This window comes from Armigeres subalbatus, chromosome 3 (assembly GCF_024139115.2).
Source record: "Armigeres subalbatus isolate Guangzhou_Male chromosome 3, GZ_Asu_2, whole genome shotgun sequence".
Lineage (NCBI taxonomy): Eukaryota > Metazoa > Arthropoda > Insecta > Diptera > Culicidae > Armigeres > Armigeres subalbatus.
Genome location: NC_085141.1, coordinates 250360859 through 250432947, shown reverse-complemented (window position 1 = coordinate 250432947; position 72089 = coordinate 250360859). Strand labels below are relative to the sequence as shown.

Here is a 72089-nt window from a genome sequence, read left to right as displayed (position 1 = left end):
AGCTCCCGAAAGTATTTCTGAAGGAATTTACAAATGATTTTTAGAAAGATTTTCCAAAGAAAAACCCGAACGGATTTTCTAAAAGTATTCCTAAATGATTTTTTGAGAAAATTTCTAAAGAAATTTTGGATGAAGTTTCTAAAACCTTTCTAAATTCCTTATGGAACTTCCGGATGAATTCCTGAAGGGATTTTTGAAAGAATTTACGATGGAAGGTCTAATGGAATGACTACCCAGGTAACCATTAGCACTTTATTTCGCCTTTTCGGCTATATAGGGCTATTATAGAGCCAGTATGAAGTTTGTTAGTTCTGTGGTAGCCTTATAGTCGCACGTATGGCTTATTTTAATGCTTATGGTTACCTGGGTAGTTTCTCAAGATATTTCTTCGAGAATTACGTCAGGATTTCCGCCAGGAAAATTTCAGTTTCTCATCTGCGTGTTCTGTATTTATAGCACTAGGTAGTTAGAATTGAATGAGGTAAAAATCATAAATAAATTAAATATCACAGATCCTCCAATTGAAATTAAAAGTGCACTTTTAAAATCCGTGGAATTCCGCAGAAATTTTCAAATTTCCGTAGTTTTTAGCTACGGATCCGTAGAAAGCACTCAATTCCGTAAATCAACGGAAATTTCCGTAGATCTGGCATCGCTGCTCGCACGCAGCAGTGAGAGCCTCAGCACCTTCGGCTCAATAGCTCGCAAAATTTGAGAGACGCGCACCCGAAGGTGGGTGCCGCACGAACATTTTTCGCACCGCTCTGAGTATTTGGACAATCCCTGCCTGTATGTATAGAAATTTAGCAACCCATGTATGGGGCGCTAAATTTGGAAACTCACGGCTAATTTTGAGTTGCGTTCTCATTTTACATTCCCGTTTAGAAGTGGGTCGCTATATAGGGTTCGGAAATAGCGATAGGGGCCCAGATGGGGACTCCCGTGGAGATGCTCTTATACTTTACAATTTCTTATTGGAAAAAATCACGTGAGCGAGCTTTTCTGTTTCTTATTGGCACAGCGCTATTTCTTAGAGCTTTTTGACACAAAAAGTTCAGGTAAATGACAGTTGCTTGTTTGTGTTAGTAAGCAGCTGCAGCTGCACACCAGCGAAATGTACCTAATGTCAAATTCATGCCTTTCTCTTTCCTCTCAATCTTATTTGTTATGTTTCTTCGATTTTCGCAAACAGGTATTGAATCTGTTCGATGTACCCAATTGATAGTTTGTTAATATAAATGGCAGAGTTTATTGGAGATTTTATTCATTTTAAATTAAACGCTTGATGCTTACTAAATTATATATTTTATCAAATATTTTCTCTGAAGTGTCGGAAGTTATATTAATAGAAAAGTGAAGAAGTCACGTAACTGCTTGAACAAACTGTTAATGTATCGATGTGTCATGTCAGCAATCTTGCTGCTGTGGTGAGAAAGATTCCAAGGAACAAGAAGCAAAGTAGCAAACGACGACGTTCCTCGGCGGAGAGCCAACCAAAACTAGAAAAATACAGTGTTCGCGATTGTAAATAAATGGCAACTGATCCTGGCTAGCCAATAGTGTATCCTTCCGAGTCCTCATCCCCCGGTTGGGATCCTCCAGGTGCGATCGGTTCGGCCGTGTTCCGGAAGTGCTCGTTCGTGTGCAGCGTGTGATAGGTGATTTTTCGTCTCGCCAAACAGCAGGCAGGGGTTTGTGTTGTTCCCGTTCGATTTCCCCCTCCTGTTGCTCCTGATCCGTGGAGCGGAGTAGGAGAAAATATTGTACAGCTGGACCCGCTACTGGCTGGAGATCCGGGTTCTCCGTTTCAAGGTCCCTGGTGGTACTGGTGGTGTCGTGCATACATGTGTATTGTGTTGTGGTTTTGTGGCAAAAATACGTCAAGAGTAACAAGTGCTAGTCTGGGGTGCGATTGCAACAGGTTCCGGAAACTGTCGCGCAATTAAAATGCTTTGAGTGCGGTTTGTCCGTGATTTGAAACAGGCCTAGTGGTTTTAAATCCTATAAGGGGAAAGAGATTGCCTTTCCCCCTGATTGGAAGGATATCTTAATCTGTGCCCTCATGAGGAAAATGGACAATCGACTGAACCTTGATTCCGAGGTTCGCGAATTGAAACTGGGGTCCACTTTTACGAACCCATCTCCGAGGACAGTTTTCCATACGATAAAGTACGATTTCAAGCCGGCCAGCGTGGACGTCAATAAGCCCGCGTCCTTGGAAGTTAGCAGCAACAAGCAGGTTACAGTGACAGTGCCACATTTAGGTAAAGATTAGATTGCATTTTTTTCTGATTGGTGCTTTTTCAAATTGCTAATTTTGTTTTTGTTCCTAACAGATGGTTCCGGAGTGCCCAACACTGTGTTCAAGGGAAATCAGAGAGACTATACTAAAAAGGAATGTGTGCTCATTATCGACCGAGTAACGGGAGAAATAACGCTCGAGAAGCTCAACAGTAATGTGCAAGTCAAAAAGACAAGGTAAGTAATTGAGATTTATTTTTATTGCTTCTCCCATTGATAGGGCAGACAAAAACTAACATAATTATTTAATTTTTAATGGATTATGCTATGTAAGGTTGTGTGGCATAGTGAAATCAAAATACTGATTGAACTTCTCCTGTTATCGGCAGAAATTGAAACGTTTTTCCTTTTTACTGGATAATCTGTAGATTAATAAGTGCTCTCCTTTTTTTTCAGGACCGAAAGCAAAGTTGTGCAGCCGCCTCCTCAGCCTCCACCTCCTCAGATAAAGGTTGAAAACTCCACAGCGCGGCAAAGTTCCAAAACCAAAATTACCACCGGTTCCCGGAAGAACACTCCCATCAGCTTCGTGCCAAAACATTCGCCATTGCAGAACTCGCCTTCCTATCCGAACAAGAGTCCGCTATCCGCGCCGGCGTAAGTATACTCATTAATACGCATTAATCATCTTATCACTGTATAACGTTTCTAATGTTATTCAATTTCTCTCCACAGCTGGAATGCCAACAATACTCAACAGACCTTGCCAAGTATCCCGATCATCGGGCTGGACGATGGCAACGATTTCATGACGGCACCTTCGTCCTCGCTGCCTCCGGTCCAGCAGCAACAGTCACAGTCAATGCACCATGGAAGCTCCGCTCACAACACCAGCGGCGGAAGCAGCAGCAGTAGTGGTTCGCTCAGTAACAGCAACAATCATCATACCAGTAATAACGTCAACAGCAGCAGTAACCATAAGAACCATTCGAGCGGCGGCAGTGCTGGCCACCACGGCCTCGGGAGCAATAGCAATAGTCACCTCAACCCGTACAACAACCACCATGGCGGGGACAACAATGTGGAAATTAATCTACCGTCGAGGGCACAAGCTTCGCCTCCCAGGGATACAGGATTTGTGAGTAGTGGGAAGTGTGAGGGGAAAATGCGTTCCTTACTAATGGTAATATTTTACTTTCAGGCCACTGGTTTATTGACTTCATCTGATTCAGATTCGAGTGGTTCTAGCGATAGTGATAGTGGCTCCGATTCGGAAAGCACAACCGAAGATAATAATGACTCTCCGGTGAAAGGTAAGACTTTTTGTTTGGCTGACTATTCTATATAAAAGTAGTTATCAGTTTGTTAGAACAAACTTGTAAGTAAAAAGCACAAAATCCTAACAAAACTCTTTCTTCATTTCTTTTTCTTCACTATTTTTCATCATGCACAAACATCAACTATGCGGATTTATCGGAAAATCTTCTGTAATAATTCAAAATTTCCGGATGTGGTTATGGATGGCTGCGGTAATTTTCCAACCCTATTACGTGTGATGGCACGCTCTCACCTCTGGACTAAACCCACCGAATCGTCAAATCATCATGACAGAATCGATCTTCGATATAGGTCCCACCCGGTCGGACTCGCTCAACAATCGTTCGCTTCCAACGCATCTACTGTCGGAAGATCTGTGCCTGTCGGAGTCCAACTCCGATTCTGATTAGAAGCCAACCGGCAACAACCCGCACCGCTATATATGCATGCCGCGCATCAAACGATAGGGGTCGAGAAACGGTGTCACCGCAATGCATCTCCAATCATCCCTAGAGAAACAAGGTAAGACATTCGGGACACACTATTTTTGTAGGGAAAATTATTTATATTGAGATGAAAATATACCAATCGCTGAGAAAGGCAGAGGAACTAGTTCTTCAATCAAGGGGAACCTCCAAGGGGTCGCGGGCGGTTCATTAACGACTGACGAAGCAGGATTTTGCGTGATATGACTCCCATTCTGGTTTTAAGCATGGCCTCACTAGCTACATGTTCACATTAAGAAAGATGACGTTCCGGCCAGATTCGGAGTGTGTGCATGGAAACGATAGTTGAAGTAAGTAGGTTTCTCTTCGCAAATATTTCTCATTCTCTTGGGAGAGGTATCCGTTCATTTGTAATTTGTATGTTATTTTATTTGTTTTCTTTATTGTCTCTTAATTCGTTCATATTTTCGCGCTATTTACGACTAGTTTTTTTTCTGTGTCCTTAGGTACTAAATATTTAAATGAAAACACGGTAGTCAAAGTAATCCTCTGTCTGCTGTGAACCAAGACAAACACAGCTATTATTTAGTAGAGAGAGAGGGCGCCTTGATTTTGGTTGTAGTCAAGTCCCAGACATTGTTGTAAAGAGTTGGGGAGAAAACTTCTATCCACTCAACCGCATACTAAACTAAGCCACAAATCACGGGTGTGCAAAAGAAGGTGTTAGCAAATGTGTACAGCAGGAATCAGTTATGTATGCTATATTGATAACTTACCATAATTATTACAGAAAACTACCTTAAACCAACAAATAAAATATGTTAATTGATTTGAAAATTGTAGACATTTTGCTGTAGATAGAAACGAAAAGAAAGTCGTTAGATTTTTAATTCCATCTAATTCGTCGTTACGAATTGTCCCATGTACATAGGAAATCCCAATAAACATGGGACAAATATGCATATAACGGCAGTATAGTATTAGACCAATCGACTCAGCTCGACGAACTGAGGTAATGTCTGTCTGTAATGGAACGTACACACGGTCAAGCAGTTTGAACAACATTGACTCCACCTCTCGTTTATTCAAACATCCATCAAGTTTTACCAACAGCGGCACGAACAATCAATTTATTCGACCAACAATATCACACACGAACGACCGAAGCGCCAACTTGAGCACCAACTAACAAAAAATATATGGGGGTTTGTGCAACTTCACTACAAATGCTCAAACATGTTCGGCGAACCTTGACTCCACTCCCGACAACTCAAACCAAAATCAAACCGTTTTAATTTTTTCCAACCGAGCCGCCAACTGTCAAATGGTTGTTCGAACAACTTCACACACGTTCAAACAAAGCAGCAACCGAAGCGTTTTCTTGGGGCGGAGTCAATGTTCGTCAAACTGCTTAACTGGTGTGTACGTTGCATAAGGTGTATGTATGAATAAACACAAAAGAATACTAGATATGAGCCAGCCTAGGGCTGAAAATCTTTTTAATAAAGATATATATAAAAAAAAGAATACTGTTTTACCATTTTTTGTTAGCCATATTAGTATGTCTATTTGTCTGTGTGTGTACCAAATGTAATTATTATCCATTGTTGACTGATCATAGCCAGATGTCATATTCCTTTTCGTTTTAATTTTTTGTTCTTATGAATATGGGAGGAGCTCAGTCACGCAAATTAGTTATTGCATCGCAGCAGGCCTGGTAGCGAGTCACTTTTTAGTAACTTGGTCACTATTTTGAGTCTAGTCACTAAAAAGTCACTATTTGCATCCAAAAGTCACTAAAGTCACTATTTTTCGGAAAATGGTCACTAAAGTCACTATTTTTGCATTGTCTGTTGTAAAAAAGTTCAGAATAAAAAAATGATACCTATTATTATCAAACAACTCAAATGGTCGGGGTTCAGCCAAATCGCACAAAGCGCCAACGAAAAATTACCGATTTTTCTGCTAAAAGTTCCGTTTAGCAGATTTAATTGAACGCAAATCGTATCGGATATCCCTCAACGCCATAACTGAGGATATCCTACTGCAAATGTACGCTTAAATTGATATGAAACTATTTCCGTTGTCCTTGTACGATCAAAATATCACAAGTCAGTCGAAAAGCCGCTCGGTGCGGTTTGGCTGAACCCCGACCAAATGTGAATCTGGTAGCAATATATTAAATTAGAGAAGTATGTACCAAAGAAGTTCCAAGTATGTTGTGAAAACCGATTCATGTCAACTATGATCTTTTTCTTCAAAAAATGGAATTTGTTAAAATGCAAAAGGCTAACATCAAGTAAAGAGTCCAGAACTGAAGAGTATTGAAACCAGAACCATGTCTGATGGTGAGCGTTAATACCCTCCGGTGACAAAGACAGTGCACAGTAGACTGGTCCAAAATGCATGAAATCCTGAATTTCAAACCTTGCACCCTTAAATGACAGTTTGGGGGTCCCAGAAGCTCCCCTGAAAATTTCAGCTCATTCGGTCCAGTGGTTGGCGTGCGCAAATGGCTCAAAGTTTGTATGGGAAAAGTGATCCAAATGTATGGGGAAACGCAACCGTTTCAGTTTTTTGCTTCTAGGTGGCGCTGTAGTCGACGGATTCCTGTTGTGGACAAAATGTAGAACCTTTTTTATATAAGGAAGCGACTGGTAAAGACCGGATGTAAATCCCTTTGGAAATGGCCAAGTTATAAGCCTCCAAAGTCGAGGGTTTCGAGCGTCACCCCCAGGGGTGTTTAAAATGAGAGCAACGTAGCACCGACCATTGCGGCGGCGATGCAGGCGTATTCGGTGCCGTGCGAAATTAAATGCATGATTATCACGCAATCTCGCGAATTTTTATCCGATTGGTAAATACTTTCCGTACTCTGTACAGTAGTGTAGCTAGAGAGGGAGGTGGTGAATAAGGGGGGGAAGGGGGTGGGGATCTTTTTTTTAAGTAGAAAAACACATCCGGGGTATTGTTCGATGTTTAATCTCGCAATTTTCTGGCGTCGTTTTATCTTCAAGCTAACACGCTAAAAAAATTTACTCAAAATTGACATAAATTGAAGAACTAAAAATTTGGTCAAGTTTGGTCAAGTTTATGCTATAGTTTAGAGTTCAATTTTCGAAGCGTGAATGTAAATACACGAAATAAATTAAGTACTTCTTCCATTTATTTTGTTAGCCTCAAATAAAAATATACAGCCATCCAGTTCCAACATTATTGATATGATCCCTAAAAATTACCTTATATTTGGTAGGATCGTTCCTTATAGAACAATATTGGACCCATTTTATTATTTCCCCTTTATGGTGACCAATTTCAATATAGGGTATTCAGAAAAATCGATCATTTCCGGAATTTTAAATTTTCATAAAATTGTAACTCCCAAATCATTAAATCAAATAAAAGCTCTTTATTTCTACAGATATACCTCGATATAACGTAACTAATTTTTCACTCTTCAAATTGTTGTATCTCCAAAACCACTGGTTCTGCAAGAAAAATGTGCTTCTTGCTTTTGTGAAGTGATATTTGATCGTGCAAGTGGAATACATAAAATGGATTCAAAATCTAAGGAAGAATTAAGTATGGAACTTGTTGTCCCAATTGAAAGTTTTAAAGGTGTAAAGTTGCCTTCAAACGGTGATGTGCTTGGTCGGATGCGTTTTATAATGAAAAATCAACACTTGAGTATAAAACCAGCTGCTAAAACTGTAGTAACTGAACTTCAAATTTTTAGGGAGAAATATAGAATTCCTCTAATGCAACACTACAATGCTGTTGTTAAGCTCCTACAATTATTTAACAAAATGCGAGCAATTATCAAAAAATCTTCTTACGCGGGAGATAAACAGAAAGAGCAAGAGTCTAGTTTCATTAATAATTTGGATCGATTGCTCGACGAAATGCATTAAATTTGATTTAAAACGATAAGGATAAACAGTTCCTTATTCTGCAAAGGGAAGTTGGAAGGCCTGGATCTGCCTTTGCGAGAGTTTAAAAAGGCAAAATCGAAGAAGAACCATCAACGGAACCAGAGCCTTCCTTGAAATCTCAATCAGCTACCAGCGTTTTTTACTATTGATGGAGGAGGTAAGAATATAATCAAATAAGATGGTAACTTTTACTATATGTCAATATTTTTATGTCTTGCTTCCAGATGAGAAACCCTCCACTAGTAGAGCCCTAGTAGAACCCTCCACGAATGTGCTGAAATTTTCAGGGAAGCTTCGGGGACCCCCAAACTGTCATTTAAGGGTGCAAGGTTTGAAATTCCAGACTTTTCACTTTTTCCATATAAGCTTGGACCACTCTATTATGTTAGCCATATTAGTATGTCTATTAGTCTGTTATTTCTGTTTTTTTTTCAATAAATGTATGTTTATTTATTTGGTTTAATTTTTCATCTAATGTACATTGTAAGTATTTAGCCACACGGCCCTTCATCTTTGTTGTTAGTTTTTTTTTATTATTTTGAAAAGGAAGTAATTTGAAAATATTTCTAGTATGACATGGAAGCCTATTGCAGGCATTAGTTCATTTTGAAAAATTTGATAGACTAACTACTATGTACACTAATATTTACAATAAAAATTTGATAACCTAGATCGGAACTTGCGCCCTAATTGGAGCCTGATCCGAATGCAAGCAACGGACCCTAAACTTTTCTTTACACTCACCAAAGCGTTCATGTAAGGTTTTTATTCCGGCCAGACGGTGGACCTCGGATGTTCTTGTCCTGGGAGGGGTGTTGAGGATCATCCTCAGGAATTTGTTTTGGACCCGTTGAAGTTTGAGGTGGTGGGTTTTAGCGCAGCTCTCTCAGACCGGCATGCCGTATTCGATCACAGGGAGGATGATTTGCTTGTAGACAGCAAGCTTTTTTTCAGGGACAATGACGACCGGCGGTTGATCAAAGGGTACATTAGTTTCAACAAAACGTTACACTTTGTCACCGTTTTGTCAACCTGTTGCCTGAAAATAAGCTTGCTGTCGAGGGTCAAGCCAAGGTAGTCGGCCTCATTGGCCCATTCCACAGTCGTGCCATTGAGGATGATTTTACAGTCCTCAGGCGGAACATGTTTAGGGGATTTGGAGTGGGGGAAAATGATGACCTGGGTCTTCGCCGCGTTGATACAGATCTTCCAGCTGGTGAGGTACTCGGTCAGGGCATCCAGGCCTCGTTGGAGTTTTGCCACTAGCGCTCTGATCACTCTACCGTTGTAGACGATGGAGGTGTTATCTGCGAACAGAGAGAGTATGCCGCCTTCTGGAGGTTCTGGCATGTCGGAGGTGAACAAATTGAAAAGCAGGGGCCCGAGGATATTGCCCTGGGGGACGCCTGCGACGATGTTGTGCGCATTGGAACTCGCTCCGCTGATTGAGCCCCGGAATGTCCTTGCCGACAGGTAATTTTCGATGAGTTTCACCAGGTAGCTGGTAGTTTGCGTTGTAGTTTGTACACCAGGCCATCATGCCATAAATTGTCGAAATTGACATCGAGTAAGGCCATGGCGGATGTTTTGAGCTTGAGCTTGAGCTTGAGCTTGATTGACTGCTTGTAGTTGCTACTCCATTATGACCAGATCAGCTGTTCTTGCACAGGGAACCAACAGACAACATCTTCAATGTACAAGTACTGGTGATTTCATTTGTTAGGTCATACTGGCGCCTGCCACGTCAGAATGCAAGGCAATGTAGGGAAGGGGGAGGAAATGATGATGCAATCACTCGCCCACTGCAAGCCGAATATACCTCTGCACTTGCCACGAGTTCATGCGGAATTTGTTGGAATTTATGGGTTAGGTTGGAGAAGCAGAGGTCCGTCTTGGTTAACGAGCTGCCAATGTGATAGATAGGAGAAGGTACCTGATGGAATTTCTAATTGGATGTAGGAAACGAGCTATATTAGTTCATTTTCGATTCTAGCAGATTACTGTTAGAATACTCAAGTTGGAAACGGTATGGAAGTCCATTTCCAGTTCTAGCGATTGTTAGAACATGAGAAATAAAGAGAAAGATACAATGTAGGAGAATGGAACGGACCTGGGATTTAACCCACGACCTCCTGCGTATGAGGCAGAAGCAGTAGCCATATGACTACCAAGCCCGCTAAGGCCATGGCGGATGTTTTTCAGACAAACTTGTTCCGTCTTAGGACGTTGCTAACTCGAGTTAGCTGGTGTACAGTTGACCGACCGCGTCGGAAACCAAACTGTTCCTCGAGCAAAATGTTGAGATTTTCGGCAGACTCAAGTAACCGATGATGTATAGCTTTTTCGAATAGCTTTTATAATCCTGAGAAAAGGCTGATGGGACGATAACTTTTGGAGGAGGAAGGATCCTTCCCAGGCTTCCGGATGGGGATGACTTTCGCTGACTTCCAGGACGATGGGAAGTAACTGAGCCGGAGACACTGATTAAAGATCAGCGAAAGGTGCTCAAAGAATGGACAACTCATGTGTTTGAGCTCAAGATTCATGATACTGTCGAAGCCTGGGGCCTTCATGTTCTTCGACGATTTGATATAGGCCGTCAATTCTCCAGCTGAGATCTCCAACTCCTCCGAGAAGTCGTTGGGAATCAAATGGATGTCGCTGACGGCTGCTTCGTTTGGACTGACGATGTTCTGCCCAAGATTGTGTGAGCTGACGAAGTGACGACCTATTTCAGTGACCTTCTCTGCAGGAGTTATCAATGCGATCCTTAGAGCTATTATTGTCTAGTGGGATCAAAGGTGGAATGGGCCGAGGCTTGGATTTTAGTATTTTGGTCATTTTCCAGAAAGGCTTAGCATAATCTGGGAGAGTGCGGATCTTATTCGAGAGATCGTTATTTTTTAGGTCCACCGTTCTGGCCTTGATAATTTTTGTGATTCGATTGCAGCGTGCCTTGAGCTCAGGCAGTCCAGTACGCTGGTTCCTATGACTACTGATACCCCGCGGCGTGGGTGAGCATCCAAGTCAGTCTCACACGGTATGATAGGAATGAGCATACAAATCAGTCTCACACGGTATGTTTGAGTTGAGCTAGTCTCATAAGGTATGAACGAGGTGAGTCAGACTCACATGGTATGTCAGAAGTGGGAACCTAAGCGAAATGTCCCACAAGGGATGCCAGAGCGAGTGTTAGGTCGAATGACTAGAGTAGTATGTGTCAGCGCGAACTGAATGAAAGAGGTGAGCAGACTCACATGGTATGATAAAGGTGGGCATACAAGTCAGACCCACATGGCATGAGAAGGGTGGGCACACAAGTCAGACCCACACGGCATGACAGAGGTGCAACAGAGCATGAGCCCAAGGGAGTTTAGTCGGTATTACCGATACGGTCGAGTCCGACACTCCAGTACACTTCCGTGTGGTAGTTTGGCAACTACAATGCACGTGTGCTGGGTTAGTGTGTAAATGCATTCTCCCTTGTAAAAAAAAGCTGCCTGCGAGCGACTTTCCGCAATCGAATCGACTTTTTGGTGAGTGTATCGATGTGTAGGAAGTTGCTTACCTGCCGAGCCGTCGGTACATGTTGCTCTCGGGCCACCGAGATCGCCTCCTCGATGGAACGCAGCTGCCGATCGATTGCTCCAGGCATTACCGGCCACGCCACGTGGTCGACGGTGTTGTTGACGCACCTTTGGAACCGGCCCCAGTCGACTCGGTGGTAGTTTTGCCGCAACTGCTGATGCCGATTGACCGAGAAGCCCACTTCCGCCACCACCGGACAGTGATCCGAACTGAGCTCCTGGTAGACAACCGGCTGCGAGACGTGGACGCTCATGTTAATTATGTTTAGGTCGAGGGTTGCGTGGACACCGGACCGACTCAGCCGAGTGGGGGAATTCGCGCTCAGTTTCGTGTAGTGGCCTTCCTCTATGCCGTTACTCCAGATGGTGTCGTTTTGATTGCCGCGACTGTTGCCCCAGGCTTGATGTTTGGCATTCAGGTCGCCGGAAATGATGTACTGGCCTTGTATCCGCGTTATGTTGACGATGTCCCTCCGAAGGGCAGCCGATGAACCATCGCCGGGTTTAGCTTGAGTTGGACAGTACGCCGCGATGAGCGTGATTGTACCGACGGAAGTTGTAACTTCGACACCGATGTTCTCGATGATGCTCAGCTGGAAGCTTGGCAGTAGGCGACATTTGATGTTATGTCGAAGTGCGATGGCCACCTCCCCTGGACGGCCGGTCGAGTTGTACGATGCGGAAGTTCGAGGTGTTTCAGTGATGCACGCCAAATCGATCTCCTTCCCCTCGAGGAAATCAGCCAGATCGATGCTTTTGCTCTTGAGCGAGCAAGCGTTCCAGTTGACCAGGCCCACCCTAGCAGCCATTTTCAATAATGAACATGCCAAGAGTGAAGACCTGGTTGAAACGGGGTTTGCAGTCGAGTGGCGAGCTGTGCAAAGATCGGCATCAGCTGCTCCGGGTGTACAGCGGAGCAGATTCTTCAGGGGGCCGTTTTCGTTTTCCGGCTGCTGACGGAACTCAGGAGAAGGGAGTGGGGGCCATTCGCTGGTGGATGGTGTTGATGGTGCTGGAGCTTGAACCGACGCAGCTGCCGCTGCCAGTCGTTTGTGCGGTTGTAACGATGGGAGGATTGGAATCGCTCGACGGGGAGCCGTGATGGCCGCATAGTTCACCTCGTTGACTACAGGAACACGGTTCTTCTTCGGAAGGTTTCTGGTGGAAGCCTTCTTCCGGATTTCCAGTAACTCGGCTCGTTTGGGGCAGCCCTTTGTAGTGGCCCGATGTTTGTCGCCACAGTCGCCACCTCCATTTTGTCGCACTCGTCAGTTAGGTGGGGTTCGCCACATTTGTTGCAGCGCGGTTTTTCGGCAGCGAATACGAACTAACTGGATAGAAAGGCATTCTACGTTTTACGCAAATAAATAAACCGTACACCCTAGATTATGAATTTATTATCCATGCATACAAATACAGACTGTGTACAATTATCAGTAAACTAAGGCATTCTACTTTCTGACCAAATCCAACTCCTCTATTCACATTTCCGTATAACTCGTCGTATACCTCGTCTGCGATGGCATTATCCGTAATGCTGGGATATTCACCCTCGCTCGGATACTCGATAGTTTCCGTCGTTTGAGATCCTGAATCTTCCAACTCAACTAAAATAAAAAAAAAAATCTGATAGCACGGATATTACTCTTCGCCGATCATATTTACCTTCCCCTCCGGTGGCAAACCTCAATATATTGCTGGCATCGCTCCACCCGTACCGATTCCTGGCCAACACAACGACTTCGTATACGCTGGCTCCTTGTAGACCCTGCAACGTGTAGCCTGTGCTATGCAACGGACCGGCAGAGCCATCGGACGGAATAATCAATTCACTCCAAGGAAGGTTAGGAAACCGCTTACTGGGAGTGATGTTTCCCGAAGGGATCTTTCGGAATTTCAACTTGTACTCAATTATAGTCGAGAAACTCTCCACCTGCCAGATCAGGTTGTGTGTCGTCGGGGACGACATTTCTGTGGAAGGTTTGAAAGAAGCTGGCATTGGTCGCCCGGTGAGTTCGAGGTGGGCTCCCTTGATGCCGACTTTGTTCTCAGCTTTGCATTCGTAGTGTCCCAGATCGGCGTCTTTGACGTTTCGGATGGACAGGACGTGCCGATAGACAGTGTAATATTGGTGTGCACCGACAATGCTGTCATGCTTGGTATACCGTCGATCCGATGGCAAGGGTAGTCCTCGGTGGAACCAATGGACGGAAGCAGTTGGGGCAGATGTTACTAAACACTCCAGTTGAGAATTCTGACCGACTTTTGTGTGAACTGGATTCGTTTTGACGGTTATCTCAGGTATAACTATAACGTTTAAATTGTTGTTAAATAAAGATGATCAAGTTGAAATTAAATAATACTCACAATCCACAAATACATCTAGAATTTCTGTGACTGGATCGCCAACGCCATTGGTTGCGGTACATTCTATCGGACCGGCATAATCTTTATCCTCAATTAGAACGTTTATTTTTCGATTATTATCAAATGTAGTACTGCTATTATCATTCTGGAATCCAATGGAGATTAAATTTTAATTATTTTGTCATATTGATATCAAGGTGATCAAACCTTAAACGTCCAGGTGATATAAGGCAGTGGAACTCCGGATGCATCGCAAACGATTTCTAAAATTTGGCCAACCTTTACATCCACCCGATCGGTTGGGTACATCAATATGTTAGGAGGATCTGTTCAATTTGAAAGTAATTACCTATATGTTATTTGAAACATCGAATCAGAAATTATCAAAATATGAACTCACACTGCACCTGGATAGCATGCTTCTGGAGTGCCCGCCCCGCCTCGGTGATAATTTCGCACGTGTAGTCTCCCGTGTCGTCCATCTGAACTTGGTCCACCTCTAGACTGCCATTGTTCCACAGTCGGACCCGTGGCGGTGGTGTCAGCTCTGGATATCTGGAATCCGCCAGTAGCATATCATCTCGCGACCATCGAACATATCGGTACGGAGCTAGACGATGGTAAATGATAGGAAAAAAGCTGTGAGAACGCATTTCTCATCTCATTTGTCATAAATCTGAATTATCATCATCCCAATAAACAGTTCGGCGTTGGTCGGCTATTGTAAATTGTTTGGATCCCACATTGGATAATAATGCTGTGTACATTGTAGTGGAAAATTGGTTCCATTCATATGCTTATACTGATAAAGATCTGAAAGTTAAGGCTGTAGGAGATGTTAATTGAGTTAAGGGGACTGCCTTGTTATACACAGTTTTCAAACTGAATGGACAGTATATACGCGTTTAGATATTTCAAAATAACGATATTTGATTCGATACTATAATCCAATCAAAATATCGATGTCGCTGATATTTTTCTCTCTTTCTAAAAAATAATTACAAACGAAATACGTATCTGCAAAGATATCGAAATAATTGGTGGAATTAAATGGAGAGTACTTAACTCGTCTTAGACGGTTGAATACTTTCAGGGTTGTTACGACTACGCGGATTTCGCGATTTTCGCGGATTTGGCGCGGATTTACATAACTATTTTAGGGTTTCGCGCGGATTTGGCGCGGATTTAGTTTTAGGTCGAAATTTCTAAAAAAATCTAAGGAAGTTTGTTTGAAAATTAGTTTTATGCCTATCTAGATGGGCTTAATTTCATTACAAAATGTTGCTGAGAATAAATTTGCGTTTCAAGCTTATTAATTATAACATTATTTTTCGGAAAAATATATATAGCTCTTTTAGTGGAATGTATTAAACCGTCTAAGACGAATTAAGTACTGTCCATTTAATTCCACCAGTTAATTTTCGTTATCTTTGCAGATACGTATTTCGACCACAACTGTGTGGTCGTCTTCAGTGTCTTGTACTTGACTCAAGTCGAGTCAAGTACAAGACACTGAAGACGACCACACAGTTGTGGTCGAAATACGTATCTGCAAAGATAACGAAAATTAACTGGTGGAATTAAATGGACAGTACTTAATTCGTCTTAGACGGTTTATTATTTTTCGTATATGTCCAAGTCCTTATTTAATTACACTCTCAAGCATTATTTAAACAAATGTTATGAGGAGTGATACTCCACTTGTTGTCATTTTAATCCATTCTAAAACACGACGCACACAAACCATGCATATTGAAGGACATGAACGCCCATTTTCATTTTGTCAATTTCTTCGTAATTCCAAGATATTTGTCAGTTTCTGATTGGTTGTTTCTTTTACGATGAACCACTCAGCATATCATTTTTCAAAAGTCGTCAGGAATTCTTTCATAATATTGGAACATTTTATATTTCCTTTATAACATTCATCTAGTACGAATAAAGGTTTATACAACAATTGAAAACATAAACATATTCTGTGATTTAATGCAGATGCCTAATTTTAATAAGTTCTTCCGCAGAAAGTAGATCAAAAATTAGAAGATAATTCTCAAAAGTTATTTCTGGCCTCTGGCGGGTTGATATTTTCGGTTAACTCCGGTGGTATTTCACAGGATTACCAACAGAAAACGAAGAAACTTCCTAAAGAAATTTCCACAAGGACCCCATGATGATTCTTGTATAAATTCCTTGCAAATAAATTTCCAAAACGTAAAGAGGATTTCTGCAGCATTAAAAACCCGGAAAATTATAAAGACATTTTTGGAGGAATTTCCTGGAGCGGTGACCGCAGGAATGACTATAGAAAATCGGAAAGAATGCCGCCTTGAATTTACAAAAGAGTTATAGCGATGATCACAGATATGTCTTTAATAAGTGCTCAAAAATAGAACCGGGAGTTTTTCCGCAGGAAGTCACCAATCAATTTTGCAAGAATTTCTTAGAAAAGCGATTTCCGTAGGATTTCATAAAGGGATTTCTGCAAGTAAGCTCTGTAGATATACCGCAGGTTATTTGTGGAGAATTTACTTGAACTCACGACAAAATTTACAAATGAATTACAAAATAATTTCCCAGGGGAATTTTTGTAAAAATACTCGGAGGAATTCCCACAGATGTTCTCGAAAGAATTTCCACCGACAATTTGGAGCAACTTCTGAACGTCAGCAGATCCAAGGGCAGTTGGATGTCTGCAAACATTTCCATGAAAATTTCCGGGAGAATTTCCGGAGGATGACCCGCAGAAATCTTTGGGATGAATCGGCGCTCGAAAGATGGATTTCTACAGGAGTTCTCAGAGTTATTAAATTAAATTCCAGTAAGAATGGTCAAAAAAACTCTGCGTGAATTTTTAGAAAAGCTTGTTACAAGAATTGAAGTAGAAATGACGGACTAATTTCTGTTGGAGTTTAAGCAAAATATTCTGCATATTTCCAAAGAAATTTCTTCTGAAATTTCTAAAAATATTCCTCTGGAATTTTTGAAGGAATTTACGCTTGATTCTGGCTTAAAAATCAACGGAGCTTGAGCAACTATGTTAGATTTTGTATTATTTGTTTCTTGATATGAATTCAAATATTTGTTTCACAGAATTTTTGTTTAAAAACGGAGCTTCATTATCTAATTCCTCAATATCTAAGCAAGCAATGAATTACTTTAAAAGAAATTGCGGTTTTGGCAGATATTTTAATATTTTTCATAAATTATGATCAAATCTGGCCTTCATTCAGTTGTAATCAACGTACTTTGTGCCGAATTTTATAAAGTACTATCAACAAAAAAACTGATAATAGAAGGGTTTTAATACTTACTGCCGGTTTATTAGTCCTATTAGCATTTTGATACAAACATATGTGGCAGTTTAAAATCATATTTGAAATCAGTAATAGGGCAAAAGATCCGATAGTCGTGGGTGTTCCTATAGTTGCGGTAGTGCTATTTTAACAAAATCTACGTATTTAACGCAGCAACCCATATTGTCTATCAATTTGTTGACATGTCATTACTCAAAATAAAAGAAAACAGATAAGAAAATCCCTCCAAATCGGTAAAGTATCATTAAAATACCTTATCTTTTTCTCGTCTTTGCACCAATAGTTGCGGTAGTGTTCCAATAGTTGCGAGTCCCATAAGAAAACAATGGGATTCGTAACTATAGGAACACAAAATAAAAAATACCGCAACTATTGGAACACTGCACCAATAATTGGAGGTATCATTTTAGGTAACAATATTGGTTTCTGCAGCGTTTGGAATATGTTTCGATTAAAATATCATTGATGAGCTGTTGAATAAATACTTAAGGTAAGCGACATGAAATATAGATGTGGTGTAAGCGAAGAAACAGTGGTGGAACGCGCTTAGTTCCTCCACAATTGGGTCTTTTACCCTAATTGTAAAAAAAGAACTTGAAGAGAAGACGCTCAATAAATTGTTATACAAAAATTGACTTTTAACGTGTATTTGCTTAGAATTTAGATCTGGATCGCGCGGATTTGGCGCGGAATGGATTTCATGTCGCGCGGAAATGGCGCGGATTTGATTTTAGTCGGCGCGGATTTGGCGCGGAAAATATTTCAGGATCTCCGTAACAACCCTGTACTTTCCACTAAAAAGAGCTTAAATTTTGTTTTCTGAATTCAGGGTGTCTACTACCTGGAAAAAACCTGGAAAACCTGGAATTATCAGGGAATTTCTCCCAACCTGGAAATACCTGGAATTATCAGGGAAATCCTGACATAATCAGAGAAATTTCAATACCCGGTGACCATACGTGAAATTCTCTCAAAAGATGAAAATATCCTCAGAAGTATTTGAATAAATATACCAATAAAATCTATTGAAAATTTAGCGAACGTTAATGGATCGTTGCTCCGCAAAAAACGTTTTGCCATCTTCTAAAGAATTCCTGGAGAATTTCCGAAGCTATTCTTGGTGAAATCTATGAATTTATTCGGGAAATCAATTAGGGATTGCTTTGTAAATTCTTTTGAGTATCCCCTCGGAAATTCTTTAGGAATATATTAAAAAATACTAAATTAGTTTTCCAAGGAATTATTCAAAGAAATCACTAAAAGAGTATCCATTTTCTAAATTATTTACAAAGAGAGCAATTTTCTAAATTGTTACTGCAGGAATTTCCAAGATAAAAACCAAAAAGAATTACCGGAGGAATTTCAATACAAATTTCCGGACGATTTTTTGTATGGTTTCTTTAATTAATTCCCGAAAGGGAACTTGGAGGGATTTTAAAAAAAAGTGCAGAGTGATTTGTGAAGGATTTTTGCTAAAGGAAGTCTTGAAAGAATAGCCGAAGGATTTCCGAATGGATTTTTCAAAGGAGTTTCTAAAGGTATTTTCTAAGTATTTCCAACCCGAGCAGGAGCGAAGACCTCGATAACAGAAATTGGTATGAACTAGCCTTGCATAAGAGGTAAAATACCAAAAAATAATAACAAAAACTTATATGCAGAATACTAGAGGCATAACATGCTTAGGTCATTCAATACCAAACGAATAATAGGGGAAACCGCCAAATGTTGAACGGCTAATTTTGTCGCCTATTGTTGAACTCCCATAAGAATTGCACGTGCGTTCAACAATAGGCGAAGAAATTAGCCGTTCAACATTTGACGAATTACCCTAATTGGTTATGCATTTGGTACTGAAATTCAATTTAATAACTGAGTATGTTATGGCTTAAGTATTGTGCATATAAGTTTTTGGTATTATTTTTTGGTATTTTACCTCTTATGCAAGGCTAGTTCATACCAATTTCTGTTATCGAGGTCTTCGCTCCTGCTCGGGTTGGAAATACTTCGAAAATACCTTTAGAAACTCCTTTTTTGGTATTATTCCTTTGGTATTCTGGGTCTGATACCTCTTATGCAGGGCTAGTTCATAACAGAGTATGGTATCAATAATAATAATTAGGTATTATTCAGCCAATCTCTCCTGCTCGGGAAAGAATTCCCTAACGCAAATTATCCGGAAAAACTTCTCCAGGTGTTTTCTAAAGTTTTCCTCAAGATACTTCTGAATAAGTTCCTAAAAAATCCCAATGAATTTCAAAAAAATATTCGAAGCATTTTCCGAAGGGTTTTACAGTAATAGAACGCTAGTGGCGCTGAAACCATTGATATTATTCTGCCAAAATATGTTTCAATAAGCTTAATGGCCTATTCAGATTACGATCAGATTATTTATCGTTATAAATATCGTGTTAAGGTCACTCCTGACGGAATCCAAGATTAAAAGTGCTCGCGTTTTCGGGGGCACACCACTCGATTCAGAGGCGGCGCACAACTGTCATTTTTGTTGATTTAGCTTTGCTGCGTCGCAGCATGCGTGAAATAATAAAAATAACAGTTGTGCGTTGCTTCCGTATCGAGTGGTGTGCCCCCGAAAACGCGAGCACTTTTAATCTTGGATTCCGTCAGGAGTGACCTTAAAGCGGAGAAAGAAAATGTAATGTATTGGGATGGCATCAGGTTGTTGTTTATCATGATATTTATTATCATAAATGGCGTAATCTCGATAGGCAGTTTGACACTTATAGTACCGGTACCTTGGCTGCTAGGTCCAAGCAAAATAGATGTTGGTCACAAACTAGAATAAACTAGATTTTGGTCACGCGAACAGGTATAAGGACATTAGCCATGAGTACGTTAGGCAAAAAGGATGTTAAGCATAAAATGCCCCAAAAACAGCCCACGACATAAAGAAGGTATTTGCCTAACGTCATGGACCCAGCAAACTCATATTTTTGCATCAACACATTTCCTGAAGTATTTTTCGTAAGAAGTTCTGAAAGATTTCCTGAAAAAATTCTCAAACATATTTCCGGAACATTTCCTTAAGAAGTTTTCTCAAGTCTCTTTATTCCTATGTGATTCCTGAAGGAATTTTGATTGAATGGCTAAAGCAATTTCTGGGTGAACTTGCGAAAGAGTTCTTGGAGGAATTTCTTAAGTAATTTACAACATTGTTTTTGTGAAGCCACCAAAATATTCTTTACAATAGTATTTTTTGCAATATTTACTTTTTTGAAATAATTACTTTGGTGCTAAAATTTATATATGACAAGTTTGTTTTTGCCTGGAAATTAATGTAAAACACCTGGAAAAAACCTGGAAAAATCAGGGAGTTTTGTTTTTACAGATGAGTAGACACCCTGGAATTACAAACGGTTTTTTTCTTCGATTAATCAAACAGTGCTTCATCAATGTTATAAAAATAAGTCTCTGATCGATTTTATGCATGTGTAAGCAAGGACTGCGTTTTTGTCCTATAATGGCGTGTGCCGTCACCGACTATTTTTGCATCGGCGCATCGCTGTGCAAAATGTGTCATGTCGGTGAAAAGATTTTCAAAAAAAGCGGGCACAGACTTTCCCATGGATTTTGGGCTCGAAATTGGAATGTAATATAAATGGTATGGACGCATTGTTCGTCTGATTTCCATCAAATTTTTAAAGAAGAAGCAAGGCCAGATCTATTTTCGGTTTATTTATTTATTTTTAGACTAATGCAGGAGTTGCCTGTGCAGTGCATAAAAGTCTTCTTCATTCAGCTCGGTGCAAGGCTGCACGTCGCTAACCACGCAGTCTGCGGAGGGTCCGCAAATAGTCCTCCACTTGATCGATCCACATTGTCTTCTTATTCCTTCTTGTTCCCGTCGGATCGTTGTCGAGAACCATTTTCACAGGATTACTGTCCGACATTCTGGCTACGTGCCCGGCCCATCCCAGTCTTCCGATTTTCGTGGTGTGAACGATGGATGGTTCTCCCAAAAGCTGATGCAACTCGTGGTTCATTTGCCTCCTCCACGTACCATCCGCCACCATAGATGGTACGCAGTACATTCCTTTCGATAACTCCAATTGCGCGTTGGTCCTCCACGAGCATCGTCCAGGTCTCGTGTCCGTAGAGGACTACCGGTTTTCCCGCCAGGATGCGTCACCAGATGCCGATAGCAACTGAAATTCGGGAACGGTCGACCACACCGTACGTAAGCGCGGAAACGAAATATCATGGCGGCGCAGCCTAAATAAAGAAATAAAAGAAGTCGACCGAAATCTAACTTGGCAACAGGTTAAGGCGATAGCTAAACATCGAACTGGCTGTTTCCGAATTTGGCAATGCTGCGCCTTTATTTGCAAGGCTACTTGGGACCTCTTCACCACTCATTAGCATGTGTAAATCAGTAATTCTCGTGCAAATTATTCTTAGTATGATTTATTTATGTAGAAGAACCATTTAAGCATCACTTCCTATTACCGTCCTTACCGTTTATGATTTGACTGGATTCCATTTCCAACCAAATGGGGTAGATGTACCAGTCGTGGTTTTAATATCAATAATTGTCGCTCTAGTGCACCGAATGACACATCAATCCACCACAAAACATGCTCAGATAAGCAGCTCATATCCAAAAGATACGATCACACATTCAATCTTCTCCAAGAGACACAAAACATAATTATAAAACACTTGTCATAAGACGAGTTAATACAATCCCATTGAATTCCACCACTTAATTGTATCTTGACAGATACGTATTTCGACCTCAACAGTAAGGCCGTCTTCAGTGACTCGTACTCGACTCGACTAAGTAAGTCGAGTCGAGTACGAGACACTGAAGACGGCCTTACTGTTGAGGTCTAAATACGTATCTGTCAAGATACAATTAAGTGGTGGAATTCAATGGGATTGTATTAACTCGTCTTATGACAAGTAAAGACATTCCACTAAAAAGCTCAAAATAATTTTCTTATAATTATAAAGATTACTTTGACTTAATTTTCCACGTCCTTTGAACCAGAAAACAATGGGATATTCCATAATAGGAAAAAAAATGAAAAATAGTGTCACAACCAGTACTGGAATAAGTCGTGATCGTCATAAGACAGAGAGCAAAGCGCCTTTTTCTATTTCAGGCAACCAAAAAAAAGAATCGTGGGTTCTTTGTTCAATTTCGTATGAAAGGCAGAGTCGTGAAAGGATGTTGTGCTTTATTTTAAAATTAAAATTTCTAAATTATTTTAATAGATATATGCAAAGAATAGTGACTAGTCGATAAATTCATCATATTCCTTTAATTCACCGGGTTGAAAGTGGTAATAAGGCCGATACAAATATTTAAAAACTATTTTCTCTCCCCCCCTCTCGGATTTTTTTTGCCAAAAAATCATATTTTGAGGGGGCAACAAAATAAAATTCGGATAATTTTGAAGATTTTCAAAACAATCTTTAACAAATCCGAGGAGTTTTTTGATTTTTTTTCATTTTAATATTTATTTTTTATTATTCCCCCCCCCCCCCCTTGACCTTTCGGAGACCAGTAGGACAAAAAGTTAATTAAGTATTTGTAACGGCCTAAACACAACAATAAAGCAGATATTGCCCACTTTCATGCCCTATCACGTGACAAATATTTTTTGAGATTTTTTAAGCATGCCATTCATCCTTCGCGTTCTATAGATATTGAAAGGCGCAGATATGTAAACATCGCGTGACATCTCTCATTGAGAAATTTCAGTACTGGCCACAATTGGTGCATAAGCCTCCACCACCCTATAAGACCGCATCCAACCACTCACCATAGTCCTCCAACCCAACATCCAGAGGGCTAGAAGCAGCTTCGTTAAGTAGTCATTAAGGGGTGGCGTAATTGGGTCGATACTATGAGACGAGGTGACTAACCTGGAAAAGGAGGTCATGACCCTGGGATGCGGTCACTATTCCAAAGAATTTCGAAGCGAACGGATGTTACAAAGTTACTAAAGTTGGAAGTTAAAGAGTAGAGAAGAAAGTGTGTGGAACAAGAGCAGGCGTTGAGGACAACCCCACTGTGTTTGGGTTGAAAACCCCAGCAAGAACCGCCGTCATTCCCTGGTTCCGTAGTCGGACTAATCCGGCATTGTTTCCGCTGATAGTCGTTCAGCCTTTTTATTGGTCGAGTTGCAACGAAGCAAGGAGCGAGGAAGATCTCCACGCGATACCACTGGTAAACCCGCAGTGAACAGAGTTGCTCGCTGCCGGGTCGTCAGCCATAGAAGGAAGGAATGAAGAAGAGGAAGAGAAGAAATGGAATGAGCCAGGAAGAGGGGCTGTAAACAGAAGTGAATAAAGTGAAGTTCTGTGGTTTTCCCTGCATTTGATTGCGAGAATTTCCTGTCCGCAAGTTGCTTGAGGCGGGCGTGCCGACCCTGAGGCCATTGGTTCAGGGAGTCTCGGCATAGCGCTGGGCATACTTACCCGATAATTACAAATTCCTGAAAGATTTTTAAATTGCGCTCCTGAAAGAAATTCCGACATTCTCAGATTTCTCCAAGAATTTCTTTGGGCATTGCTTAAACATTTCCTTCAGAAATTATTCCAGGGATTTCTTTCAAAAATCCTCCGAAAACAACTTCGGAGATAAATCTAAAAATCATTTTTAAATTTCTCCTCAATTTTTCTTCGAAAATTGAAAGAATGAATTTTAAGAATTACTTCAGAAACTACCTCAGGAGTTCCTTAGGAATTCAAAACTTCCCCCTTTCGGAAATTCTTCGAATCATTCATTTTTAAATATATTCACGAATTACTTTTAAACATTCTCCGGAAATACCTTCCGAAACTCCTTTGGAAATATCTACGGAAAATATTTTAGTAATTCTTTCGGATATTCCCTCGAAAATTCCTATGGAGATTCATTCTGGAATTCCTTTACAAATTCTTTCGGAAAATTTTTAAGGCTTTGAAAATTCGCTTTGGAATTTTTCCGATTTTTTTTTTGATTTTTTTTAGGAATTCATTTAAGAGTTCCTTCAGGAATTCTACCGGAAATCCCTATCTTTCACAAATACCTTAAGAAATTTCTTCAGAAATTCCTGTTAGCATAAAATTAAATTTATAAATTAAAAAAGACGTTAATAAAAATTAAAAAAAAATCTGGATTTTCTAAAAAATCCTCCAGAAATTCCTTTCGAATTTTTTCCAGCAAATCTTTCAGAATTTTCTGCAGGGAATTACTTAGGATATTCCTCAGTTTTTTCAGCAACTCTTTCAGAAATTTCTTTGGAAATTCCTCTGGAATTTTCTTCAGAATTTCCAGAAATTCCTTAAACATTTCCGAAGAAATTCCTTTAGAATGTTTTTCGGTAACACCAGCAGAAAATCCTTCGGAAAATTCTTTCGATTTTTTAGGAATTCCCTTGGGAAATAGTTTGGAAATACCATTTGGATTTTTTCCTTTAGGAAATCTTTGACTATTTCGTTGAAAATTCCATCAAAAATTTCTTCAAACATTCGATTGGAAATACCTTCAAGGAAGTATTAAAATTTCTGGAAAGTACATCCAAGAAAATATTGGATAGAATTCAAGTAATTTGTATGGTTTTATTGAAAACAAAAAAAAAGAATTCCTAATGGAATCTCTGAAAAAAATATCAAAGAAATTTCCAATGAAAAAAACCTATATTTCTCCAGACTTTTATTCCGGAACTTCTCTAGAATATCCATCGGAAATTTCAAATAAAATTGATCAAAATTGGCGTGATATCGGATTAGGTATATATTAAAATTTCAGTGTACATATTTAATTTGGCGAGTCACGTGCCCCATCGTGCCCTAGTTTGAATCCACTTGAGATAGCGGATACTCAATAAATGAATATTCATGCAAACGGTGCAACGAAAATCAAGCCTTGTGTTTCCTGTGCCTCTTAGCTTCTTATTTCCTGTGCTTTATATAGATATAAAATGAAGAATTCAATTTTTCGGGTCATTTTCCTTAGTAACGAACAAGTTTGTAGGAATTGTGCACAAGAAAAGCTGTTTCACACTGCTAGCTGAGCCTTATGTAAAAACATTAATATTCGCCCATATAGTACATGATAGTACAACATTTAAGTAGTGTAAAATAAGGACGATTACTCATGCTTCGATATAACGTACAACTTTGAAATCGATATGTACGTTATATCGAAGTTTACCTGTACTTGTTGTAGCATTGTGAGAGTAAAATCATTGTATGAACAACACATTGACTACCCCAAGTAACATTTTTAGATTTATGATTTACTGCAAGAGTATTTGAATCCTACAACAATAAAACCATAGTCAAGGCATTTTATTCTTCATCGCTTACACCACAACCTCTTGAAGAGTAGTATCTGCCTAGTTGGCCCACTCTTGAAATGGTTTTGAAGGGTAAATGCAAGACGGGTTTCAAGATCGGAATATGACTGAACACAAATACGAATCAGGCACCAAAAACCTTTCGTAATATATTTGTAAACCATTATAAAAAACAGTTGGCACCATTTAAAACCCTTTTTAAGCCATTTAATCTTGGTCCCTGCGGAGATCTCTAGATCTAGCTTTATGCAAACATTCACATGAAATAATAAAATACGTTCAGTCCCAACAAAATAAATTAAAGTTTATTGTACATGAATCCATGAAATGCCATAATCAAATATTGAAATGAAATATTTATAATCATCGAGAAAAATATTCGAAGCAGATTTGATGTGTGGTGCTTCAATTTTTGGTGCCAAATGAGATTTATTGCATCATATGGTGCGAAACTCCGATATAACTGATGCGCTCTCAGTAAACCCCGTTTTAAAAAATATTTTTCGAAAAATAAATGTATGTTAAATTTGCACTTATCTGTTTACAAAAACAAAAATCTGGTAATTGCATATTATTAATTTGTTTTATTATTTGCAGCTGATTTGTTTATAAAATGTCATATAAAATCATAAATGTAATGCAGTACTAATAGATATTTTATTTCAAATTCTCTCCTAATCTGTAGTGAAAAAATATGGCGATGGCATCCGAGATGATTTTTCGCCATCTATTTATTCACATTGTTTTGCTTCGATTAAATCAACCATAAAATCATAATATTTAGATAGGGCATGTATGAAGGTTTGAATGACTGTTACAAATGCTGAATGATTATTTTTCGACATATATGGTGATCATAACTAGAGTAAATTTGACAGTTCAAGTTTACCAAACAAAAAAAAATAGAAGGCATGGATAGAAGTTACGGGTAAAGAATTCAAATTGATCATTGATACACGTAAGTAAAACATGAAGTACTCCACTAGTGGTGACGGCGTTTTATCAGTCGGACACATAAATAAATGTTTCCGTGCCACCGTTAATGGAAAAAGTGTATTTTTTTATAGTGACTGGAGCGGGTCTACGCACCGTGTTTTCCTTCTATCTTTCATTCTTAAAAATTTGTCACCTCGCGATTTTAGGAATGAAAATTTATATATCAAGGTGATAATTAAAGCTGAAAATTTGTCTGCATGCATATTATGAGTAAGCAAGCTGTGGTGATGTTTCAGAGCTATTTCTTTTGAAAAAAATGAAAGATTCAGTTCTTACTACTCGTCTTCACTTTCCCACTTTTTTGGTTTTGATTTTTTTTTCAGAGCTGCAGAATTTGGATTTTATAAGACTCTTTATGAAGCAAGCACAAATGCCAATTGATCTAATGTAAAGCTGAAAGTAACTTTTATAGTTACAAAACGAGTTTAAGAAGTATTTCATAATGACAAATAAAACAAACGCCAAACAGTTTTAATGATACTTCCCAGACAGGTTTAATCAAGGCAAGGGCTGCTCTAATAAATTCATATTTAAAACTTCATAGTATTCGGAATTTATAACCTGCCACAAAATGTTTTGGCAACAGCTTGAAGATGGATCATAATTCATGCGTGGTAAATGCTTTATCAAAACTGGAGAGCAAGCCAATTGCCATAATAAAACCACAATAAATAACATCGAATGCCAAAGAGCTGTATGAATGTTACTTGGGTACGATTAGTCATCAAGTGGCACTGAAAATCCACGGAAAGACAAATTTTTGAAAATCGTCCTAGAATACAGTGGTTTGGTATGAATGTGAGAGCAAAACTCCGCTAAATGGTCCTCTGGGAACTCTGGAACATTCAGAGAAAAGGTCCAGTTTTTTTAAATTCATCCTCGTAATCCATAGAGTAGAGTGGGGCAAGAGTACGCACTTAGTTTTCAATCGATCATGTGGCCCTTATGAAGCAAGCTTCTGCATATCAAATCAGTGTCGATGATTCATATACTCTTCCTTTATGTTATGGTTTCAGTAGAACCCTTATTGCAAGACAAGTGAACAACCCAGCAAACACAAGATCGTATATCATAGCGAATAAGTGTACAAAGTGGAGGCCATATACGTGCATTTTGCACGCAGTCAAATGGAGGAATGCGCCTATATCGCCTCCACCTTGTACACTTATCCGCTAGCATATGCGATTTTGTGTTGGCTGGGAACGCACTCTTACCCCACCGGTGGGGTAAAAGTGCGCATCGGGTAGGGTAAGAGTACGCATTTATCCAATCATGAGCTTTAAGTATATATTAACACAAATAAAAGTTAATAACATTTAATTGATGTTTAATGAGCATATATTACGGAATGTTTAAAGATTACGTAACTCTTAAAGGGGGAGGGGGTCCTAAAAATGTGCACTTTCATTCGAACAACCATTGTTTTTTATATATACAAAAAACTACAGAGGTAAAAATATTTATCAGGTTCCGCGTGGCGTATACAAAGGCATTTTCCTTAAAGAGAGTCCACCAATCACGTAACGTAAAATTTGGCTATTTCATCACCAACCCCCCCCCCCCTTACTTACACTATTTGTATGAATCCTCCAAAAATTATATGGATCGTCACATATCTCGCAACCCCTCCCAGCTAAACGTTGCGTAATTTATGAATGTTTCTTTTGATTGAATGAAATTATCATTTAGATGAAATTGTGTTTTCGTACTATGTTTAGGTGTACAACAAGTCCTAATACAATTTCATTATTTCGCTTCATTGCTTTGTTCGCTAATTCCTTTCTAACACCGAATTACTTCAACTTATCCTAAAAACTTGTGATAAATTCGAATTCTGTCCCTTTTTTCATAGTTGTGAATCTTTACGCTTTGGAAGAAGTCTTATTTCGGCCGGAGATACGGGTTTGACTTCATAACTTGAAGATTCATATGCGTACTCTTGCCCCACCGGTTCCTGCGTACTTTTACCCCACAGTCCCAAAAATTATTCAAGTAATGGTTTTGACTTCTTGGAAAAGTAACCGGATTGGTGTTCTGTACCATAAAGTACTCTATACAATAGGTTATTGAAATGGTATAATGTTCACCTGATTGAACGTATATATGGTAATGAAATACTAGTTGCGGAAATCAAATTATTTTTAGCAAAATGACCAAAAAGTTATCTAACTCCATATCTCCCTTGTTGTTTATTCAAATCGTTTACAATTACACATGATAATAGTTGGCCAGAATACCTGTCAAACTGATGCAGTGCTGCTAGTTTATCTTTTTTTATTACTTCAAAAAATCGAAAACGTACTCTTACCCCACGCGCACTCTTGCCCCACTCTACTCTACTGTTTCACAAAACGATTCATGCATCAAAATGAGAGCAATATCATCGCAAGAACCAGCGATGGAAATCGGACGAACATGATCCGATTCGACGTTTATCCTAAACTGTACAGATCGCGATCTGTACAATTTACGAACAACATTGAGTTCCCATCTTTCACGATTTAGTGTTATTACCTTGGACACTCGCACAAAACAAAATATTGCAAGATTGAGACTCTGAGAAATGAGTTACTCTAGCCGTTCTACCTACGAACGAATCGTGACAACTATTTGCCCCTAGAGCGTGAGTGTCTTTCTGTTTTCTTTGCATGACTACACGCGGGACGTTGAGCGCGCTTGCTTAATTTTGTGCACTGTACGTTGAAGCCCCTCAACTAATTATTTAACATTATGTGTACTTTGTTCCCATTTTATTTCTTATTGCAGCGAAATTTCCTGTAGTTTTGAAAACTTCGATAGTTAGATACTTTTTAAAATCTTCAAACTATTGACGTGGGAAGAAGCAATGTCTTTAAAATTTGAAAGCAAAATTCTTCCTGAGTAGCTTTCAATTTAAGTGCGAACTAGGTGCTATGCTAATTGGGATCTGGGATTTTTTTTTGCTAACAGCATGAAAAAGCAAAAAGGACACAAATGATGCCGAAATTGTTCTTTTGCGAATGCCATTATTAATATACGAGCATGTTATTGGAGAAAATATCCTATAAGTCCGTAATATACTTCTGTTTCCAGCAAGTATTACCAGTAAGCCGTCGTTGTTCGGCTCTCATGAAACCCTGTCTAGTATTCACCGACGATGGACTTTTCAAGCGGTCTCAATCTGTTGAACAGAATTCTGGACATAATTTTGTACGCCGAATTAAGGAGGGTTATTCCTCGGTAATTGGCTTGTCTTAAAGAGAGGATCATTTTAAAGCAACCTTCAAAATTAGTAAAAACGTTAAGAACGTAAAATCTGTGATCTTAATTTGTAAAACAATGTGAAAAATATAGTTTAATTCTTTCACTTAAAGCAACAAGTTCGTTGATTGAAATTATTTTCAACTTTTGTCCCTCCCTTTCGATTTTTTACTCGAATTATCCGAGAATTGTTTTCTGATAGGTATGTTCTAGCAGATTTTTTTCTCGTGTTTTTCAAATATTTTTACAAATTTTTGAAGGAAAAATAATGGTAATGAGCTCGAGCGGAATGGGCACTTAATTTACAATGCTTTGAAACTCAGATGTGAAAATGTACATTATGTGGAAGATTTTGATTTGAAAAATGTATATACACTTAACCAGCGTTTCAATGTTCGGTATTTTGTATGCCGAGTTTCAACTGGAAAATTTCTTTTTTACTGAAATTCCATTTTGTTAGTAGACCAACAACGTTTGTCAGTAATAAATTCCCGAGTCTCGGTAACAAATTCTGTTGATTATTATGACTTTTATTTATTTTTGCTGAATAAATCATGAAATCCATAAAATGCTGAACGGCACAACAAGTCGGTAGAAATTTATACAGCGCCACCGGTAAAAAATTAAAATTTGCCGACCAGCCTTTTGAAAATACTAAACGCGGTTGAAGAGCTTCTCGCTCTGTTTTAGTTGCTTATGTCTTACCCGTTGAGCTAAAAAATATTTTGTAAATTGTTTCCGTCGTGCTGGCTGGACCTGCGTTTCCAAAAGTGAACTTTTTTGTGTTTTGCAAAACTCAGCCACAGATCGCATAGCTGTGTAAAACAAGTTGAAATGCATCGATGCCCTCTGCCTTTGCAAATTGGATGTACCAAAAATGGATGTTAATATCCTTGAACAAATATATTCCTCATAAGACTTGTTAAATCGATTAAACAATTGCAACAAATTCAAATTTTTTAAGGGGGAAGGCCTCGTAATAACTTTGAATGAAAACTGGGAATTGAATTATTTGAACCGGTGCCAGCGAAAGTGGTACATGTTACATTGAGTAAATTTTACAGGAGACGCATTTTTCCAAAAACCTCAAAAATAAAATTCGAATTAGCTATTTTCAGCAATTCAACTGTACCAACGAGTTATGACTGGTGTGCCTAAAGGTAGTAATGAGAAATATGCGAAGTTTCTTGACAAATTTCAAGTTTGTTTGAACAAAATGGACATGTACCACTATTAATGGGAACAAAATGCAACAGAAGCCGAAAATCGTTGCCAGTAAAAGTGGTACATGTTCATTTATGAACATATTTTAAACGGCAGTAAACCAAGTAAGCCTCGTTGGATAAACGTACAACTCGTGCTGAAAAAAATCATCTTTTTGCAACTTGTTGCACAAACTACTATTTCGTCATTCCCATACCAGATCTTTGCTTTGACAAAAATGGTTTATGTGCCACTTTCGCTGGCACCGGTTCATTTGACATTGCTGTATGCTGGTGTTGCAATTTGTGACATATAGTGTGATTCGTTTAAAGCACAATGCAAACTATTGTTCAGTAATACGTCACGAGAACAAATTTGCACCAAACTCATGAACATTCCAAATTGTTTTCAGCAACGAATTTTTGCTATTAAAAAGATCCCTTATCAGGATTCAGTTTTGCTTTTTATTACAAAAAAAATCCCGTGATTTCCCGGACCAAGCAGTATTTTTAACCTGAATTTAGGCTTATTTGGGAAGTATTTCGCTTCGCGGTCTTGGAGGGAATTGAAAACTATGTTTTTAATCTTTTCCCGGGATAAGAAAAGTATCGGGAAATAGACTCTCTATGTTTCACTATTTTAACAACTTTATAACCGTCATTTAGTTTATGCAACTAATAGAAGAATGTTTGAATTTTTTAAATGTCAGTTTAAGCTGTTAAAGACTATACGCAGGAGTCACGCGGACGCGCATCCTGAATTCCACCGGCGAGTATTTATGTCCGCGTATTTTCAACGCGCGCCTACGTGTTTTCTTATATTTGCACCGTAAAAAACATACGAACGGCATGTTCCGCATGTGAACGGGCAGCCCCTAGCGAAAGCACATGTCCGATTTGAAAGGAAGAATCACGATCATTGCAGCAATGATCGTGATTCGATTCCATTCGATCGTAAGTTGTACATGTTCCGATTAATTTGATGTCTACAACTGTACACATTGAGAGTAACGGCTTTTTGCGTGCTCTCGCAATAAACGTTGAATCGCGTGAGTTACAAGCTGTGAGCGTAGACGACACAGATTTACGTGTATCTTGCTCTCTTGAGATCATGGTAACTCACTACCCGAAACGCTCCGCACGAATAAAAGTGGAGAGCGCAAAAGCATCGCTTACTGACGATGATGCTAATAGATCTCACATAAGCTGTGTACATGTTCGTTGGTCGCTAGAAGCGATTTTCTAACATCGCTGGCAAGAACCAAACGTTGGCCCCGGGAGGTCACTAAGTGTTGCTCCAGAAGCTCCGGAATAGCCGAAAAGGTAATCTATTCTAGTAACTTGCCCTAGAAAGCTGCAACTTTTTTTGTAGCTGTCTGCGATCAAAATCAATTCAAGGATCATTCATTGAAACCGTGTGGCCGTTAGGTGAGCATCCGCAAGCTTCGGAACTTTCAAAGATGTGCCAATTTTTTAAGTCGTCCTAGAAAGTTGTGAGTTTTTAGAAATCGCTTGTTGAGAAATGTGAGAGCATAATTGATGCAGTCTAAACGGATAGCCACAATGTGGTTCTTCTGAGGTTCTAGGAAATCCAAAGGAGTGGCCAACAGTCTTCAAAAAATCACACTCTGGGAGCTGCTGAGATTCAAAAAATGGTAGAGAGACCAATCCCAATCACGTAAAGTAAACGATCCCAATCCAGGCATGCATTGTCTTTTTCCACTTTGTATGGGAGGATTGAATCCTGGGATTTTGGTATTAAACATTTGATGCTTTTTGTACAATCTATTTGACATTATTCAGTAATTCAATTTCACTGAAGTGTCAGTCAAGGTTTTATCACCCAGGTTAATTTTGTATGTGCAAAATGTGTTATTGCATTTCACAATCAGTCATTATTCATTGCAGATAAGGCCGCAAGACATATAATATAGTTTACCAGCAATCCTGCACAGTGCTGTATTGTTGAATGTTCTCCTTACCATGGGCATTTTGAGGAGCTGAAACGATCGATAATCCACAACCCAATCGACGATAATTATATCCAAAATCACTCCTCAATTGGTGATAATCTAAAAAAATTAATAATACCAATCTTTTTTTTATAGAATAAATATAAACGGGCTTGGTGGTCATATGGATACCGCTTCTGCCTCATACGCAGGAGGTCGTGGGTTCAATCCCAGGCCCGTTCCATTCCTCCTACTTTGTATCTTTTCATATATTTCTCATGTTCTAGCAATCGCTAGAACTGGAAATGGGCTTTCATACCGTTTCCATCTTCTACCCCTATACCTACAACTTGATTAGTTCTTGCAGGTAACCGTTAGAATTCGAAATGAGCAAAAAAGCTCGTTTCGGCATCCAATTAGAATATACAACACCACCTTTTCATTACTATCACATTGGCAACCCGTTAACCAAGACGAACCTCTGCCATAAAACCTTAACCCCCAGATTCCAATAAAATTCCGCAGGAGCTCGTGGCGAGTGCAGAGGTGTTCTCGGCTTGCAGTGGGCGAGTGACTGCATCATCAATTCCTTTCCATCCCCGATGACCGTGAGGACGTGTCCCGCGCCGTTATCGACCATCCAAAACACTAGAGCTCTCGGACTGTGCACATTGAGGTTGGAGAGCAAATCCCATGCTTCCATCCATTGGTTCCCTGTGCAATTACGATTGTTCTGGTCGATCATGGAGTAGCAACTACGAAATGCACGGTCGTCATGCTCATGCTGCTCATGCTCTTTTTTTATAGAATAAATATGATAAATAATTTTGTTTTATCGACATAATTCTTTAGTTTCATTTATCACAATGCTATCATCGGTAACCCATTATAAGAAGTATCGAAAAACATAGTTGAAGAACCAAAGAATGCACTGTTCTTAGGTATTTGATTTCAGTACAGTGATTGACCTTTTTTTTCAACCAACGCCAGCCGTTTGCAATGAGCCTTCTATAGCTTAACTGCTGTAAGGGTGATGATATGAGGTCCACTACTTTTTGAGATGTTTCAACCCCCTCCCCCCGTATGTACTGTCACTATATCTTGGACCCTTTCTCCCTTCAAACTAAGGATGTTATTTTCGAACGGCCCCTATATCAGTTTATGTGGATGGTGGGGGGATCTATGATTTTTCGACTTCTCTAAAAATAGCAGTTTCTTCCACACAGAGCTTAATTTCAAAATATTAAAAACCATTGAAAAAAAAATCTTGGGTATTTTTTGACAATCCTGGCGATTGTCAACATTTCGTTTCTGGCTAAAGGAAATAACAACGGAGGCCCTCCCACGGGGAGCTGAGCTCCAGTACAGTGGACGATTGGTTTTAACACACCCTATCGGTCTTAGCCGAACGTGAAAGGATGGATGAACAAACATTACTTCGAGCAACAGGATGGTTCAGTTCAGTCACGCCCAACCAACAGCGTGCAGCAGCCAGCGTGTTCATGGCCTTCCACGAAGTCGCTGGCCTCTATCCGGATCTCTGGTGAATATTGTTTTTGCTATTCTTTCTTCCGACATTCGCACTATGTGACCGGCCCACTGGAGTTTGCCGTATTTTATACGATTCACAATATTTTCTTCTTTATACACTTGATACTGCTCGTGATTCATGCGTCTGCGCCACACATCTTTCTATAGTTTCCCATCGCTCGAAAACCCTAAAAGCTTTCCGGTCCGCATTTTTTTACAAATTTTTTTTTCACACAGATTATCAGTGGATTCAGATTGCTATAAAAAAACAAAAATTGAACGCTTTTCCGGATGTTCCGGAACTTCCGAAGGTCCGCATGGTGGCTACCCGGAAGCAATTAGTGGTCCTTGTATCGATTTTGCGCTCACAATATTAAAAAAAAAGATTAATGAAGATAATATTATAAGACGAATATTCGGAATAGGTCTCTTCTACTTTTTTGGCTGTTGAAAGCAAAATGTAAGAAATGCCGATAGCTTCGGGAATTCCGGTTTTTCATGAGGATATATTGGTTGATCTCGGATCAATGAATGATATTCGCAATCTCGCGCTTAGAATCATAGGGGTGTAAATGTATTGATCGATTTATCTTCGACGACGTTTTCTTTTTATCAATGTAGTGAATTGCGGTAGTTTGCCGAAGGTTCATGGTTGTAATGAAGGATGATTGCATCTTTCGCCTGAGGCAAAAATAAAATCGATAAAAAGAAATCGATCAATATAGTTACGCCCCTATGATTGCGAATATCATTCATTGATCCCGAGTGGCTACCAAGAAGTCCTCCTGAAATTCTCTGCTTCTATCCTGCTATTACAAACGAATTGCGAAAGTTTCTAGAACAAAGTTTATAAGAAAAGCGCAAATTTATAGAACAAACTTTCGTAGTACATATCAGATGGAGGCCACCTAGGATGTATGTATTGGTTTTGATGTGACAATCTTAAAACAAACGTTTTATAAAAAGTCACATCTGTCTAGAAGAATTTCTGGAATCGATCATATCTCCGAGTGTCCGGAATCTTATTGTGGGTCTCCTGCTGGTCACCCGGCGTCAATGAGTGGTCCTTGCATTGATTTTGCACTCACATTGCTAGAAAAATTGATTTAAAACAAACTGCGGCTTTGAAAATGTTTATGAACACTCTTGACTCCTCAGGGAACCAATTCCTGAATTGGCAATCCGGGGTGAACTTGTTTGATGAACCCAAATAGATCAGAAATAAACACTTGAGACAATTTCAAGAAGTTTGATACCCATATTGTTGGGGTTCCTATGAGAAATGTTTTTGGCCAACCCCGGCTCCCAGAGCACCTGTTACAGAATGGCCACTCCGGAGTCAACTTGTCTGGTGAACCTAGGATCAAAGGACATGCGTAGAAGTTAATTTCAAGAAGTTTGGTACCCTTATTGTTGATGTTCCATTGAACAATGTTCGTGGCCACCTATGACCCCTTGAGGAACCTGTTCTGGGATGCCCAAATGCACTTCTGATGGACCCAAATCAATAAAAATCAATCTACTGATGAAATTTCAAGAAGTTTGATACCCATATTGCTGATTAGCTACCGAAATCCACGATCAGTATCATTTATGCAGGGCATGTTCCTGGAAATCCGGATTTTCCAGGAATCAAATTGGCCGGATACAAGGAAAAGTACAGAAAAACCTAAGTAATTTTGTTGTAATGCGTCCGAGTAATAAACGTTGGGAATACCGTATTCTGTTTATTTTTTTAAGGACAGCTGAAAAGCTATGAGGGGACTATTTCCTTTCTTTTTAGTCCTTATTTCCCGATGCCCCTAGGTAAACTGTGAAGCCGATACTTTCGCTTTCATTTTGCAGTGTCCACTGACTTAATATTATTAAAATAAATTTGACCAGGTTTTGCACTGCGTGTACTCGTACTGCGTATCATTTGCCTCTTATATATTCTTTACACTTGCATCTGCATTGTGAATTAATTGGATTCATCAAAATGAACAACTTGTGTACCGAGAGATTGACTTCTGACTTTTTGGCGTCCGTTCTCTTCTAAATAAATAAAATAAGTGTATGTACATATATCAGTGGGTATAACGAAGTCAAGATTTGCTTTCAAATCTAATCTAATTGACATTCCCCATCCCATCCATAGTCAGTTGAATGTCCCGGGTAATTTCGGTTAGTTAGCTCTTGCAGAAGATTCAATTGATAGACGAATACAAATCTGGGATTTCATTTGGCTTACAATTGTGGTAGCACGGCAGCAGGACGGTTTCGTTCTCGTACGTTTTGACGGTCGTGGGTACGCTTCTGAACTGCTGACCGCAGAGGGCAAACGGCAAACGAAGGATGGCGATCGTCACCAGCGCAACGCTGGTGATCCAATTGAGCGACGCGTGGTTGGCGCTTCTGCTAACGGAAATCAAATTCATCGCGGTTCGAAGTGTGGTGCGAATTTCTCTGCGAACTGGAAAGAATAAAAACAAACACACAATGAATTGAAATGTATCATCACTCGACCCAGCATGATGCTGGAAATTGGATATGGAACGTTGAATGACGGGACGGTTTATCTTCAGCACATTCCATTAATTTAAATAATGACGATTCAAGGTCTGGAGTTGGATTACGAATTTGCCCATCCAAATGTCACGCGTTGAAAGTGAATGCATTCAAATAGCATTCTTATTATCGTTTTGAGTTATTATGATTTAACATTTCATTGGTCATGGTCGGAAACTTCTTCTTCACGTGATGCAAACAGTAAAGTACAGATTTTTTTTTTAATTTTCTAAACTTGACACATATGTGCAGCCGTATAGAATTGAAATTAGAATTTAGCATCAGCGTTAGAGTTAAGTGATTCGTGTACTTCTTAGATATTTTGTTGGAGCTATCAATCTTAACGTATTAACACTACGAATACCGTGATAAAATTACTAACGCGGACTACCGTGATCAGAAAATCATGGGAACTAAATTTTCAAACAGCTGGTTCTCAGCTCATGTTGTTCAGGGATGTTCACTTTTTCCCTAAAGGGGCGTGAGTAAAGATGGTTTTTCAAAAATAAAGTAAAATTTACTTTACATGACATATTTCAATGTGAACAACACTTACAGGTTCCAAAAATGTTTTATAATACTATTCTAGCATTGACTATACTATATGTGAACAATATGTTTCTTCTGGACATCCCTAGCGACTCCAAAACGACCTCTATAACTGATGAAAGATGATATGCAAATTTTGCCGAAGAAAACTACGAAAACCCGTGCCAATGAAAACCCGTCATGTCCATGCCAGTTCGTAAAGGCCATATGTACGATATTTCACTCGGTTTTGCCTAAGCCAGATGTTCTCGGTTCTCCAAACTGTTCTGGAGTTTGGAAAAAATGGTATACCAAGTCAACTGCGCTCGATAGCTATCCGAAATCGACCAGTCATGTCCATACAAGTCCGTAGAGCCCACGCGTATGATTTGCAGCTCAGATATACCCAAACCAGATGTTCTAGGCTCTCCAAACTGTTCTGGAGTTTGGATAAATTGGTCTACCAAGTCAACTGCGCTCGATAGCTATCCGAAATCGACCAGTCATGTCCATACAAGTCCTCAGAGCCTACGAGTATGATTTGCAACTCTAGTATCTCCAATGTGTTCTGGAGTTTGGATCAATTGGTTTATCAGGTCAAATACGCTTGATAGCTATCTAAAATCGACCAGTTATGTCCATACAAGTCCGTAATGCCCATGTGTAAAAATCTCGTGTCGTCTACCTTTCGTGAGTATGTTCACCGTGTACAAAATGAAGCTAAATCGAACCCGGCGTTTCATCAAAACCAGGAAAAAATCGCATGCGATGTTGTCCACTGTGAGTTTTGCTGATGTTACATCAAATGATATCGTTTAATCTGCTGAGCTTTTCGCAAGTTTTTTCAAATCGGTGTACAATTCGAATCCTCCTCCAGATTCGGCAGACCTTCTTAACTCTTTTCCATCATACAACATGAATTTCCCGCGCCCCACATTCTCCGTAGCTGAAATTTCAAAAACATTAGGAGCTGTCGATCCATCGAAAGGTCCAGGTCCAGATAGACTACCTCCTGTTTTCATTCAACGATGTGCTGACGTATTAGGATTGCCGGTTTGCATTTTGTTCAACATGTCGCTTGCGCTAGGAGTCTTCCCAGATGAGTGGAAAATATCAGCAGTTACTCCAATTCATAAGGCGGGTAGCTCCCATAATGTTGAGAACTATCGTCCAATCTCGATTCTTAGTTGTCTGGCCAAAACATTAGAACTGCTGATTCATGAACGTATGTATGTGGCTGCTAAACCTGTTATCTCTGAGTACCAACATGGCTTTGTACGAAATCGCTCAACTGTAACAAACCTGATGACCTACACTAGCATGCTGAATTCTAACCTGGAGAAGAAACGTCAAGTTGACAGTATTTACATCGACTTTTCGAAGGCTTTCGATAAAGTTCCTCACGGATTAACTTTAAAGAAATTAGAACGTTTGGGATTTCCTGACTGGATTGTCACTTGGCTGCGTTCTTACCTGATTGGTAGGTCATCCTTCGTTAAATTAGGCACTGTCTCATCCAATACATATCCTACGCCATCCGGAGTGCCACAAGGCAGTCACCTAGGGCCGCTGATTTTCATCATCTTCGTGAACGACTTATGCTGTAAACTTCGATCTCATCGCCTCATGTACGCCGACGATTTGAAAATATTTCGAATTATTCGATCATTGACCGATTGTCTTGCGCTGCAACAAGATCTAGATGTTATAGCCAACTGGTGTTGTTTAAATGGTATGGAGATAAATGCGTCGAAATGCAATTCAATAAGTTTTACCAAATGCAGAACGCAGATAAACTTTCGTTACTCGGCATGAGGAAACGAACGTGTGAGCTCCATAAAAGACCTGGGAGTTACGTTTGACCGCAAGCTGAATTTTAATGAGCATATTGTAGCGACTACTGCCAAGGCTTTCGCCGTACTAGGCTTCATGCGCCGGAACGCTGCTGATTTTGATGACGTTTACACCCTGAAAAGCCTGTATTGCTGCCTCGTGCGAAGCATACTCGAATATGCTGTGCAGGTGTGGGCACCCTATCACGAAATCCAGATGACGCGAATCGAAAGGGTTCAACGCAGTTTTGTTCGTTTTGCCCTCAGGCGATTGCCGTGGGATAATCCTTTCAGGTTACCGCACTACGAAGAGCGATGCCAACTGATTCGACTCGAAACCCTTCGACAACGACGTGGAGATTTGCAGAGGGTTTTTGCGTTTGACATTATAAACAACCACGTGGACTGCCCTGAGCTCTTGCAGCAAGTTAACTTTCATGTCCCAGCCCGTCGCTGCCGCCAACGTCAGCTCTTCCAGTCTGTCCGACACTCCACAATGTTTGGGCAAAACCACCCGCTGGAACGTTGCTTCGACCTCCTGACGTAATTGATTGGTTCGATTTTAATAGTAATAGAAATTCAAAACTAGATTAAGGCAAATTTTAAGTTAGCATATAAGTTTTAAACCAGTCTGTACAGTTAGCACTGAAGATGAATATAAATAAATAAAATAATAAAAAAAAAATAAATGTATGATTTGCAGCTCAGATATACCCAAACCATATGTTCTAGGTTCTCCAAACTGTTCTAAAGTTTGAATAAATTTGTCTACCAGATTAACCAGATCATAACGAAGGAATTCGGAAGGATTTTCTGGGTCAATTCTGTAGGAACAGATTGTAAAGCCTAGAGCATCTGGTTTGGGTATATCTGAGCTGCAAATCATTCTCGTGGGCTCTAAAGACTTGTATGGGCTTGCCTGGTCGAATACAGATAGCTATCGAGCGCAGTTGACATGGTAGATCATTGATGTTTTGATGTTTTGATGATTTCCTCGTGCAAGGAAAACAAAAATCATTCCATATCATTTCATACGTGCATTCGATGTTTGAGATCCTCAGTTATGTGGTTGAGGGGCGTTCGATACGATTTGCGATCAATTAAGTCTGCTAAATGAAAACTTGGGCAGAAAAATGGGTACTTTTTAGTTGGCGCTTGGTGTGATTTGGCAGAACGCTGACCATTTGATTCGAACTCCAGAACACATTGAAGAGCCTAGAACATCTGGTTTGGGTATATCTGAGCTGCAAATCATACGCGTGGGCTCTACGGACTTGTATGGACATGACTGGTCGATTTCGGATAGCTATCGAGCGCAGTTGATTTGGTAAATAAATTTATACAAACTCCAGAACAGTTTGGAGAGCCTAGAACATCTGGTATGGGTATATATGAGTTGCAAATCATATTCGTGGGCTTTACGGACTTGTGTGCACATGGCTGGTCGATTTCGGATAGCTGTCGAGCGTAGTTGATTTGGTAGATCAATTTATACAAACTCCAGAATAGTTTGGAGGGTCTAGAACATCTGGTTAGGATATAACTGAGTTGCATATCATACGCATAGGTTCTACGGACTTGTATGGACATGACTGGCCGATTTTGGATAGTTATCGACCGCAGTTGACCTGGTAGACCAAATAATCCAAATTCCAGAACAGTTTGGAGAGCCTAGAACATCTGGTTTGGGTATATCTGAGCAGCAAATCATACGCGTGGGCTCTACAGACTTGTATGGACATGACTGGTCGATTTCGGATAGCTATCGAGCGCAGTTGACTTGGTAGACCAATTGTTCCAAACACCAGAATAGTTTGGAGAACCGAGAACATCTGGCTTAAGCAAAACTGAGTGAAATGGACATGACGGGTGTTCATTGGCACGGGGTTTTGTAGTTTTCTTCGGCAAAATTTGCATATCATCTTTCATCAGTTATAGAGGTCGTTTTGGAGTCGCTAGGGATGTCCAGAAGAAACATATTGTTCACATATAGTATAGTCAATGCTAGAATAGTGTTATAAAACATTTTTGGAACATATTTTGGAAAAACCATCCTTACTCACGCCCCTCTAGGGAAAAAGTGAGCATCCCTAGAAACATAACTCACCAGTATGGTGAAACTAGATGAGATGGGTAAGACATCCGTAAAATAATTGTGAAAATCGGTCAAAAGACGGCTGAGAACAAGCTGTTTGAAAATTTAGTTCCCATGATTTTCTGATCACGGTAGATGTTAATGTCATTATTAAAATATATGTTTTCTTGTTCTACCACCCAAACTGTTGAGTTCATTATCGTTCAATAAGTAAAACATAACACTTTTGGCGACGATGGTTAACGAAACCACTCGAAGCAATATGTCTCCAGAACTCGAAGCATAACTTTTAAGGATCTTGGAAACCCAAGGCTGCGGCTGCAGAAGTTCGCGTTGTTCAAGAAGGACAAGGGAATGATAATCTGCGAATCATTCAGCAGCAACCGGAAGAACCACGTCAACGAAACCAACTATTTCTTTTCACCACCCGCTAGACCCCTCCCCGCGTTCAAAAGAATAAAAATTGTCATGCGCTTTTTTTTTCATTATTTTTGTTATTTTAGCCAAATTAAGCAGGAGGTCGTGGGTTCAATTCCAGGCTCGTGCCTTTCCTACTTTGTATTTCTAGCTTAGTTCTTTCTGTGTTTCACGTTCTACCAAAACGATTCCTACTGTTATAACCTCCCACACAATCCCAAAACCTCCCGTGGTACCTATGAGGAGTCGTAGAGTTCTCTGCATCTTTCTTAAGTAGGTGTCCAATTAACCATCCTTCCCCTTCCTCAGCATTCGCAAGGACGTGGCCAGGACAGACCTCGACTATTGGAGAGTGTGCATTGCTTCCATCTAAGAGATAGTGATTAGTCCCAAATCAATATCTGTGGTAACGGATGAAAGTGATGCTACTCTCGTGCGAATTGCTCAATGCTAATGCTAATTTTTGTTATTTTAGCCAAATTCCTTCAGTTATCAAGTGCCATCAAGCTCTAACGTCACAAAATGAAGTAGATAAATGAAATATATCAAGTAGAAGGTTTCTGATTTCCCATTTACCGTGGGGAACCGAAATCCGTACACCTCAAGAGATATCAATAAATTATCCGATGTCCACAATAGTCCACATAGCGTCTTTTTAACGCAACGTGCATGCAGTATTAAAATAATGCGGCGCAGCGACGCTACGTTACCACTTTTTCCCGATGCAAGCACCTGCATCTTTTTAATTCAGCTTGTACGCAGCGTTGAAAAGACGCTACCTGGACATTGGGCCTAAAGGGAATTTGAAGTAATAATATTTATAAATAATTTATCTTATCCTGTTCATGCACTTGACAGTAAGCTCTTAGGCAATTGAGATGGAAAGTAGGCTTTGAAATTAAAACAACATAAATAGAAAACAAATCGTCAGCCACCAAACGCGGAGTTTCTGGCGCCATTTTCAAGCGTGTAGAACATCCTATCCTCCTCGTCCTATCCCTACATCCTCGTGGCGCTGGCCGGAATACGAGCAACCTTAGGGAAGATCGGGTAACCAACTCCTAAGGGTACTATGATCGTATGCTTACAGGGAAGGGGGGATTTACTCCTCTCCGGAGGTGCAAATCTGATCGAGCGTCTTTTCTCCGTGTTAGGAGCGGCTCAAAACAGCGTCTGTTCCCCATATTAGGGGCGGCTGGTCATCTTCCGAGTGCCAGCGAGGGACTCTAAACAAAACTGTGTACGTCATGCTGTATCGTGTCAGCATCGAGATGGCAGCTGGTGAGGTAGCCTACCGAAGATTCTACAGTTATCAAGAAAGGCAAAAGTAGAGCAAACGGATTGATTCAACAGCAACAGACCCGGCAACGAATAAAGGACAACGATTGGAAAGTCGGATCTTGGAACGTGAGAACTTTAAAACAACCCGCACGTGTTGGGCTCCTGGCTCGTGAGTTGCAGAAGGTCGGCGTGAGTGTAGCAGCAATCCAAGAAATATGGTGGCCCAGAACTGCAGAACGTGAATTCCGGGTGGTGGATCCCATAGCTAACATAGAATGAAGTCAAGTACCTCATCTACTATAACGGCAGAACGAGAAGTTGGCTTCATGGTGATCGGGAAGCAGATGAAGCGTGTTATCAACAATAGGCCTGATGACGTGAAGGATGAGTTCTATGAGAGCCTTGATAAGGCCTACGGAGAGTGCCCAATACACGATGTAAAGATTCCCAAGCAAAGCTTGAGAGCAAATCGATAACTCGTTTTGATGTTGTGAAATCGCCGATTATGATTACTTAATTTGATATCTTTTTGGTCATTTTAACGGTTAAAATAACAAAACGTATAGCAGAAAAACCTTACTGTGACATCAAATCGAAAACTATTCCTGCTATCGATGAGAGCAAATCGAAAACTAACTTTTTATATACTGCCGTGAATCGCATATTTGTCCCATATGAATAGGAAGTCCAGCAAAGATGGGACAGATATGCGATTCACAGCAGTATAGGTTCCGATAAAAAAAATAAGTCCTCAGTTTGATGTCAGATCATACAATTTAGAAATCTACAGCAAAATGAGATCAAAATATGTAATATTTGAAAACAAATCATGATTTCAATTTGATGTCGTTTTTCGAGACGAGCCAGCCTTGGGCTGAAAGTCTCGATAATAAAGACAAAAAAAAATAGGGTTGTATACTTGACACGACCGCTCTACGTAAACTACGTAAAACCAAAAATAGTACACTGAACCAATCATTCCGCTCTATATACTGACACTACTACCCAGCTTTAGCAGCCCCTCCCAAGGACTCTGTGAGGGAGTAGGGACCTCACTGTCTAGCAGCTAGAGCACCCATTCATACACTCAAGTTCATTTATTGATAATACCCTAAAAGTAGGCAATTACAAACGATTGGAACCCGCTGTATAGGAAATGCATGATTCATGAAGGAACTATTGTTGAACGCCGTTCAACATTTGGCGGTTTCCACTATTAAAATTCATCTATGTAATTTTACTTTCCATAGCATTTCCAATGCATGTAGTAAATTTTTGAAATCCATTGAAAAATAAACGACCTATTAATGTTACAAATCTTACATGATTTCGTGACGGTCCTCAATTTGGAAATTTTAATTTGTCACCCTGTGCCCGAGTCTTCCCCTTAGACGTAGTTTACGTCAAAAATTTAATGTCGTAATCAAAATATGTTTTCAGACTTTGCTCGGATTGACATCGGGGATCGCCTCTGTCATTGGTACGGAAAGCCTTCTTTCCGCTACCAACGATAATGGTTTGCGACTTATAACCTCTGCTGCTGCTAGAGGGATGGCAATCAGAAGTACCTACTTCGCACGTAAGAATATCCGCAAACACACCTTGCAACATCGGAGTGGAGACCAGGGTTGTAAATATTCGGCAGCACTGGATGAAGGTGATGTTTTGCCTTTCTCGTACAACAAAGTTGTACCAGAAGGCTATAATTTCACTCCAAAAGAGTGTATGTGTGTAGCCCATATTTGTTTTTGTTAAACGCGTTTCATATAGAAGGGCTTGACAGATTCGAGTGCAACTGGTTTCATTCGACGGAGCAAATTTCCTAGTTGGACACTATTGTTTTTGTTTTTTAATAAATCAAGCAGTTTGGATTATATTTTTATTTTTTAATCAACAAAAACACAAATGCACATTGAATCATTAATCATTTTAGCCGTGGCGCAATCCACGGTAACCCACGGTAAGTAATTTTTAAGCAACGTACTAGAATTGCACCAAATCTTTTTACCGCCGAAATGTAGGCAATAAGCACTGCATTTACAACATTAATTCGAATTCAACATATTGAATCGAGAAAGGCATCATCACCACCGGTGAATAAATTTGGGTTTTTTTTATATCATTTTATTATTTGCTTCCTGCTTTGAAATCAACCTCACATTCCCAGATAGGCAGAAAAGTAAACAACAGAACTCACATCACCCACTGCGCCGCCAAGATGAAATTTACCACAGCAAAATGTACACATTCACCCAGTAAATTGAAAAAAAATCACCACGCGTTTAAATCTGAGTGGCCGAACGAAGTCATACGGTAAGGCGCGAACTGAGCAGCCAGTCCGAGCGACTTGTGAGTGGCTGAATGCAAAATTGAATGGTCGGTGTTGGAAATGATTTTTCGGATGCACCCAGTCGCACTCACCACGGCGGCGATGAAGGCGACTACAGATTATACTGAGATCCATGTTTTTCACTGCATTGACTGTGAAATATTTCTACCCTGGTGGAGACACTTGCTCACAGATAGACCACGTGCTGATCGACGGACGACATTTCTCGGGTTTATTGATGTAAAATCTTTAAGAGGTCCGAACATTGACTCGGATCACTATCTTGTAGTTGCAAAAATTCGGGCGCGACTTTCCAGCGTCACGAATTCACGAAACGATGCGAACGATGCGTGTCAATATCCAACGCTTGTCAGCTGACGGAGTTGCTGAGCAGTACCACCAGAAGCTGGACGAGCGGATAGGAGATGCCACCGGATCTGGCGACGTCAACAGATTGTGGGAAAACATCCACGAAGCTGTGACTACAACAGCGCAGGAAGTGTTAGGCACTGCACAGCGACGCCAACGAAATAGTTGGTTTGATGAGGAGTGCCAGCGAGTGACGGACGAGAAAAATGTTTCTCGGAGTCGAATGCTAGTGGCTCGTACCCGTTCCAAAAGAGAGCGGTACAGTGTAGCAAGGGCAGAAGAAAAACCCAAATTTATCCACCAGTGGTGCTTATGCCTTTCTCGATTCAATGTGTTGAATTCGAATTAGTATGGTAAATGCAACGTAAATTGCCTACATTATGGCGGACGGCGGTTAAAAGCTTTGATGCGATTATACCACGCTACTTAAGAATTACTCAACTATGAGAGTAATGGATTGCGTCACGGTTAAGACGATCCCCACCAGTGCGTAAATAAAGCCAAAATAGAAACCTCTATCATGATGCGAACTCGCACCGGTCGTTGGTAAACGGGTTTGGGAAATGTAAACGCAACCTTCGGTGAATAGCGAGTTGGCAAATTTGGCGACCCGCTCCAACCGTTGCCAAACCATCACACGGAAATATAGAGTAACGCATAAATAAAAAATGTGCCGTCTTCTGAAAAATTGTTCGATTATTCATCATCAAAACCATTGTGATGGAAGTCAGTTTAGTTTGGATTTCAACTGATTGGCGGCGCTAGTGCATATAAAATAACCTTAGTTAGATATCTCGAAATCTGGAATTTTTAGAATATTGGCGTCTTCTACAAAGTTGTTCGGGTGGTCAAAACCATCATGACGAAAACAAGTTAAATTTGAAATACAACCGCTTGGCGGCGCTAGTGAATTGGAAATAACCTAAAAGGTTAGATATTTCGATAGTTGAAATCTTAAGAATATTGCCGTCTTCTACAAAGTTGTTCGGATGATTAAACCATCATGACGAAAGCAAGTTTAGTTAATAATACAACCGCTTGGCGACGCTAGTGTATTGGAAATAACTAGCTACCCTATAACCAGAGACCGGCGGAGTGAAAAACTGTCGAAATGGCAACGTATGAAAATGCATGAAATCGTGACAATGATACTGGCAGCACTTGAACTTTTTGCTTGCTTCTTATGGATGCAAAAAGTAAACAAGTCGAAATGGAACCGCTTATGACGGTTTGATTGGAAACAAGATGGCGTCTTCGCCGATCTCTTATTCTAGTATTTCTAGAAATAACCTAATAGGTCAGGTATCTCAAAATATGTAATTTTTAGAATATTGCCGCCTTCTACAAAGTTGTTCGGGTGGTCAAAACCATTATGACCAACGCATGTTTAGATTAAGATATAACCGCTTGGTGGTGCTAGTGTATAAGAAATAACCTTCTAGGTTAGATATTTCGAAAACTGAAATTTTTAGAATATTGCCGTATTCCACAAAGTTGTTCGGGCAAGTTTAGTTTTAAACACAATCGCTTAGCGACGCTAGTGTATAAGAAATAAACTGATAAGTTAAATATCTCAAAATCTGGAACTTTCAGAATATTGCCGTATTCTACAAAGCTACTTGCCATAAGACGAGTTCGTACAATTCCATTTAATTCCACCACCTGGTTGTACCTTCGACAGATACTTATTTCGACTTCTACAGTAAGGCCATCTTCAGTGTCTCGTACTTGACTCGATTCGACTTAACTCGAGCGCCAACGAGTATTGCGGTTTCAAACTAAACTTCTGGTTTGGACTACCCTTTTAAATCTTACATAATAACCAACCTAACAGATAATTCGGATAACTTTGTAGAAGATAGCCACTTTCTAACTCTAACGGATTTAGAAATATTTAACCTCACAGGTTATTACTCATACACTAGCGCCGCTATGCGTATGAATTCCAAACTAAAATAGTCTTTATCATAAATGTTATGGCTACCCGAACAACTTTGTCGAAGACAAAATCTTTCTAAGTCTTATAGATCTCGAGATATCCACCTCACTAAATTATTGCATATAAGCTAGCGCCACCTAGCAGATGTGTGTCTAGCTAATCTGATAATCCCAAAATGCATTACGCACATATTTATATTACAAAAGTTGGAGCGAGTTCTGAAAGATTTGAAAATAAATAATAATTTTTTCCTGATTTTATTTATTTCCGTGTTTGCCTCAATAGCAACCGGATATTCACCACCGGTGCGAAGCATGATTGCACTTCAACAACCTTGATAGAAACAACCGGTGCGAGATCAAATGCATAAATAAAATATAAACGCATTTCGTTCCTATACTAGACACTCATTTGGATACACATCGGTGGGGATCGTCTAAATAAGCCATTTTATGAGACAGATTCGAACAGCTGATCGAAATTTTGAGTGGACGGCTCGGTCTTTGTTTTGGTAAATTTGCATGTAAACCATCATCATTTCGTCATCATCATCATCATTTCATTTCATTTTCGCAAATGTTCCTTGTAAAATGTAAATATTAGGCTATCCATGAGTAGAGGTGTGCGCCGCCGCGCCACGCCGCCGCCGCCGACATTTTTGCATCGGCGCGCCGCCGTTTAAAATTTGTCACGCTGCTGATCTATAATTTTCACGCCGATTCAAATTTGAAGAAGTCCACAAAATTTTCAGTGGAAATTCCGAAGATTCAATGGAACTTCCGTATAATTTTCTGATAAATCTTTACAACTTCACGTTGAAACTGAGAATGTTTCTTGAAGATACCAATGATTTCCATGAAAATTCCATACAATCTCTTATTCAAATTTCGAAAAGCTCTCCGTAAAAACTAAGCAAAACTTCGTGTGAAAAATTGCGAAGGATTTCCCGTTGAAATTAAAAAAAAAATCTCATCGAAATTATTTTTTTGAATGGCAAAGAGTCGTTCGGTAGAAATCTATTTGGCTGAAGGCCGCAAGGCTGAAAGTTGTTCAAACAAAAATACTATTTGGTAGAAGTCTACCCGAGCAAAGCTTGAGAGCAACTCACTTTACTTAATTTGATATCTTTTTGGTCGTTTTAACGGTTAACATAACAAACGTATAGCAGAAAAATTTTACTGTGAATCAAGTAAAAAACTATTGCTGCTGTCGATGAGAGCAAATCGAAAACTAATTTTGATATTGCTTTCCGATAACAAAAAAAGTACACAATAGCGTAATAGTCGAATATGCTCTTTGGTCGAAATGGACATTCGGAATGGACATTATAGAATTACCAAGAGGAGCCCTTATTGAATTTACCAAGGAAAACTGTTTCGAATTTACATGCGAATCTCTTCAGAGTTTTCACGGGAAGTTGTTCCTAATTTCTACAGAAAAATATTCGGAATATCCACGGAAAGTTCTTATTGAGTTTCTGTTGAGTATTCTTTGAAATTTACACAGAAAATTGTGACTGGTGAAAGGGACGCTTTAACGTTGACTTTGTCAATCTAGATTATTTAAGACGGCTAGTTTTTTTTATCCTTAATAAGTGTGATTTTTTCACAGGGAGAAGTTCAGCACTAGACGGCTAGTTTGGCATAGCAAACTTTAAAACAACGGAAATTTTTTTCGGAGTTTTTGGGGATTTTTTTATTACTTCAGAATTTTTTTTCTATTTTCGATAAGAAATTCTTGGGAGATTCCATTGACTGTAAGCGACATACGGGCCAAACTGGTAACTTGGTCGGAAAAGGCGTTTGCTAGTTGATCATCTGCCCTAAATGATCGTTGGCCAAAAATGCCGTTTAGCTGAAATGGTTTTTTTTTTTTGACAGAATGGTCCATTTGGCCAAATATCAATGACACTGAACCTCGGACTGAACGGGTAATATGATTAAAAATGGTCATTCGTTTGGTTAATTAGGCTTTTTGACAATTGACCATTTTACAAAATTCTGTAGCCTTTCTATTTTTGAGTCGATACTAACCCTTAGGCCAAAAGACATCTTGCCAAGTACCATTTAGCAAAACGGAAACTGTAATCAGGTCAAAACTGGTTTGACCGAAAATGTAGTTTGGCTGAAAGCAAAAAGAAAATTTGGCAGGACTTGTAAAAAGTTATTTGCCCTAACAGGTCATTTAGCTAAAAATGACGTTCGGCTGAAAAAGTCGTTTGACCGAATATGGATCATTTGGTCAAAAGTGCCATTTGGCAGAAAAAGCCGTTTGGCCCAAGAATGTCCTTTCTGCAATCTTGCTTCCTTCTTTGAAAAGTGTCGTTCGGCTCAATTGATCATTTTCCCAAAAAGACGATCAGCCGAATAGGTCATTTGACAGAAAATTTCATTTGGCCGGAAGGGTTGTTTTACAGAAAAGACATTTTCGGTCCAAATAACCATTCCTACCGAACAGCATTTTCGGTTAAATAATATATATTCGGTTAAACGATTTTTTCGGCCAAATCAATATTTCGGCTTAATGTCCACTTTGGCTGCATGTTGCTTTCGGTCATATGTACTACATTTTTGGTCAAACCATTTTCGACCTGATAACAGTTTCGGATAAACGTTCTATTCGGCTTAATGGGATTTGGGTAAATGACTTTTAACTTAAAGACCAGTATGCAGTCTGATTTATTAGAACAATTTTTAAAATTTTGTCCAATGTTTCGTTGCTCTTTGTTAAGTATAATGGATGTTCAAAAACTGCAAATTACCCATTCAGTGGGTTTGTGTGTGTGTATCTGTGTATCTTCAATCTAACCCCCACTGTCCGGCAGTGGTATTATGGAAGAAAGCTGTCTTTAATAAAGTCAGCTTTAGCCCGGGAGTTAGAAGGTGCTAGCTCTACTGCAGCTCCAGTGACCCATTTCAGACTGCCTGGTAACTCACGTCCAGTCCGAGGTCACTTTCACTAGCAATAAGCCCCGCCTGTTTATGCTACCATTATCAATTGGATAATGGATCCATAAACAAACTTCCGGATTTTTTTTAATCCAGCGCGCATTTAATTTTGGAATCATATAAACATATATTGAAACAATCTCACCAAAATGATCCAATCACTTCCACGAACAATTTACTTCACTCTTTCAAAGCTATACGGAGTAATTCGATAAATAATGTATAAATAACCATCTATCTCTGGTATTATCACACAGCCACATATATTTCACCAAAAACATCCCCGTATACACAAACGACTTCGCGCACTCAATTAAGAAATACACTTTATTAAAGGTAAATTCCAAACTTCAAAACACTTTTCTAGTACATGCAAAATATATCAAATTACCCATTCAGTGGGTTTGTTCAAAAATTACGTCACGCGAAAAACGTTGTTTTTGAGAAGCCCCCCCTCTCGTAACAATCTGTAACAATTTTCAGAACTAACGTATGCGTAACGGGTAACAAACATTTTCTGGAGAAAAAAATTGTAGGATTTAAAACACGTTACAATAAATTATTATGCATTAGTATAGTTTATGTTATTTGAAAGAAAATAAACAATTTTCAACATTTTAATTTTTTTTCTCTATGCAATAAGGGTTTGTTCAAATATATATATATATATATATATATATATATATATATATATATATATATAACCACCGTATAACCTGTAGGCCCAAACAATATTTTCGGCTGAATGACCCTTTCTGCCGAACGACCATTTCGGCCAAACGGCATTTTCGGTCTGATGACATATTCGACCAAACGACCTGTTAGGGCAAACATCTTTTTCGGCCAATATACCAGTTCAGCTGTACACACTTTTTTTTACCGGAACTTTCCGTGAATTTCCCAAAAAAAAAATTTCCCATACAATTTTTCCTGAAAATTATGAAGTTTTCCATATTATGGGGAAATTCGAAACAATTTTATATGGAAATTCCAATTATTTCTCGACACTTCTAAGTAGTTCCCATGGAAAATCCGAAAATAATTTCCAAATTTTGGAAAAACTTATAGAATTTTCTAAAGAAGTTCATTAGATTTTTCATGCGAAATTCAAAAGATTCTTCCTTTAATGTCTTGAAAATATCCCAAAAAAATGCAAGAAAAAAATTTAAGAAACGTAATAAAAAATCGCCACGCCGTTTCACGCCGCCGCCGCCGGCTTAAATGGCTTTCGGCGTGACGCCGAAAACGCCGCCGCCGCCGACCACAATTCTGACAAACGCCGCCGCCGACGAATATCGGACCGGCGCACACCTCTATCCATGAGGACATTCAGCGATGGGACTGACAATCGAAATCAAAACAAAGTGTGTATGCAGTTGAACGGAACTCACTTCTGGTGTAAACCGCGCTTAACAATTTCTTTTGAATTGTTCTGTCAGTCCGGTCAGAATCTGTCAAAAAATCAAGGTAAACAAAAATCGTCAGCTGTTCGCAGCTGTCTTATGGATTGCCTTATTAGTATTTGGTCTCCTGTCATTTGAGCTTTTTATAAAATGGCTTATTGATTAATGACTTAAGGTGCACCTCCCACTTAAGGTAAAGCTGGTAAAGCACTCCCTGACTTAAGGTAAAGCTCCCATAAGCGTTTGTGCAACAAACAACCGATTAGTCGGATACAAAGAAGACCGATGCAACCGACGAAAACCGACTAAGTCGGGGGAAAAGTCGGTGGGATGTTTTATGGGGAATCAAGCCATGTGGTGAATTTCAAATTCACCACACGGTTTTCTACTCATATTATCAAAAGTTCAAATCCAGGGTAATAATGTTTGTACAATGCTGAAATTAAAGTCGATTGCTTAGCATGAGTAATCAAAAGAACTACTGATGTTTCATCCCCATGGGCGTTGTTGTTCTCTCAATTCGTGCGCTTGAAAATCATTAGAAAAAGCACGTGGTTTCCAAGATGGCCGAATTGTGGCTTTGTTGTATAACCACCTTAAAGTGTGCATATAAACAGCGTATTTGTTAAAAGAAAAATAGAAATATTATTCAAACCGAATGAGTTATTAACAAACAGAAACAATAGTGTCCAACTAGGAAAGTTTGTCCGTCGAATGAAACTAGTTGCACTCGAATCGGTCAAGTCCTTCTATATGAAACGTGTTTAACATTATAAAATTCCCGGTGCTACACACATCCACACACACAGACGTACATTTACTCAGTTTTTCGAGCTGAGTCGATTGGTATATAACACTATGGGTCTCCGAGCCTTCTATCAAAATTCGGCTTTTGGAGTGAAATTATAGCCTTCTGGTACAATTTTGTTGTACGAGAAAGGCAAAAAGGCAACACGAAGAGAGTGTGGCGCGCGGCATAAGACTGCGCCAGTGCCCGCCATGTGCAATGACCGAGAGGGGAATTTGCTGACCGACAAGACTAGGGTGGCAGCCAGGTGGAAGGAGCACTTCGATGATTTGTTGAACGGTGAAAATGAAGGTGTATTAAGGAGCAGGATGGACATAGTCGGCGACGGTCAAGCTGTGGAACCATCAACGCTGGACGAGGTAAAGAAGTCTATAAACGAGCTGAAAAACAGTAAAGCTGCTGGGAAGAACGAGATCCCGGTCGAGCTTCTCAAACATGGAAGCAAGCATCAATCAATCTACCACATTATCCAGAAAATATGGGTGGATGAAGAACTGCCTGCCGGTTGGTTGGATGGCCTCATATGCCCAATCTATAAGAAAGGGCACAAACTAGAATGTGCCAATTACAGTGGGATCACCCTTCTGAACTCGGTGTACACAATCCTGTCGCGCAGCCTGTTTAACAGACTGAGTCGTGAGGGCCGATCAACGACGGATCAAATGTTTAGCCTGCGGATGATCCTCGATAAAATCCGGGAGTACAACTTGCAGACTCACCATCTGTTCATTGATTTCAAAGCAGCGTACGATTCAGTGAAAAGAAATGAACTGTGGCAGATTATGTCCGAACATGGTTTTCCGACGAAACTGATCAGACTGATACGTGCAACGCTGGATGGCTCGAAATCAAGTATTTGGATTGCAGACGAAGCGTCAAGAGAGAGACGTCAAGACCTTAGACGGATTGAAGCAGGATGATGCACTTTCGAATTTATTGTTCAACATTTCAAGGCGCTGTTAGGAGATCTGGCGTGCAGAGGAATGGCACTATCATCACTGGGTCGCATATGCTCCTGGGCTTTGCGGACGATATCAACCTATTTTAATTTGTTCTATACAAAACTCTGATTCTGCCTGTGGCCCTTTATAGGCATAGAGCATGGACGTTAAAAGAGGCGGACCGGAGAGCTTTCGGGGTTTTCGAGCGAAAAGTTCAGCGTACAATACTCGGAGGGAAACTAGAAAATGGTTTGTGGCGCAGACGCATGAATTATGTGCTGTATCAAGTAAACAAAGAAGAAAATATTGTGAATCGTATAAAATACGGCAGACTTCAGTGGGCTGGTCACTTAGTGCGAATATCGGAAGAAAGAATATCGAAAACAATATTCAACAGAGAACCAGATAGAGGCCGGCGACTGCGTGGAAGACCACGAACACGCTGGCTGCACGCGATGGATTCGGACCTGGGGAACCTAAACGTTCGAGGAAACTGGAGGAACATCGCCCAAGACCGACAATTATGGAGCTCTACAATACAACCAAGTATCCAGGTAGGTTTATTTTGAACGAATTTGTGAAGCAAGGAAGTTGTTTTTTTACAAACGTGAAGGATCTAATCTTGTTTGATATGGAGTGAATCGAGCTTTTTGGATTTTGGGACATTACGTTTAACTCAGAAGAGTTTGTAAACCAACATAAAATCCAAGTTCATAAACGTGTTCAGCGAAGATTTTGGATGATGCACCAAAAAGATAGTATCGTTAACAGTTAAGCCATGTACTAAAACCGTTTTTCGTCCAAAGCGTTCTGTTCCGCATGTGTCAACCGAAAAGTCGAACTGGAACATTTACAAAGTTTAGAACTTTATTTTATTCTAATAGTAACATTTACTCAATTTTTGGGTTCGTCCTATTATCAACAAAAATGACTCGGATTCGATGCAAATTAGTCAAATATGTATAAAAGTTGAACTGTAACTGTAGCTTTTTAACTTATTTTTGGTTTTTACACTCACCTGTTATATAAAATCAATTGAATTAATGATCGAGCGTAATCTGGATCTTCCTTTGGACACTTTCACGGAATCACTGACTCTCCACTATTTTCCAGATTTCGGGTTCTCTTTTTTCTATTTTATTATCGTCGGAAGGAAGTCAAGTTTCGTAATTAATCACCAGAACCACCAGCTTCACATGCAATTATTCTCTTTTGACACGCTAGCTTTTTTGTCACATTTTTGTCATTCTTTGCTTCTCCGATTGTCGCCTAGTTGGTTTCGGCAATTATACGGGTTCACTTAACCAAAATCACGCAACCGATTAATCCCCGTTCTTTTTCTCTTTTCATTCGAACTTTGTCACATGTACCTACTTTTTTGTTCGTTGCACTCCCTTTAGAATTTTCCCGCCCTCGGAAAGGCACGTCCCAGACCTGCTAGAGAACCATCTCCCGATGCATTGTTGGCGCATGTGATGATGGTACACGTGCTTTCTTCCAACGAGCTGCGGTTGCTCTTTGACCGCCGATGCTGCTGGAGTTTGGTCGGTGGTAATTGTTCTGGACAGACCAGCAGCATAAATCACACGGGTCTATTCTTTCAAACCAAACAAGAGCACCGAAGTACGCGCTAAGCTGAGCTGCACTTGGGAACTGAACCCGATTGCTACGCGTGTGTTGACGACTCGATCTCCGGATGGATACTGGCCGGCTACAGTTTCGATTCATCTTCGTCAACCCTGCTTATACTGCTTGGACAACGAATGGCTCAATTTTAGAAAGAGAGTCAATCGAGCCCGGGTCAGACGATCATCCGTCATCGCTGGTCATCATCAGCGGCGCCGCACCGTGGGGCACTATAACGACTAATAACCAAGTGCTAAAGCTGGACACTATTCTTTTGATCAAGAACTCGGACAATTGCTCTACAATGGAATAACATAAAGTGGGGATATGAGCTGTGAAAGGAGAATTCACGCGGATGCACATTTTATGAGCCGTGATCGAACGCTGACGAATTGTTAAACGGGTGTTGCATGTGTGAATCGTTTTCTATTTTGGTAAGTAGGTATGCTTTAATTTATTCTAAAATTGCAAATCTAAGCTTAATTGATTATTTAAATCCTTACGGAGGATTTAAAATGAATGAAATATGTTAGCATGGAATACGTATACAGGCATACCTCGATAGTACGTACACAAAAAAAATGTTTTCTCGTTCAATTTTCTGTACGATTTTAGTTGAAGTTTAAATATGTTTTGATCATAGCATGGGGTCCTTCATGTGCTACGTAACGAATTTAGTAGCAAAACTTTTAAAAGCAGCGTGTCATAAAAGTTTGACAGTGTTATGTAACACAAACAGCTGATTAAATATTCAGTATTTACGGTAAGTTTAGTTTTAATATATCCACTTGTCGTTGACAAAAAATTTCTTGAGAAAAAAAATTAGCAGCGTTAATGAAATCAGGATAAATTTATTTGGTAGATTAGTTATTTTTATTTTATCTATTTAGTTTTTTTTCAGTTACTTATTTATTTAATATACAGGCCGGATTCGATTATCCGGAGTGTTAAAAAAAATTTCACTCCGGTTAACCGAATCCTCCGGATAATCGAGCCATTTTTTGATGTCACTAAAAATTTAACTTTTGCTCAAATAATCTTTATTCTAGTTATATAAAATCTAACAAAATATCCCGTTGGGCCGTTAATGGGTTCTGACTACCGTTAGAAGACAGCGCCGATTCGCGTTTTTCATAATTTTGGTCGGCGAAGGCTTGGCGATTTATTTATTACGTTCGTAACGTAAAGTTTTTTTTTCATGATATTTTAAAGACATTAATGGAAGAATCTTTTTTTTGCCGTAAGAATTTAATGAACTGTCCCAGGAGATTCTTCCAAGTTTTTCGAATTTTCTACAGGAAATGCTCTAAAATTTTCCCCGGAATTTCTTCGAAATTTTCACGGGATATTGTTCTCCGACTTTTTTTTCTCATCGAGAATTTTCCGCAGTTTCCACTAAACAGAATTTCCTTGTGATTTTTTTTAAGTTTCACAAAAACTGTTTCCAAAGGAATTTCAACTGGATTTTTTCGGAATTTCTTTGGATTTCTACGTGAAATTTTTTATGTTGTCCATTAGTATTTCTTCGGGAATTCTACGAGAAAATGTTCACAAGATAGGTCGTTTGATTGAAAATCATTCGGCGGAAAGTCATTTGACCGAATATCACTTGGCCGAATAATACGTTAAGCCGAAAGCTATCTAGCCGAATTTCACTTGTTCGATACGGTTATTATGTGGAAAACGGTTTAACGGTACGAGCAAACTAGTCATTTGGGTGAAAAAACCTTATGCTCTAACAGGTCGTTTGGTCGAATTTTCCATTTGATTCCATTTGACCGAAAAGAAAGTTTAGCAGGAAGGGCAATTTGGCCGAAAATGTTATTCGATTGATCGGATTATATGGCGAAAAACGTCGACGTTCGGCCAAACGCCATTTTAAACGAATGAGCTGTCGGAGTAAACGTCTTTTTCGGACAAATTATCAGTTCGGCCGTATGATCTTCACCCGTACGTCGCTTTCAGCCAAATGATATTTTTGGCCAAACCGTTTTAGACCTTATGTCACCTCGTCCGGCCAAGCAGCATTTTCGGTCAAACGTTTTTTTTTTGGCAGCTCGGGCAAACAACACTTTCGGCCATATGTTCATTTCGGTCAAATGGCCTTTTTATGTCAAACGACCATCTAGGCCTTTTTGGCTAAATGGCCTATTCGATTAAATAACTTTTCAGCATAAAGACCTGTTCGGCCGAACGACATTATCGGCCTATCGGTCTATTTCGGCCAAATGCCAGTCGAGTTTCAGATTAATGACATATTCGGCCAAACAATAAACGGCCCTTCCCCGTCAAAACATTTGATTTCAACGTGAAATTCTGTGGATTTCAACAAGAAATCCATGGAAATTTCCGCAGGTATTTTTTTGATTCCCAAAGACAAAAATGCGTAATGGCGGACAATTTTAATCAAAGTTTTGTTAATTGTGAATTTTTTTTATTTCAAAACTTGTACATAATTTGCATGGCGATCAATAAAATAAAAAGGTGAATTGATTCCTGCCCTCCACAACGAGTACAGTAGTTGAATTGCTGTGAGACAAAAGATTAAAAAGGACTATATGTCGAATGCACAAAGTTAAAAATTATTCTAGGCAATCTACCTGATCGAAACAAAAGGACTGAGGACTCCCTTCAAGACGCCTGAAAACCTCCTTTCACGAGGTTAGGAATCCTCATTTCAAGAGGTTCGGGAGCCTACTTTCAAGTGGCTCAGAAGCCTTCTTTTTAGCTTTTTTCATTACATTTTCTTACTTTTATCTTTTCTCCTTCTTTTTAAAAGACTCGAAAGGCTCTTTTCACGAAGCCCGGATCACTTCTTTCAAGAGGCTCGTAAGCCCTTTTTAAGCTTTTTTCATTAAATTTTCTTCATTTTTAATTTCTCCTTCTTTTAAAAGGCTTGGAAGGCTCTTCAGAAGGGTCGGAAGGCTCCTTTGAAGAGGCTCGAAGGCCTCCTTTTAAGAGGCTAGGAAGCCTCTTTTCAAGTGGCTCGGAAGCCTTCTGTTAAGAAAAGCACTGAATTCGTGAACCTGCAAAAATACACCGTGATTTAAATCATGGATCCGGGAACACCAGTCACGTTTTCCAGAACGTTCCAGAAAACGTGACTGTTGTTCCCGAATCCGTGGCTGTTGTTCCCGAAAAAATACACCGTGAATTTTTTTTTTTTTAATTCTTTATTTGGGTGATTTTTAAGTAAGGTACAAAGTTCATCACTTACACCGTGAAATTGTTAGTTAACGAATTCATGAACGTTTTGCGTGCATTACATGAGTATGTAAGTTATATTATCTATCTAGCCAAAAGGCTTTTTAAAAAATTAAACTATTAAAGGAGTTCGAAAAACAGAACTTCACGGACCAACGATTACGAACAGAATGAAATTTTATTGTACATTGGAACTTACGAGTACCCTATTTCTGCTGATTAATAATTTATTGCCCTAGCTGTCGTCAACGTCGTGATTCCTGCTGATTGGGCATCCTACTTCTGGACTGCTGATATGGGAAACGATGGTGTCGGGTTAACGTCGGTTAAGGTGCACATGTGTTGTTGTTGATGTTGCTGTTGGTATCGGCGGCTGACGGCAATGCATTGACGGTGCCCAGTGCAAGGGCTATTTGTTGTTGTTGTTGTTGTATAATTTGCAGCTTATTGCGTAGTAGCTCGGTGGAAGGATTATCGTGGTTCGATGGGTGTTCGATAACTTCTCCCTCCCCAAGTGAGGATCGTCTCGGTCCTTTGAGTTGAACTCGACATCTGGTCTTGGCTATAATGAAAATTATGATTGAGATGATGATGTAGATGCTGGAAAGTCCTCCGGTTAAAGTCCAAAATTTTAATTTCAAGCTATATTGCTCCAAATAAACGTGTTGTAGCTTGTCTCGGGTCTCGAGAGTTTCGTTGCTGAGTGTGAATATATCCAAATGTTGATGGTAATTCCAGCTAGTTTTTATGTTGTGTAATGCTCCATAGATTACAGTAGCCTCCTGAATGATTTCGTTGTTCCGAAATGAATGGTTGTTGAACGTGATAGAGCAGTTTCCAAATGATATTAGAAAATTTCCTTCTAATGTACGATCATCTGGTCCACAGTTACTACTAAGAGTGTGGTTTTTTGCATTCTGGACCAAAAGTGTATTCTCCGTTACAAGTAATTGAGATGTCCTATTATAAAACGTGGAATTGCATATCGATTGTTTCCCAAATACTAGGGGATAGATACAAGTATCGTGCATTTCCTTTAGGTATTTCGCCTTTTGAACGAATTCAAAGGGTTCACTTGTGGTATATAGAGAATTTTCACTTTTCACGACATATTCCGGATAATCATAAATAATTTGGTTCTTGTGTACTATTGGGTGGATTCGAATCACAGAAGATGTTACGTTATCTAACTGTGGCACGTGAAGGATGTATAGGAGGGTGTGTTGAGTTGCGGCGAACTTAGGGGTGACATGTTGTAGGGCCTCATCTGGAACATCTATGTTCACTCCTTGATTTTGTAGAAGCGATTTTATGAACGAAATCTCTTGAATAGAAAGTACTCTGTTGGCGATTGTAGCTGTTTTTGATAGGATGATGGCGTCTTGTATGTCTTCTAGGAGTTTGTTGATGATATCAATATTTATTATTGTAATGATAGCCGAGATCTCATTTGCTAGCTCGTTCGTTTTCATGCTGTTGATAATTTTGTTAATGCTGCTGGTCAGCTCCGAAATTCTTGCATTGATGCGGTTATTTATATTAACTTGCTGATTATTCTGGGTTATTAACTCATTCATTGTAGAATTGATGATATGAAGATCTTGTGCATCTGGTGATCCGGCCAGCCATTTCCAACCACTTCCCAACGAATCCCATCTTTTTGCTCTATGATGTTCTGATGGTTTTATTTGAAGAAAGTTGTTGTACAATGCTTTTATCTTGTGTTTGACTATGCCTCCTAAAGGGTTTCTGCTATCTACTCTTGTATAAAAGGATGAAGTCAAGTAATCGATAGATTCTTGTATCGTTGTTAGATTAATGGGGTGTACAATTTTTAAATTTCCAGTTTGAATTTTACAATTTCCATATTTTAAAAATAAAATGGGGTCTTCGTTGAGGTTTCTCAGGGAAAGTTTGGATGGTTCAATCAATAAGGGAAGTGTGATGAGTATCAGGAAGGGTGCCTAAAAGTGGAATTTCATAGTTTGCTAGTTTCTAGTCTGATCTAAATCAATTCGCTACGTGTTCTGTTGATTATCTGTTTCAGTTTTCGAATTCTTTGACTACCATATCTATAATAAGTATTAGGTTTTGTCTGACGTTTCCTATCATTTTAATTGCAAATACTACGTATTTTATGTATTTTTTATACGACAAGGGAAGATTCATCTGAGAATCAATTGTAATAGGTAGAGTTACGTAGTTCGTAATGGTATCTGTATAATATTTACGTTAGATAACATCGATTCAGTGGGGATTTACAATAATAAAGAGGTATTGCTCTGTCATCGAGAGCTAGTTCGGGACAGACATATAGGATTTAGGTGAGGATCTAGGATAACGGAAGGGAATGATTCGTAGGCAGGGAATATTTTACTTACTCTCCAAGCGTGGCTTGCAGGAGTTGGAATGCTTTGTTGCAGGGGTATCATATTCCTTTAGGCTTCTGTGTGAGCGCTGTACTTCGTGCAAGAGTGTCCTAAAATTTTGAAATCATGAGTATGGTATTTGAATTCATGTATTGGAATGTTAATGTATAATCCTCCAGGGGTTCATAGGGTTTTCATGCTTTTCGCAAGCTGTCCATTCCTAGGGTGGAGAAAGAAAAGATTAATATCCTAATATGGATTGATTAGTTAAGAATTAATACATTTCATCATTTCCTGATTCTTTTCAACCTTGTTTTATGGAGTTTCCGATTTAACCGGTCGCGATAAGTCATTTGGTTATCCTGATCTACTATTGTAGAGTTAAATTTTTCCAATCTTTTAGATTTGACTCCTTGTCTTTCGTTAAACACTACTTGACCAGGTTCTAATATTGGTGCGTTTTCACGTGAAGAGTTCCTTTGTAAATTTTGTTTTTTCTGCGTCTCTGAAATCTTCAACATTACTTCATCATAAATTTTATCACGGGCTTCGAGTAATAGGGCAGGTCTAGGGTCGTTCTTGGCCATCTTTAATGCCATAAAATACCTCTCGTGGTTTCATTCCGGTTGCCGAGTGAATGGTGTTATTGTAAAGTGTGTTTGAAATGAGGAACATTTCTTTTGGTGAGATGTTTGGGAACTTATGTTTATTGCAACGAAATATTTCTGCAATTGTCGAATGATATCGCTCGACAATCCCGTTTGTTTCGCTACGATTGCAGGGGGTAAAGTATTGTTGTACGTTCAAATTGTCCAGTAATCCTCTCACTTCAATAGACTTTAATGAAGGTTCATTGTCTGACACCATCAACTTAGGAGTACCGAATAAGGAAAAATATTTCAAAATAGCTTTTCTTATGTCTGGGATAGATCTTGATTTGATCGGTAAAAGGACACCGAATCTGGTTAATTTGTCAACAACAGACAGAAACATGTAAGGTTGAGAGATAAATATATCAACATGGATGATATCTAAAGGTTTGTGAGGGATCGGGGTTTCTCCATGTTTGATTTTGTAAGGTTTCCTTTCGTACTTCATCTTATTACAGGTAGGGCATAAGATGACGTATGTACGGATTTTCCTTTTCATATTTGGAAAATACCACCTTCTAAAAATTTGTTCTTTGTTTTCAAGGATTCCTCTGTGAGCAGTCTCATGAGTTTCCTCTATTACTTGATTTTGATCGAGATCAGTGGTGAGGTCGATCAATATTTTCTGAGAGATTAATACTTTAAAGGTTTTACAACGACTGAAGTGGTTTTTATATACCGTTTGTATCGATGGTATGACGTTTTCTGGACAGAGGATACAATTGAGTTTACCGGGACGCATGTAATCTCGAAATATTCGGAATAATGTTGCCATACCAAAGTTAATTTTTGTTATAGTTCTTCTGTACATTTTTGGAAAGATTTCCTCATAAACTTCGGAGTCTTCCGCGCCAACTTTCAAAATTATTTGGTTGTGAAACACGTTTATGGGTTTCTCAGTACATTTAACAGTCGTCAGTATCAGCGGAGTGAACAGAACTATCATCTGTTGATTGTTCCTCTTCGTTGACATTGATTTCATGGGACGTTTCGTTAGGTATCCTGGATAAGGCATCAGCTACTACGTTCTGTTTCCCTGGGCGATGCTTTATCTCGAAGTCATATTCTAGAAGTTTCAGCCTCCATTTTACCAATCTGGTGTTTGGAGTTTTTAAGTTTAAGGCATAAGTAAGGGGTTGATGATCAGTGTAAAGGGTGAATTTCCTTCCAAATAGGTAGAGTCGGAAGTACTGTGTAGCCCATACAATGGCTAAAAGTTCTTTCTCTATGGCTGAGTAATTTTCCTCCGTTTTGGTTAGCGTTCTAGAGGCAAAGGCAACGGGTCTATCTTTTCCCACTTGGCCTTGTGATAAGACTGTACCAAGAGCAAAATTACTCGCATCTGTGGTTAAGATAAATGGTTTATCCATGTCTGGATACTGGAGGACATCACTTTGTGTAAGCAAGTCCTTACATTCTTCAAACGTTTTTACGAATAATGGAGTATGTTCCACTACTTCGCCTTTGCGTAACTGAGCCGTTAATGGCTTAGTGATTTTAGCAAAGTCTAGAATAAATCTACGATAGTACCCTAGGATTCCAAGAAATCCTTTGAGTTCCTTCTGAGTTTTCGGAAGCGGCCAGTTTCGAATGGCTACTATCTTGTCAGGGTTTGGTTTTACACCCTCGGCAGTGACAATGTGACCTAAGAAGGCAACTTCCTTTTTAAGGAATTCACATTTGTCTAACTGTAATTTTAGGTTCACTTCTTCTAATGCTCGTAATATTTTTCCCAAGTTTTCTAAGTGTTCCTGTAGGGAAGTAGAATAGACAATGATATCGTCCATATAGATGAGACAACATTTGCCTATGAACTTTCGGAGCACATGGTCCATAACGCGTTGGAAGGTAGCCGGCGCGTTTTTGAGACCGAATGGCATACGTAAATATTCGTATAGGCCATGATCTACTTGGAAAGCTGTTTTCTGTACGTCTCTCGAATCCACCTCGATTTGATGGAAGCCGGAGGCCAAATCCAGCGTACTGAAATACTGGCATTTACCCAGCTTGTCTAATATCTCGGTGATATTAGGTAGAGGGTATTTATCGTCTACAGTTTTGCTGTTCAGTTTTCGGTAGTCAACTACGAGGCGCCACTTTCGCTTGCCTGAGGCATCTAATTTTTTAGGTACAATCCATATGGGCGACGCCCATGGGGAAGTACTGGGCCTGATTATACCTTGGGCTAGCAATTTAGAAATTTGTGTTTGGACTTCCTCTTTATGAACAAACGGGTATCTGTAACTTTTAGTGTAAATTGGCAATTCATCGCTTGTATTAATACGATGTTTAACAACATTAGTAAAGGAAAGATCATCTCCATCCCTGTAGAAAGCTGTGGGGTAGCTTCGGAGTAATTGGAAAAGTTTAGATCGTTCTTCAGTATTGAGATGGTCAGAACGAACCTCACTTACAATGTCTCGTGTATAAACAGTATTGTGGGGGTTCGAAGGGAACTTTACTTCCTCAAAATTGTTAATATCCATGATGAGTTGTTCGTAATTAATAGTCTCAATGATAGGAGCTTGTTGAGTACTAACGAAAAGAAGGCTAGCTTTATTATTACGAACGCTGTAAAGTCCTGAAGGGATGAACACATTGGGAGAAATTTGCATATCATTTTCCAAATAAAAGTCTCCAGAGCAAATGGATGACTCGATTCGATTTCCTTAATGGTATGGATGGAATCATGAAAGTTTAATTCCACGGTGTCGGGATATTTTTTCATTAGGGGAATCGTTTTGCCATTTATAATGAGACTATTGGAATTTGTATCGATGATACATCCAAGTTTGTGGAGTGTTTGATAACCAATCAAACCGTCAAAAAATGTATGGAATTTAAATAAGTTAAATTTTTGACAAGGGACGTCAACGTTGTATTGCATGAAGGGGTTTAAAATAGTGAATTGATTAATCTTGCAAGAACCATTAATGTTCTTGACTAAGTGCTTTGCACCAAACTGTATCAATTCTGCGGGAACGACTTGTGGGGAAATATAGTTTTGGTTTGCTCCTGTGTCAATTAAAAATCTGAGTGGAGCATATGAGCCTAACTTTACTTCTAAATACGGCAGAAAACTCAATCCATTTCCTGTTGTTCCATCTCCTGATGAAAATTTAGGTTTTCTTCTCCGTTATCGCCTTCCTCTACAACATTTTCCTCGACGACATCGGAAGGTTCCGCGTATTCATTATGAACATTAATTTGGTGGAATCTTCTCACATTCGAACCAGAGGATGCTTCTTGTTTGATGGCAAGTGGTGAGCCTTGTTGGGGATTTCGGTTGCTATTGGGATTAAAACGATTATCTTGGAAAAGTGGGCGTGAGAAGTTGTTATTGATAGGAGGTGCTGGTTTGAAATTATTATTGGGAGGACCGGATGGTCTATTTTGGTAAGGATTTGAATTATTGAATGGTCGATGGTTGTTAGGGTAATAGGACTGTTTTAGTGGAGGGTTTTGAATTCTAGGCTCATTGACTTTAGCTAAATGTTTAAGTTTTTCTCGCTTTCTTTCGGCTGCGTTGGATTGCTCCAGCGCATGTTGGTATGCTGACAACAAACTGTTAGGTCGGCTAGTTCGAGTCAAAGAGTAAATGGGTTCATGTAACCCGTCTATGTACGCGTTCATAATCATTGCTTCGTAGGAAGCCACAATTGCTTTCGCGCATGGTTGGAGGTTCGGATCCAAATTAATTTTAGCATTGAGGTCCGAAAGGATCTCAGAACATTGCTCATAAAATTGTTCAACACTTGAGCTTCCTTGTTTCACATACGGGATCTTACTAATTATGGTTGCAAGATCACGTTTATCACCAAACCGATCAATAAGTTGGGATTTAATGTGATCCCAATCACATTTTGTTTGATTATTTATCAAAATTTCACTTGCTTTTCCTGTAATCTTATCCCTGATTACTGAGGACCAAATATTTACTGCGGCATCTCTGTCGTCTGCGGGGACGCGCGCTTTAGCGAAATCTAACTTTTGCTGCACGGAATTAATCCAAGCAGGCAATCCTTTGGCATCACCGTCATATCCCGGTATCAACTTTATGATATCAGGGATGCGTGTTATGTCAAAGGTTGTAGCTTGCTGCGGACTGGTACTAGGTCCAGCCGGAATGTTTAATAACCTTTCTATTTGAATTCTTTGTTGCTCCAGTCGATGCTGGAGTTCCTCTACCTGATGTTCTAAGTTTTGACTTTTGGCCATCTTAGACCTCAGTAACATACACTTTCACTTATATAAAATAAAATTGACTTACGTTTAATTTGCCGATGTTCCCTCGGCTGATTCTGTCCAGTTGAATCCTGTGTAGTTCCTAAACGCTTGGTAGTCTCCGTGGGGTGTCCTCGATCCGTCGATAATCCGTCGATGGTGTCCTAGATGCCACAATTTCACTTTGTTTCACTTTCGGCTGGAACACACAACACACGCGGAGCAAAAACCGAAGCGCTTATCCGTACGACTGCGCCAGTTATATTATCTATCTAGCCAAAAGGCTTTTTAAAAAATTAAACTATTAAAGGAGTTCGAAAAACAGAACTTCACGGACCAACGATTACGAACAGAATGAAATTTTATTGTACATTGGAACTTACGAGTACCCTATTTCTGCTGATTAATAATTTATTGCCCTAGCTGTCGTCAACGTCGTGATTCCTGCTGATTGGGCATCCTACTTCTGGACTGCTGATATGGGAAACGATGGTGTCGGGTTAACGTCGGTTAAGGTGCACATGTGTTGTTGTTGATGTTGCTGTTGGTATCGGCGGCTGACGGCAATGCATTGACGGTGCCCAGTGCAAGGGCTATTTGTTGTTGTTGTTGTTGTATAATTTGCAGCTTATTGCGTAGTAGCTCGGTGGAAGGATTATCGTGGTTCGATGGGTGTTCGATAACTTGTATCTTGAATGGCAAATACAATGGATACACTATGCCCAGGTAGTCGAGAATGTTCCCATCCGAAGACAACCTAGACCGGATTGAGAATCGAACTCGCTATCTCCAGTTTGGCAATCCTACGCATTTGCTCTCAAGCATAACTGGAGACCTCATGCAATAGGTTTGACCGGATTGAGAATCGAACTCGCTATCTCCAGTTTGGCAATCCTACGCATTTGCTCTCAAGCATAACTGGAGACCTCATGCAATAGGTAACCGTACCTTCAGTCGATAGTGGAGGTAGTATGACATTTTTGTCATTAAACACTCTACGATAGTTTCAGTTGATGCATTATGGTTTAAATATGATGTCAATTACAACTTATCTAAAAATTATGTTCAATCAAAGTTAATTGCCTATTTCCGGGGATTAAACCACCCGACTTGGACATTAATTCACAATGTTGTGAAAACTCATATGTCAATATGTACTTTATGTGGAAGATATTGATTTGGAAAATGTATTGAAGGTAACCACTTTCCCTTAGATGGGACTCGAACCCATGACCCTATAGTACGCTAGAATGGTGCTTTAACTAACTACCCAGCAAACACAAGATCGTATATCATAGGGAATAAGTGTACAAAGTGGAGGCCATATACGTGCACTTTGCATGCAGTCAAATGGAGGAATGTGCACTTCCACATGTGTGTAGTACATTTTCACATTAGAGGAGCGTGAGTATTTAGAATGTCTGGCGGCTATACACATTCTTCATCAGCAACTGTACTGGTCAAGTGATGTTGTGTAAGCTATTTGCCAGTCTGTCGTTAAGCTGAGACCCGACCGCATTTAGTTGCTGAGTTGCGTGCTCTTGCCTACGCTACTGAAGACCTCGCAGACTGATAATAAACTCTGTCAAAACTAAGTACCTGGTGGCTGGTAGAGAACGTGGCAGCCCAAACGGTGTTGGTCTCGAGGAGGAAATTTATGTGGTACGATTAGAGGTTTTCGACGAATTCATATATCGTGAACAACTCGTTACATGTGATAATGACGTTAGCCGCGAGATGAAAAGATGTATTGTGACAGCAAGTAGGACTTTCTATGGTTTGCGTAACCATCTAAAGTCTAGCAGCCTACAGACACGGATAAAACTAGATCTTTACACATCGTAGATTCATCCAGTGGTCCTGTACGGCATGAAGCATGAACGTTAAAAGATGTTTGAGCGGAAAATACCGCTCTCAATACTTGGCGGAGGAGATGGTGAATAGCGCAGACGCATACATCACGAGTTGTACCAAGTGTACACAAATGCAGACATAGGCAGGCTGATAAAATATGGCAGATTAAAGTGGGCTGGACATGTAGTGTGTATGCCAGGAGAGATCAGCAAAAGTCATGTTTACAAGGTACCTGGAAGACGACGTCGGGTCCGGGGTAGACCCCGCACTCGCTGGCTGTGTGCAATCGAGCGTGCGGCCGGATGCGGCGTGCAGGGAGACTGGCGACTGGCTGCCCAAAAACAAGTGACCTGGAACAAGACATTATATTCGGTTTTGCTCCGGAAACACGGAATTTACGGCTATCATAGGCACAGATAGGTAGAGAATTAATTGATTTTGCACAAAAAAACTCGGTTTCAAGTTATTACTTTGTGCTGTGGATTTTTAATGATTTACAAGGCGTTTTTCAAAACTTAAAAACAGCAGCGGAGACGAGCCAGCCTCGGGCTGAAAGTCTCCTTAATAAAGACACAAAAAAAACTTAAGAATGGCATTAATTCGAAAATCTCAAAAACGATTTTGAAAATTTGTCCAGAAGCGTAGAATTATAGTAGGAATCGAATGACGGCTTCGGACTGAATGGTATATTTTTTTTCATAATAACGGTAAATGAAGCACCGTGATCTTGCTAGTAGATGTGTCAATATTTGAAATATTTCCGTTTTTACATGACCCTTCTCTATCCTTCTCTTGCCGCGTCGTACAATCATGCGTCCACTTATCATGTATATCCTTCTTAGTAGAAACAACGAAGCTGAATGGCTTAATATTATTCACACAGCTCTATCAACAATTATGTCAAATGACCATTATGCCAAACGGCCGTTATACAAAACGACCATTATTGCAAACGAAGTAAAATCGTTTTATTTTATTTTCTAATCAATTTTATTTTCTAATTCGTAGCCGAGCCGGATACTGGGATTACATTTCGCTAAATACGTGAATCATTGTTAATTTGGGACTGAACGAGCTTTTTTGTAGTCTGACCAGCACTAGCCCCAAACAATCGATTTCTTGATTTTTCTTTTCTTTTTTTTGAAACATATAGGGGAACTGTTCCGTTTTCCATCTCACTGAACATATATTCATCTCATCGCAAAACAAAGAAATACAACACCAATCTCGTCGCTTCTTTTTGCTAACACGCGTGCTCACTGGTGAAAAAATCACAAAAATAAGAAACAAATCAAATTCCTTTTCATTGCTTTGTTTTTGATGGGATGGAAATAGGAGCTATGGGATGAAGTGCCGAACCGTTCTCCTATTTATACAAAACCAGCAAGAACCCCCCGCAATTCATCGCACTTTTTCTCTTCAGGAAACATATTTTTATAATCGATTCATCATGCTTTTTCTCTTCAGGAAACATGTACTTTCTGGAAATTTTACAGCGTCAGCTGGAGTAATTGAATTTGGAGCCTTTTGCTTTTGAAAATCTCCAGTGTGCAACGGCGGTGGCGTGGTAACGCAACGCCGCTGATGTTTGGCGGCGGCGTGAGTCGGCGTTAATAAATTTCGTGTACTAGAAATTTTTCCAGAATATAACCGGATGTACCTCCAGGAAATCCGTAGACAAGCATTAGACTGAAAACCCAGCGGGACATCCCAGCAGAGGCACACCCAGAGGTTCATGGCGGCGAAATATTACTTGACAACATATTAAGTCGATAGCTGGACATAGCTCAGGATGGGGATCATTCTAGTCTGCCCTTTACACCACTCATGGTGTACACAGGACCCATAAGTAAAAGTAAGTTATTTTGTAATTATTTTATTTATCAAATTTAAATATCGATTTATAATATTCTATATTTTCACTCCTATTCTGAATGGAAATATGAAGTCGGATCGCAGTAAAATCCCTCATTGTAACGGTCTGAAAATTTAGCGTCCCATTTCCGTTGAACGAGTTTTTATTTGCTAATCAAGCTCATATATGATTATGGTGTCATTTGCTTACATATACCCGTATTTAGAACACACATTAGAACGATTCTAAAACATAAGGGCCATTACGTTGTCCATCAGTGACACAACCGAACGTCCAAAAATTGAACCCTCCATCCCGCGTTCGTTTTAGTCTGTTTTGATCGCTCCGTCCTTTTGTGTGAGGGTCGACTGCAATTTTCGCACTCAACACTTTCCCATAGAAAAAAAGCCCAATGCTGTGATGAACGATCGCATCGTAAATTAATTAATTGATCAATTAGTCTCTGCCGGGTTCGGCCTATCCAGATCCAACCAACCAGCCGTCTCTAGATGGAATTATATGTTTTTAATTAGATCTAATAGAATCTTATGTGAGCGGGGAATTGCAATGAGATTCTCCGCAATTCCAGCTCGCTTTTTTTTTGCAATGGGAATATATGGGCCTGTTCCTCCAGGCTGCGTTTATGTGTCCCAGGTCATGTGATGTGTCGGCTTCTAGAGATGATCTTATTTTTAATAGTGATGGAGAATTGCATGGGGTTAAACATCGCTGTTTGTCCAGCTGTTGTGTATGTAGCGTCTTTGACTGCCTCATTGGCTTTGGCTACAGAATACATTCGTGATGAAAAATGAAACGAATCGAGTTAAAACTGATCCCTGGAGATATGATGTGATGATTATATAATTTAATTCATCAGTATCATGTGAGGCTTTGCGATAAGTAAGAATTCTCTGCAAAAATATGTGTGCGAACGTTTCTGCTTCCTTATCTTAAGACGATTTCAAAAGACAGTTACAATTGTACTCTACACTTTTGGTCGAAATAAAAATATTTAATGATGCCTTTCTCATACACTAAGTCTACGTAGAGGTTATAGATAGAGCGATACTCTGCGAAATCAAAAGTCAATTATTTTTATATTTTCGATTTGGCTGAAATTTTGCATATCTCGTATAGATCGATTTCTCTTCGTCGATGTTTTCTTTCTATGATTGTACCGAATTGCACTAGTTTGTCGATGATTTAATGGTTTGGTGTGATAAAGGATGATTGCAATTTGCAACATAATCAATAATCACGGTTGTAGCTTTTGAAACAATTGAGTTATAAACAAAATATATAATCAATTTAGAGAAATCGATCAATACAGCTACGCTCCTATGAAAATAGGCGCGCGATATGCATTCTTCATGATAAAAAAAACTATAATTTGCATCATTGGCTCGCCATTTTAACTCTAGGCTAACTTTTTAAAAGGTCCTAAGCAAAATTTTCTAAAATGTCAACCCCTAAAAATGCCAAATAAGCAAGCTATACTTTATCAATTTGGTTGAAAAAATAATCAATGTATTATTTATTTTATCCCATCAGATCTGAATCTAATTCACCGAAATATGTATTTATTCTTTTTACCTTTTTATTCTACCATCATCCCATCTCGCATGCTTGCGGCACCTAAAAATTGCTAAATGCCTTAAGGCTACAACGACGTTATAACGCACACATCATGCACTGTGTTTGTAGATGGTTCAATTCCTTCTCCCGAGTCCCGGTGGTATTCCCAAACCAGCTGGCCTGTCTCCATCTGCATATTTATGTTCATCGTCCTCTAATACATCCTCCCGTGGAGAAAAAAAATACTGATTCGATTTCATCTGGCCAACACACCAAACTCTCAAGTGTTTGACTTTGACGATGTGATCGAATGTCAGTTAACCCCTTTGTCCGCTGCACGTCTATCGCGTGTAGTTTAGCGCAGGATATGCGTGCCGCCAGCCACGCTTCGAAATAACCGGAATAATGAGCTCAGGAGCTTGGAGACATACTTCGTTGCCTAGTTCTTATACGTACCTATATTATTTAGAGTGTACAAAAAATGTTTTGTTTTATTTGCTAATTATTCAATACATGCATTCATCTCTTAGACTAGGTGTTCTGTGTTTTCTTAACACTATCATCCTTATTTGCTATGTTACATTTTGAGATATTATTAATACATTTCAATTGCCTCTAGCAGTTAGGAATTTTCCTCTGGTTGAATTGAACAATGTAGGAATTACAATGTTTTAAACTTAAACTAAACTTAACCTAATTTATACTAAGGGTACAAGGAGCTAATCGTGGCCATAGAAGATTGCAAAGATTTTTGTCTAAAATTGGAATTTATTTTGTTGGACATTTGTTGCAATGTCTCAATATTAGAAATTCTATGAAGTTCATTGGTACTATACCATTGAGGCAACTTCAGAATTATTTT

The 72089-nt window shown here is 39.5% G+C and overlaps 3 protein-coding genes across 4 annotated transcripts; 1 reads left to right on the top strand and 2 right to left on the bottom strand.

Moving 5' to 3' along the window:
• Positions 1-1257: 1257 nt before the first annotated feature.
• LOC134223431 (ell-associated factor Eaf) lies at positions 1258-4841 on the top strand. The gene is made up of 6 exons (XM_062702581.1): positions 1258-2264; positions 2337-2478; positions 2698-2898; positions 2977-3379; positions 3443-3554; positions 3853-4841. The coding sequence occupies exons 1-6, from the start codon at positions 2063-2065 to the stop codon at positions 3966-3968; spliced, it is 1176 nt and encodes a 391-aa protein (XP_062558565.1). The 5' UTR covers positions 1258-2062; the 3' UTR covers positions 3969-4841.
• An 8063-nt stretch (positions 4842-12904) lies between these two features.
• LOC134227936 (limbic system-associated membrane protein) lies at positions 12905-55705 on the bottom strand. The gene is made up of 7 exons (XM_062709647.1): positions 54889-55705; positions 36664-36885; positions 14291-14500; positions 14098-14216; positions 13891-14035; positions 13189-13830; positions 12905-13130 (listed from the first exon to the last, which is right to left on the bottom strand). The coding sequence occupies exons 2-7, from the start codon at positions 36848-36850 to the stop codon at positions 12910-12912; spliced, it is 1524 nt and encodes a 507-aa protein (XP_062565631.1). The 5' UTR covers positions 36851-36885; positions 54889-55705; the 3' UTR covers positions 12905-12909.
• A 3176-nt stretch (positions 55706-58881) lies between these two features.
• On the bottom strand, positions 58882-66275 carry LOC134227934 (uncharacterized). 2 transcript variants are annotated; one of them, XM_062709645.1, is made up of 3 exons: positions 65990-66275; positions 61082-61179; positions 58882-60664 (listed from the first exon to the last, which is right to left on the bottom strand). In XM_062709645.1, the coding sequence occupies exons 2-3, from the start codon at positions 61130-61132 to the stop codon at positions 59027-59029; spliced, it is 1689 nt and encodes a 562-aa protein (XP_062565629.1). In that variant the 5' UTR covers positions 61133-61179; positions 65990-66275; the 3' UTR covers positions 58882-59026. The 2 variants fall into 2 exon arrangements, with proteins under 2 accessions (XP_062565629.1, XP_062565628.1); XM_062709644.1 differs by lacking the exon at positions 65990-66275 and adding an exon at positions 62497-62565 and having other exon boundaries at positions 61082-61581.
• Between the last annotated feature and the right edge of the window lie 5814 nt (positions 66276-72089).

Bases quoted from the DNA above. Each gene is read 5' to 3' on its own strand.
- LOC134227936 (XM_062709647.1), bottom strand. From the start codon at position 36,850: ATGAATTTGATTTCCGTTAGCAGAAGCGCCAACCACGCGTCGCTCAAT. The intron at 14,501-36,663 runs GTAAGCCAAATG...ACCATCGTCTAG, and splicing joins GCTGCCGTGCTACCACAATT to CTCCGTACCGATATGTTCGA. The intron at 14,217-14,290 runs GTGAGTTCATAT...CAAATTGAACAG, and splicing joins GCATGCTATCCAGGTGCAGT to ATCCTCCTAACATATTGATG.
- LOC134227934 (XM_062709645.1), bottom strand. From the start codon at position 61,132: ATGATACCCCTGCAACAAAGCATTCCAACTCCTGCAAGCCACGCTTGG. The intron at 60,665-61,081 runs GTAAGTAAAATA...TTCCACTTTTAG, and splicing joins CTGCAAGCCACGCTTGGAGA to GCACCCTTCCTGATACTCAT.
- LOC134223431 (XM_062702581.1), top strand. From the start codon at position 2,063: ATGAGGAAAATGGACAATCGACTGAACCTTGATTCCGAGGTTCGCGAA. The intron at 2,265-2,336 runs GTAAAGATTAGA...TGTTCCTAACAG, and splicing joins AGTGACAGTGCCACATTTAG to ATGGTTCCGGAGTGCCCAAC. The intron at 2,899-2,976 runs GTAAGTATACTC...TTCTCTCCACAG, and splicing joins AGTCCGCTATCCGCGCCGGC to CTGGAATGCCAACAATACTC.